The 71,409-nt window shown below is 33.5% G+C and overlaps 5 protein-coding genes across 9 annotated transcripts; 2 read left to right on the top strand and 3 right to left on the bottom strand.

Moving 5' to 3' along the window:
* Positions 1–10,732: 10,732 nt before the first annotated feature.
* LOC118051630 (villin-2) lies at positions 10,733–24,113 on the bottom strand. 3 transcript variants are annotated; one of them, XM_073405477.1, is made up of 24 exons: positions 23,689–24,113; positions 20,815–21,053; positions 20,569–20,668; positions 20,043–20,111; positions 19,691–19,927; positions 19,402–19,579; positions 19,105–19,237; positions 18,080–18,239; positions 17,810–17,960; positions 17,627–17,727; positions 17,369–17,527; positions 16,402–16,470; positions 16,262–16,330; positions 16,011–16,148; positions 15,333–15,461; positions 15,014–15,161; positions 14,840–14,850; positions 14,622–14,762; positions 14,424–14,549; positions 13,406–13,471; positions 12,771–12,872; positions 11,816–12,059; positions 11,383–11,621; positions 10,733–11,301 (listed from the first exon to the last, which is right to left on the bottom strand). In XM_073405477.1, the coding sequence occupies exons 2-24, from the start codon at positions 20,868–20,870 to the stop codon at positions 11,188–11,190; spliced, it is 2,940 nt and encodes a 979-aa protein (XP_073261578.1). In that variant the 5' UTR covers positions 20,871–21,053; positions 23,689–24,113; the 3' UTR covers positions 10,733–11,187. The 3 variants fall into 3 exon arrangements, with proteins under 3 accessions (XP_073261578.1, XP_034918227.1, XP_034918219.1); XM_035062336.2 differs by having other exon boundaries at positions 11,383–11,588; positions 20,815–20,968; XM_035062328.2 differs by having other exon boundaries at positions 20,815–20,968; positions 23,689–24,112.
* Positions 24,114–42,993: 18,880 nt separating this feature from the next.
* Positions 42,994–44,511, bottom strand: LOC118051643 (protein TEEBE). Its single transcript, XM_035062349.2, has 3 exons — positions 44,357–44,511; positions 43,751–44,248; positions 42,994–43,633 (listed from the first exon to the last, which is right to left on the bottom strand). Exons 1-3 carry the CDS (start codon positions 44,445–44,447, stop codon positions 43,113–43,115), a joined length of 1,110 nt encoding a protein of 369 aa, XP_034918240.2. The 5' UTR covers positions 44,448–44,511; the 3' UTR covers positions 42,994–43,112.
* Positions 44,512–46,299: 1,788 nt separating this feature from the next.
* Positions 46,300–49,971, top strand: LOC118051651 (cycloartenol-C-24-methyltransferase). 3 transcript variants are annotated; one of them, XM_073405476.1, is made up of 9 exons: positions 46,302–46,378; positions 46,748–46,832; positions 46,956–47,454; positions 47,639–47,924; positions 48,056–48,172; positions 48,250–48,333; positions 48,471–48,596; positions 48,819–48,916; positions 49,745–49,971. In XM_073405476.1, the coding sequence occupies exons 4-9, from the start codon at positions 47,751–47,753 to the stop codon at positions 49,797–49,799; spliced, it is 654 nt and encodes a 217-aa protein (XP_073261577.1). In that variant the 5' UTR covers positions 46,302–46,378; positions 46,748–46,832; positions 46,956–47,454; positions 47,639–47,750; the 3' UTR covers positions 49,800–49,971. The 3 variants fall into 3 exon arrangements, with proteins under 3 accessions (XP_034918271.1, XP_073261577.1, XP_034918254.1); XM_035062380.2 differs by lacking the exon at positions 49,745–49,971 and adding an exon at positions 49,041–49,461 and having other exon boundaries at positions 46,300–46,378; positions 46,956–47,924; XM_035062363.2 differs by having other exon boundaries at positions 46,956–47,924.
* A 10,144-nt stretch (positions 49,972–60,115) lies between these two features.
* LOC118051684 (probable glycosyltransferase STELLO1) lies at positions 60,116–64,816 on the top strand. The gene is made up of 3 exons (XM_035062415.2): positions 60,116–62,330; positions 63,574–63,700; positions 64,038–64,816. Exons 1-3 carry the CDS (start codon positions 60,616–60,618, stop codon positions 64,503–64,505), a joined length of 2,310 nt encoding a protein of 769 aa, XP_034918306.1. The 5' UTR covers positions 60,116–60,615; the 3' UTR covers positions 64,506–64,816.
* Positions 64,817–65,248: 432 nt separating this feature from the next.
* LOC118051675 (magnesium-chelatase subunit ChlH, chloroplastic) lies at positions 65,249–71,091 on the bottom strand. The gene is made up of 5 exons (XM_035062406.2): positions 69,414–71,091; positions 69,018–69,100; positions 66,584–68,386; positions 65,924–66,400; positions 65,249–65,806 (listed from the first exon to the last, which is right to left on the bottom strand). The coding sequence occupies exons 1-5, from the start codon at positions 70,816–70,818 to the stop codon at positions 65,429–65,431; spliced, it is 4,146 nt and encodes a 1,381-aa protein (XP_034918297.1). The 5' UTR covers positions 70,819–71,091; the 3' UTR covers positions 65,249–65,428.
* Positions 71,092–71,409: the final 318 nt, after the last annotated feature.

Below are 71,409 nucleotides of genomic sequence, written 5' to 3'. Positions count from 1 at the left end.
CTCTCCAATCTTGACATGGGTAATTTAATATACGAAATTGCTATTAAAATTTTTACCCTAGGATGCTTAATCACCATCACCTACAGAGTGCAAAGTCCTTGTTAAATCTTATTCACCCATTAATAAAAAAAGGGCAAGGTCACCGACAACCAATAACAATGCCACGTTTCCTCACGGAATTCACACATTGACATCACTGTCCTTTCTTTGATTGGATGCGAGGTGGGAGTGTTGGTGGGACCCCATAGAGGAAGTTGTCCAATGGAAGACTTCCAGGCATAGATACTGTTTGCTGTGATTGGTGAATCCTAACACATTCATCAACATGATTTACAAGAAATCATACATCACCAAGCAAGTTAGTCTTCGAATAAAAATTGCATATTTTTTGTTTGGAGTGTTATCCTAAAAAAAATTTCTCCAATTCCCTAATAAAATAGAAATAATAAATAGATTTTAACATAATAGATAAGGATGACAAGACAATGATGTAAAAATATCTAAATTTGAATTGTGGAGATCATGGAGAAGAAGAGAAGATTGATCGGTAATAAATTAAAAATTATAAATATGTTCCCAATTTAATAAGGTAGTTTAAGTGGAATGAAGAACAACCATGTCTTTTCATGTGAAAAATATAAAATGTATGTGGCAAAGCTGGCTTAAGATGAATGAGATATTGAACATTGTCAAGTAGTATTCGGATTCCGGCCGACTTAATTTAGTTAGAGGATAGACAATCACACACGATGTTTGTCTTTTGTCAAGCAAAACTCAAGATGGCAGATTCTGTGGAAGAAGAAAGCAAGTGGGCGAAAAATCATTTTGTAATAATATACTATTAAATTCTAGACATATTGATCCCTCTACTTCGAGTTGTGGTATGATTATAGTTAATTTTTAAATAATTTTTTATATTAAAAATACATGTCAATAATATTTTTTTTATTTTTTAAAAAATTATTTTTGATATCAACATATTAAAATGATTTGAAAACACTAAAAAAATATTAATTTAAAGTAAATAAAAAATAAAATAAAATTTAAATTTTTTCAAATATATTTTTTAAAACATAAAAACAAACAGATCCTCATGTTTTGGCTTTGAATAAACTCTTGAGGCATTTTAACCCTTTTATCTATTTGAATTGTAACATCCAATAGTTTGACCCAATGATATAATTAAATTGATCAAATTTTAACATATCAAATTCAAATATATTAGCCTAAGATTATGAAGATAAATTATGACATTATTTTTACGAAAAATGATAAAAAATAATAATTAAAACTATATATCTTGCTCTTTAAAAAAATTGAAAAGTTTAAAATAAACATGCTTTAAGGTTTGCAAGGATAACTTGCTAGCTTTTTTTTTAAAATAATATTTTTATATATAATTTTTGGTGTAGAAAGCCACTGACGACCTTGTCAGGTTAAACTAACATATCTTTGCGACAAAAGGGATGAAGGGATTAGAATGTCTTAATAGTTTAAGTAAAAGGACTGATATGAACAAAAAAAAAAAAAGGGTGAATAGGACTAAAACTTAAAGGTGCAGGGACACAAGGTGATTTTTTTTTTTTTTTTTTTTATTATTTTTTTTTTGCCACAACTATTGTGTTATGAGAGGAGGAAATGAACACGAACTCTTAAACTTGTAGTTATGACTTCTGAAAAGAGGCATCGGACTAGGGCTCCACCTTCCTTTTTGACATTGACATGAAAGATTTTGAATGAACCATAGCATTGCTTAGCTGTGATTTCTTCTTATGGTCCCATAGCATTGCATCTCCTTGGCACCAAGATTTTGCACCACGTTATAAATTGTCTCATTTTTCTTCTTAAGAAAATGATGGAAAATACACCTATTGTAGTTTCACAGGAATGAGTCTATTCTCTCGATTTAGTTAAGGGAGACAACTCATGTTGATTAGAACCCTTTAATCGAGTTTTAAACAAGTCATTTACAATATTTATGCTCTCTACCCACTTTTTATTTTTAACGTTTAAAAGTGGAGATAGAAACTAACAAAAGTAAAAGAAAATATTGAAGACCTTAAAAAATAAGTAAGGTATATATGTTTGTTAATTATATTTTATGAAATAAAAATTGTCTTCATTTAATAAAAAAAAACGTACCTTCAAGTACGAAACAAAAATGGTCAAAAACTACACTTGTCAGATATATATAAAAAATAATAAAAATATTTCATTTATAGTTTTGTAGCCATGAAAGCCGCTCCACAAACTACATGTATATTGTATGCAATTAATTTAATACTGCTAAACATGGCCTTATGGTATGAGCTAAAGTATGTGCTTCATTCTTTTTTGACCCACCGACATTAATCTACTATAAATGTTATCTAGAACATCCCATCAATAATTAGGATACAATTTTTTTCACGAGTGAAGATTAGGGGGTGTTTGGCATTGCTGTCCAAAAGCGTTTTTCAAAAAAATTTGAATTTTTTTTTTTTGCTTTAAAGTAATATGTTTTTGATGTTTTCAAATCATTTTGATGTGTTGATCTCAAAAATAATTTTTAAAAAATAAAATAATATTATTGCCATGCTTTTCTGAGTGAAAAACACTTTGAAAAACAACCTCAACCACACTCTCAAACACGCTAATTATCAAACCACAACAAAGCATCTCTATATATATTCTTTATCTCTATCTACTTCAAAATCAATGCGATTCAACTTTGTAGTGTATTATAGTTTGCTTTATTTAATTCGTTGTTTGGGATTTTGTTAGGTCACTCTCCAAAGGATGTGGGCACGTAATTGAATTTCTACAAGAAGAAAACGAATCCCTCCAAGGGTGGCTGGCTGTGTGAGTCTTGCGAGGGGACTATTCCCTCACATGAACACATGATTTAGAACATTGAATTATCACGGGGAGATTTTAATCAATGTAAACTACCAATTAAACAAGCTAAATATAGCCTAATAATGCAACATGTGAAACCTAACAAGGCTTGCATCATGGGGTAACATGCATGCAAGCAGAGATATACTCGTAACTGATATCAACCCTTAATTGCTGCTAATCTCAATTAATAGAAAAATCATGTTCATAATCATTGGTTTCAAAAGAAAATTGCATCAATGGCCACTATTGTGCCAATTGATCACATTAGGACCAATTATATACCATGCATGTGAAACCCAAATATTAGCATAGTGGGTGAATTTCCAAAATTAAACGACAATGACTTTGAAAGATTACACGTATGTGGACCTCCTCGACTTTTGGTCGCATATATATAAAAGATTAGGCAGAATAATTTGTGTGTGTGTGTGTATAATCACACTCCCTTTTCACATATGGTCCATATATTAAGTACATAGCAGCAAGAGGGCCCCCTTTCTTATCCTCTCTGAATTCGATAGGATCTTTCCAAAGGGTTTAAGAAGCAGCTGATAAAAAATAAAACCGTGGGAAGAACAGGAGATTAGACAAAGGGTGTAATAATAATCTAAGAGCATAAGAGGCCATGAAAAAGGTATAATTATAAAGCATCCCCAGCTATGAGGCTTATCTCATTTTATAATCACTAAACAGCCTAGAGGCGGGTGATTAGCTAGGGTAATTAATAATGTATTTTACAGTGTGATTGTAGTTGTTTTTTAAATAATATTTCGTGTTAAAATATATGTTAATAATTTTTTTATTTTTAACATCAACACATTAAAATGATTTAAAAATATTAAAAATATATTAATTTGAAGTTGATAAAAAATAAAAATAAAATTATAATTTTTAAAAATATTTTTAAAATATATAAATAAACAGGTCATTAAATGTACATGGTGCATCTCTGGTCAGGATCTTTCCACTGATGTATAGGCTCCAGAACTAGGACCCATCAGATGTACAAGGCTTGTTTATCCATATTGGAGAAAAACACCAGCACAAATCAATCCAACATGTGCCACGTCAATGAGAGATAAATTTATATGAAGTGATGGCTTTTTGTCTTCTAAATAATGTTATCAAAGCCCTCTGAATTATTTATCATTGTTAGGTAGAACGTAATGCTATCAAAATAATTTATCAAACTCGAACAGGAATTTATTTGGAAACATGATTGAAATTATATTATTTTTATTTTTAATTTTTTTATTTAAGATTTTTTTATATATATATTTTCATATTATTTTGATATGTTCATTTTAAAAATTATTTTTTAAAAAATAAATAAACATCATTTTAATACATTTCTAAGTTAAAAAGCACTTTGAACTGCAACTGCTACTACAATCTCAAATAAATTAGAGGTAGGGATAGAAGTTTAGGTGGAAATCTAGGTTTTAGAGCTCTATATTCAATACTAAAAAATTATTAAATACAAAAAATATTATTAACAGAACAAAAGTTATCATTAGTCATTATAAAATTAACTAGCGTTGAATATGTTTCTTTTTATTATTTTGGCATAATACAATTACTAAATTATCTTTAAAATTGAAATCTTTTAAAACTTGCATCAAAGAACTTTTTTTATTATTTTAAATATCCAAACACAATAAAATGATTGATATATCCTCGAAGGACAAAAGAAAATAAAGGTTGGTGTCCAATGATGTTTTTTGTATTTTCCACCTGATTTTTATATTATTATTAAGTTGGTTAAAGTCAATTTGATCTTTTAATTAACATAAAATACATTTTAAATGAAAAGGTTGTTGGCAGGTGAGATGCGCTTGTGGACTTCTAACAGCTCATACGGTGCCTTCCGATGGCCAAAAACACTCTTTTATCGTGTCATTGAGATCTTTACGGTGTTTTTTTTCTTGTTTGGGTGGCATGTGGTGGTGTTTGTGGGAAGAATTGCCGTCAGTGGGGTTTTTTATTCTTTTTTCTTTCTCCTCTTCTCAAAAATCAATTTGGCCATTTAAAATTTCAAAATTGTCCTCTTAGTTATTGATATTTCAACTTTGGTCCTCATTCTTTTTATTTTTATTTTTTTTGTTATTGGCCCTTTTGTAAAAGTCTTATTTGTTTTCAATTTCATCATTCAATCCCAATTTATGATATATTATATTTTCCAATTTGATCCTTAATTTTTTTATTTTTTTAATTGGTCCTTTTGTAAAAGTTTTATTTGTTTTCAATTTCATCCTTCAATTCAAATTTATAATATATTATTTTTTCTAATTTGGTACTCATTCTTTTGATTTTTTTTGTTTTTTTTTGTTAAAGTGATTTTCTTTTCAATTTCACCTTTCAATTGGAAATTTATAATTGTCCTCTATTTTTTTTTTATTCTTATTTTTTTAATTGAAATTTTTAGTTTTGGATCCTTTTGTATAATTTTTTTCTGATCTTATCCTTCAATATTTGATTGGTTGGGGATTTGAGTTTCATGATTTTTATATGTATAGTACTCTAATCTAATGATTCGGATCACAAGTTTGAAAACTTAACAATGATTGACATCTTTGGACATTGGTTATTTAAAAAAAAAAAAAAAGTTGTGGTTTTTTTTGAATTTTTTTTATATAGAGTTATATTGATCTCATGACATGGATTGTGAGTTAACCTAGGTTAGCTAGCCATTTATTACCTAAGATTACATATCTATCATGCTAGCTCAAGTTGACTTGGCTGAAAACTAAACTATATTATTTTGAAATTTTGAAATTTTTTTTTTAATTATCGTGATTGTTTTTTTTTAAAAAAAAAATTTAATGTCATTTTTATCATATAATTAAAATAAAACCAACTTATTTGACATACTCATGTCTATAACTTGAGTAGTTAATTTTATTTTTCTTTCTTTAAAACACACTTACCTCACTTAAAAAATAATATGCCCAGCAGCATGAACTAACGTCTGGTTGTAACTAAATTGCCAAAAAAAGAATTAAAACTATTGTAACTAGTTGCAAAAAAAAATTGTGCAAGGGTAATGAATAATTAATAGCAACTACTAATCAATAATCAAGTTAGCTAACTTTGAATTAAGAGTATGTATAAGTGGTTCCATAGCAATTATCTTGGTAGAGAAAAAAAAACCTTTTAATGAAACTTACAAAAAAGATTTGTATACAGAAATGGGCTTTAACCGGGAGGATTTAAAATTTATTTTTCATAGGAGGAGCTAAAATCAATTGGGCTTGTAGCTATTTGAAAAGGACTCAGATTCATACCTTATATGAAGTGTATTTATAAACGACACCGTGGGAAGGGCTCCGTGTTACTTATTATGTCCACTAAAATTGGTGTAACAAAAAGAAAAAAGAAAAAAAGATATGTGCATGCTTTTCTTTTTTTCTGTCTTACTCTTCATTTTTTTTTTTAGGGGGGTTGCAAAGAGAGGGGATGATTGATTATTGAGGGCAGCTTCAATGGAGCAGCCAAATGAAGAGCCAAATGACTTTTACCTTTTATTTCTTTACTATTTGCATTCCAACGGAAGAGGTAAACCAATAACCAAAATGACTTTTTGTTTTCTTAACAGCCATTTCTACATTTAACTATAGAAATGGCCAAAATGACCAATGACTACTTTTATAGCTGTTGGCCAACAGCTCTTCTTTTTTTTAAAAAAAAAAATATAGAAAAAATTTTCTATAAATACATGAAGAAAAAACTTGTAGTTTTAAATTTTTGTATTGTGCCTCACCCTTCTCTCAAATTTAAAAAAACAAAAATCAATTATTCTCCGGTTAATTATTAATATCGGTTGTGTTAATTAGCTAAAATTAAAAGGTATGCTTGTTTAAAAGCTTTTTCTATTTTCATTTTTATATCTCTTGATTTTTTAGATCTTTTGTTGTTAATTTAATATTTGTGATGAGTTTTATTTCTTTATTATTTTATGTTTTTAATATGGGTTAAGGAAGACAATTTTTATTTATGTTGTTATCTTTGATAAAATTAAGAGGAATTAATAATGGTAGTTGATATTGATAAAAAGATAGAGTTACATATTTAAAATTTATTTTTGATTGTCTGTTTTAATTTGAGGTCAATTATATTTTGTCTTATTGAAAATACAATTAAACCAGTATATCGATTCTCTTTTAGTTCTAAATAATGATCAAATTGTTATGTTAGAACAAGTAGAAGGTAATGCTTATTATTAATTCGCATGTATGAAAACTACAAAATTGCTAGACATTGAATGTGAGCTTCTTTTACACTCTCTTATAATAAGGTTTTAACTTGAGTTTTTTTTTTTTTTTTTTAATGTAGATGGATTCAAATTTTCCAAGCTCTTTTACCAACTTTCTTATGAGTGAGTCAGAAACTATTCTCTCTCAACCAAGTGATTCTAATAAATTAATTAATGACTTAACATGCTCGAATTTAAATGTCCATTTGGAAAAAAAAATCACAAAGAAGTAAAAATTTCTCATCAAAGGATGATTGTTTACTTGTCTCTGCATGGCTAAATACAAGCAAGGATCCAATTACAGGAGTTGATCAACAAACAAAACAGTTCTGGGCTCGCGTACATGCTTACTTTGTAGAGAATGGAGGAAACTTGAATAATCGTTCACAAATAAGCATCTCAAGTAGATGGCAAGAAATAAATAGAGAAGTCGGTAAATTTGTTGGATTTGTTACTCAAATTGAAAATCGTCAGCAAAGTGGAATGACCGAAGAATCAAGGGTAATGTTAATATTCATTTCTATGTTAAATTGTTTAGCATATATTTTAACATTATTTAATTAATTTATTTTTTTACCAGATTAATGATGCTCGGCAAATATATGCTTCTTACGTTGGCAAACGATTTCAACTAGAATATTGTTGGGTTATCTTAAGAAAAGAACCCAAATGGTAATTTGAGCGTGCAAGTCAACATCAAAGGTCAAACAAGAAACAAAAAGGTCATCTCAATGCAAGTCCGGCTTCATCAACTCCATCTACCCCTGATTCTTTTAGTTTAGGAGAAGACAGTGAACCATTAATTTATCAAGATAGACCAATCGGTCAGAAGGCTGCAAAGGAACGACTTAAACGTAGACAAGGAAAATATAAAGTTGAGGATGCAACTGTAACGAATCTCTTACAACAATTCAGGGATACTCTAGTTGAAATTGAGGATCAGAAGAAACAAGACAGGAAAATTATGTTAGAGCAACAAGCCATGATGATTCAACAAAGTCAAGAGAAACAAGAATTGGACAGGATTGAGAAAGAAGAACAAATTATGAAAATGGATATTTCTAATTTGGATCCAATTTCTGCAGCGTATTTTCAAAATAGAAAGTTAGAAATTATGCAAAAGAGGGGTTTTGATTTTTAATTAACTTTGATTGATTTATTGTTATGTAATGTATTTTTAATTAAATATGTAGAAAATTCTTGGTTATTTTAAATACATTGTTATGAAATTGATATCAATTCATAATACTTTTTTAAAGTTCCTCTAACACTTAACAATAACAAGTAGGATTAATTAACTTGAAAGATAACAAACATAATGAAAAAAAAAAACATAAAAAAACTTGAAAATTATGAAAACATAAAAAATTTTTAAAAAAATTAAATTTTTAACAATAACATATAAAACTTAAAATAAAAAATATTCATATAAATAAATTTTAAATTTAATTTTAAATTATATTTTTTAACTTTCATATTACTTCATTAATTTTATATTACTTTTATAAATTACTCATATTAATTATATAATTAATAACATCATAATTATATTATACATAAAATATCTAAATTATTTATATAATTATATTAAAATTAATTTAACATGAAATATATTAAAATATAAATGGCTTTTCTAAATAGCTTTTTACCATTAGAATGCATATAATCCAAAAGGCTATATTTACACTATTCAAAAAGCTATTTTCTTCATTTAGCTCTTCAATATGACATTTCCTATTGGAGATGCTCTGATAAGCATATTTCAAGTCAGCTAAAAAGAATATTTGAAAAGATTGAGGTTTCGGCCGAGCATGGACCGACTAGAAACATCATGTATTTCACACACCAACATATGAACTCTACAAAACAATATCAAAGCCCTCTAAAACTAATAAAATGTAGATATTAATGATTATTAAATAAAACTAAAACATTATTCCTTTTTACGGTTTGAAAAAAAATTCACTCATTCGCAAAAAACTATTCATTTCCTGCATTTTGCCCAGTATTTTGCTAAGTTTACAACTCTATCATTGAACTTTATTTCTATTCAGTTTCATCTTTTAAGTTATGATTCCAAGATTTATGTGTATTTTGATATGTTTTCTCCATCTTACCTAATGTGTTATTAAATGTTCATATATTAAATTTACAGCCAACTTTACAAAATAGAGTTTTTCCTTCTTCTTAAAAACAAATTAACATAAATGAAGAAACAAACGTTTCCACACAAGGAGGGAAAAAGTTCAATTTGATTCAAGTTTCAATTTTTCTCATCTTTTGTCCTTGTTCTTTCTAGTGGTTATTGCATTTTGATCCTAAATTTTATTTATGTCACATTTAAGTTTTTAAAAGTCAAAATAGAAGAGAGAGTCATAAAATAAAATTAATAAGAGAAAAAGCTCTTGGACAATCGAAATTTGGTCATCAATTACTTTGATTTTTGTATCTACAATTTAATTTTTAAAAGATAAACTTAATGAAAATGGTTTTTATATTCAATGATGCTAGAAAATATAGATCTAAGCTTTGAAAAAAAATTTCTTTCTTTTGAGTTTTTATTCATAGGTGTTTTGTGTTTGGTGGTTGGGTTATTAAGCTTCATATAATGATATAATGATTTCTAGATGTGTCATCACCTAAATTATATATATAAAAAAAATAGGCGAACTACTTTTTCTTTATAGATGTTTATTGGTTGAGTTTTTATATATATTTTTATTATTTTTATATACTAATATTAAAAATAAATTTAAAAAATATTAAAAATATATTTTTAAATAAAGAAATACTTTGAAAATCAAATTTTATTATACCCACAACACAAAGCGAAGCTCAACATATTTTGGGTAATAGGCACTATACTTCAAAGAGCCCTTTCGAGGTTGGGCTAGAGTAGTGAGGCCTTCAAATGAAATACCGTTCCATTTATTAGAGCATGGACAAAGGACAAGGGTGTTCCCAAAACTTTTCAAGTCTATAATTAGGACACGACACAAAAAAATAAACAAACACAAGACTAGTGTTTTTTTTTTTATTATTATTATTAACATTTGAATCAGTTTATATACACCTTAATTAAAAAATAATACAATTATAATTAGAATTATTTAATAAAATTATATAATTTTTTTTATTAAAGAACATTTTTAAAATCATGGCGGGATGGATCTTTCATTACAATTGTTGAATCTACATACACCTATCAAATATTGCCACATTATTCAATAAAAAAATATATAACAAAAGACTAAGTTGTGCTAGGTTAATGTTGCAAACATATATATATAAAAAATAAAATAAAATAAAAATATAAAATAAATACACCTTCAAAATAATTTTTAAAATAAAACCTATAGGGAAACATGTTATCTCTCAATTTTATTTTATTTTTTTTGTTACGAGGTAATAACCAAATAATATCTTAATCTAGCAGTAAAATGCTAGAAATAGTGCAGTGCTAGTTTTCCCGCCTGATATAATGATATGATCCGTCATTTAAGAAAAAGGAAACGAACAAGCAATACAATGGCAATGACTAAAAGGAATTTCATTGCAGTGATGATAATTTACTGAATAACCCGTTGCACGCAACCATACTTGTTCCAAACAACAAATTTTCATTCCTGAATATTGACTCGAGTACAAGTTCAATCCATGTACACCCTTTTTTTCTTAACAAATAAAAAGATTAAAAAAAAAAAAAAAGTCAAATAATCACAGATGAGATACATTGTGACCAAATAAAAGAATTTGTGCTGCCAAGTGCCAGAGACTACAATCTGGTATCAATAAAAGAGGAAAAAGTAGATTAAAAGTGAAAAAAACACGGGCAAAACTCACTCTTCAGGCATAATCACAACCAATCACGATACTAATCACAGCTACATTCCATCAAGGAGTAAATAGTGAAATGCTAGACGCAACAAGCCAGGCATGGTTCACCAATGAAAGCACGGTTTTTCAACAGAGCAGTCAAGACCATAATGATTTGAGGAAATTTGAGTTAGAGCACAAAAGGGTAGAGAAATAATTCCCTTCAATGGACTTGATCTCTAGAATAAATCAAATTTCTTCTTCTGCATGTCCTGCTTCCATTTTGGCATTTTATAAAATGCTTCTTTTGTCACCCCAAAAATAGTTTGGAACTCCTCATCTGATAGATATGCCTGAAAAATCAAAGACAAAATAAACCCTGAATACCAATCCAGAAAACAAACTCATGTAACAGCATCGAGAATAGGACCAACTTCTCTGCGTTTAAAATCAATTCCTTTTACAGGATTGTCAGAGTGAGCCTTTAGTTGATCATAAGAGAATGTACTTTGACCATTCCCATCATCACTCTCCCCATGCTCTGTATCTTGCTTTCTTTCTGAATCCTCTCCTCCATTGCTCTCAGATACAGATGCAGTTTCTTCCATTTCCTTGACTTCCGCAACTCCTTCAGAACCCTCTGCTTCAAATAATGTTTCACTTTTCACTTCAGCTACAAGTGTTGAAACTTCAAATGTCTTAGATTGTTCATCTCATGTACACATATGAGATCAAATTAAATTGAAGGATCTCAGCAGAAAAATATACACTTGCAGAATAAGATACAGACATTTTAAAAGCAACTGTTATTTCTTCATATTTAAGATACAATCATCAGAAACATGCAAAAAGACAATTTTTTCTTACCAGGAAGGTTAGTTTCCGAGGGAGGACTACGAGAAGGAGAGGTTTCAGGTGTTTGCTTCTTTTCAGCAGTAAGAACTGATGAAAGAGCAGCAACAGCTGCTCTTCTCTGTGATCCCTGACCGGTTCCAGATGGCCTCAGACCGGGAGTTTTCGATCCCGGGGATGAATTGAATGCAGAGGATAAGGCAGCTAAAGCAGAAGCTCTCTGTGTTGTTCCTCCTTGATTTGACCCGTTGGACCTATCCTGCTCCTCACATCACATGCACCTCATTAGGCCGGAAGTTGATTCATTGGATGAATTCATAACACATACATACATGATAAACCATCATTATCGGGTACAAGGGCTTTTATGATACAAACATGCTTTGAAGAAATTGCAAGAATTACATGTAAATAAACAGAAGTCAAACAAGCAGAAGCTAATGTCAGAACAAGACATCAAAATGCAAATTCTGTGCGAAAACAAACAAAAATGATCAGCAACAGATGCTTGTAAACCCGCAAAAGGTGCATAGACAATGCTTTGTGCCCAACAAATTTCCATCTAACTCGATTCAAAGAGAACCAAATGACTTGGAATTATGGAAATTATGGGGGGGCAAAACAAAATAGTCAATTACACAGATTTTATTAACTGTAAAATGCAGTCTCCATAGTCCTATTAAGAACGTGAAGGACAAAAGGGCCATACTCTTCCTTACAGTTGGTTTGGCAGGGAGGTTTGTTCAGAAAATATGAGAATTGTTTATTACAGGAAAAAAGAAGCAGCACACTAAATAAAGAAATACACATACACACAGAAACCAAAAATTAGTGAAGATGGGTGATACTGATACAGACAAGCAACATGCAGCTAACACTGAAAGAGAAAGAAACCAGACATCTAAGAGAGTCAGAGAAAAAAGATGAAAGGCAATTTATCAAACTCTTGTTGTATGAAAAACTCATTTACCAGATGTGATGACTTCCCAGATGATGGGTTGAAAGCAGAAGATAAGGCAGCTAAAGCTGAAGCCCTTTGGGTTGGTCCTCCTTGATTTCCGTTGGACCTTTCCTGAAAAAAAATGCACATTGTTGTCAACATCAACACCACATGTAAGATACAACTTCATTCACACATACAGGGAGAACAAGAAAAGCGAGTAAATGACAACTTGGAATGCAAATCCTATTCTCGACTGACAGTCTCCTATAACCAGATAATTGCTGTCAGTAAAATATGTATGCCTAGCAATTGGGGGTCGGGAATATGGGAAAAAAAGGATACCCGTCAATTAAAATAGAGAGAATAAGAACGAGAAGAACGGAAACAAAACAAAAACAAAAAGTGCAAAGGACATAATGTCAACATAATTTGTGGGATTGATGAGAAGAAATGTAGCCAGAAGAAGCTACTTACATTATAGAGAAAGAGCATGGGAGAACAGGATTACAGGAAAGTCTGATCATATTATTGTGGTAAAAGATAAAGACATCTCATAATAAAAGACAATTTATTAGTTTAAATAAGAAGCATTCAAACAAAATTAGGTGCATAATTATCTATCCATCACCAAGTTATACACCAGCATTAAGCAACGTATTTACCTCCACAACATGATGTCCTAGCCCAAAGAGTAGCGCGGCCTTCTTTTGGAATGAGTTTCCTTGAACCTGTAATGCAAGGATGAAGTTTTTAAACATGCAATCAAATGATAAGGTATTGAACACGCCATAAATGTAAACAATGAGAGTTTTCAATGAAGCATTAACCTTTAGAGGGACCAAACAACATGTGCTTGTCTTTATTTCCTTTCCTTTTCTTATTTTTTTTCCCATTTCACAAATGAAACATCCAGATGCCGAGCTCCAAAGTCCCGGCGGGACTAAAGTCTTTTTGTCTTGGTTCTATTTATTTCTAACAAAATGTTCTTGTCTTGGAGAGAGAACAGAAGGTTAACAATTGCCAATGGGTCAATATTACAGTTTTCCTTTCGCCTGTATTATATCCGTAAATTTACATGCTGCTACAGTTTTCTAGATTCTATGCACTAACTAGTATCTATTTCTAAAATCTATCAATAAATGCTTCTCATCTTGTTCCCATTGCTATATTTAAAAGACTTGTGATTCTGTCCTTGTCTAGGAGATTAACTTCCCACAAGCTTCTTCCTGATGCCTCAAGTTCTCACTTTCTCCACCTACACTCGTTCAGTTTTGTGTGTTTTTTATAAGACTTGCCAAGCTTGAATAAGTTAGTGTTAAGCTTTGGAGATAACTATATAGGCAATCAATGATCAGCTTGTACATTGAAACAATTCAACTATTTCAACCAAGCTTCAGTCAACACTAGTTGGGATTGACTGCGAGGATCTGCATAGCCCTTAGTTAAATACCAAGCTAAGCCTTCTGTGAGTAATTCAAACTACATTTTCTATCTTCTCCCACCCAATCACAAGACTTCTGGGAATTTGTCCGCAAGGCACGCCCAACACCAACCTCAACTCTATAAATTTTGCACTCATGACATTCTGAATTTTCTTATTCCCAATAACAATTTCTCAATAGTGAGAAAATAAATTAATATAAATTGAGAGAAGATAAATAATGCTGATGCAGTACATACAGTGGCTTTTATGGGATCCCATAAAAAGTATGTTGTGAAGAATGATGGTTCATTTCCTTCAGTAACTTTATACAGTGGTACACTTGGAGACAAACCATCCAGAGACACAGCCATCTCAATGTATTTCTGCAAGGAAAATATACTGTAAATAACATTGACAGGAAAAATCTAACAAAAGTGGAACAGGTTAAGCACTACCTGGCCGATGTCAAAAACATTTTGCTTTTCTTTGGGGTCTACAGATTGGCCAACCCAAACAAACACTTCTGCGTGTGTATCAAGTATCAAGATATCCTCAGTCAACAAGTCATCTTGAGAGAAGTTGTAAACTTCCTCGACCTGCTCAATTGAACATGATAGACTCTAAGAAGCTGCAGAGAAAGAATTTTGTACTGCACTTAAAGTCTAGAACTCACCTGAAATTTCCCTGGCAGTCCACATAGCAGTGAAAATGATCATAAAAAAGCCGAGTTAGAATGTTATCTCAACTACTTCAAAATCTCAGATGCCAGCTTCAATCTGATTTATCTCAAAGAAAATTAAATAGAACTTACAGGGTATCAGCCAAGATTCAGAATTAGAAATGTCACCTTTATTAAAGGAGAATGTGAACAAGTGAGGATCTCTGACTGTTTCTGGAGAAAACTTTTTGCTGGTGTAACTTTGTTTGCCTCCAAGGGCAAACCAAAAGGCTGAGCTTTCAGTTCCTTCTTTAGCATGTTTCAAAGCAACTCCTGGCTGAATTAGTAAGGCAAATGATAGTAAGATGAAGTTCAAATAAAAGACAACTATGGCAGAAGAGGATTTTAACCAAATTTGTAGTCAAGACTTCAAGCCATTGACATTCTTCCTATAGTGACAGCATATTTCAACAAAACCAAAAATCTACAATTCCGCAAAGGATAATACCTTCAAAAATTCAGCAATTTTTGCAGCTAACTGCTGCTGCTCAAAGGTGCTTTGATTTCCATGCCAGGTGAAAATTGATGAGCCAGATTGCAGAAGGAAGCACTCAGCAGAGTTCAATGACGTTGCCACCTGAAATAGAGTAATGCATTGGGGTCCATGAAACTGTTAGTTCCACTCCTTTTCTTTTACCAATGACAGATGCAATTAGATAATAAGATTATATTTGAAATGCTTTTGAAGAAATTTGAAAAAAGTTCTTTCCTTTTCACGTTTCAAAGAAAAACTAGATAAACTTTGAATTGTTTAGAAGTGAGAAAGGTCATCGTTTCTAAAACTGTACCAGACTTTGTTGACCATAATGAATAGAAGAACTAGTCACCAAATTACAAACACACTGAAAACAACTTTGCATCATGTTATATTTTATTGCATCATGTTTCTAAAACTGTAACAGATCATGTTGACCATAGTGAATAGAAGAATTATGATCTCCAAATTATCATGTTGACCATAGTGAATAGAAGAATTATAATCTCCAAATAACTTACAAACCAAAAACAACATTGAATACACCTGTGAATACAAGAAGCATGATGCAATAAAATATCTTCATAGTAGACTTCACTATTTAAAAAAAAAAATCAGCAGAAAAGAACACTCAATGATCAAACCACATACCGCATCCACTTGCACTGCCTTATCGTTATGAACTGAAGTTCCAGATATCCGAAAGAGTGCAACAGAATCTGCTGTGTAAGTTTCATCCGACAATCCTTTCTCTGCTATGCTTTTCTTGTAACCAGTGCTCAGACCACCCTGAAAAGGAGTTGAATCAAAGTAATATTTTTTACAGCTGACCAAACGAAAAAATTCAACATGGCAATTATAATTGAGATTGTAACAGTAGAATGTGGCTTTAAGCTGTGTACCTTGAGGATTACTATAGGCTGAAAAAGTGCAACGAATTGTGGAGGTTCCTTACCTTGAAAAATACGACCCTGCAAGAAGCAGCTATTAAATACAAATCATAGGAGCAATATACACAATTTAACTTCAGATTATATCGTACCTGTACAGGCCTGCCCTTTAATGAGTTGGACATTGTATTAGCCAGCCGAGCAGCCATCTTCTGGTCCTCCTGGATTGGATGACCATGAAACTCAATATTAAACCAACGAAAAGATCAATTTAAGGGCATGTTACTTCTGTTGCAGCATCATGACTTGGCAGGGTGACATCAGCAACTAACCTTTTAGACTAAAGAACCAGCACATATATTACAGAGACATAGTGGTCCAAGTGACTCACTAATCCTAATTTGGGAAGATAACACAACTTATAGTCACGTGCTAATAATAAGGATAGTGTTTATTTGGAAATATTTTCACATAGGAAACTGCAGGGTGCTGATGATAACAAAAGTAACAGCAACAAGACAGATGAAAATTTTCATATGCCAAAAAAAATACTAAAAGGAAATGTGCCTAATTGATTGAGCTAAGCAGTCTGCTCTACATCAAATGGACAGCTTAAATGAGACTAATATGCCAGATTAAGTGAACAAACATCAACAACTATGTCACCGGGGCCCACCTAGCTATTAAGGAGATGAGCAAAAGGAATGCCAAAAGCAATGTGGACCCAGGCAGCAAACACAGAAAATAGATCTCAGCCGAACTCATTTCTATCCAGCCACCTTAGTTTAGGTGATTCAGAAAAGATTTGAAGGAGGTAGTGAACATACAAAAGTCAAATTGCAGTACCAAACAGTAGTGGTTCTTTACACATAATGCAGGAGCCAGAATTTTTACAGTCACATTCAAACTTCAAAGACAAAAGAAAACTGCATCTGTTTCACACTAATACCAGAACAATGCATGCACTATGCCAAAGAAGTGGACACATGTACAATTTATCTGTTTTTACATGCATAAGAACCCTCTACAGCTGTTTACACTATTTTCTTGGAGACATCACTATTATTGACTGTCCTTTTTTCACTTATCTGAAACCCAACTTTAAATAATATAAATTACCTCTAAGCTATCATTTCCAAACCAACAGCAGAGAAGGTAGTCTTCTTTCCTATCACCAGAGTGATATGTATAGAGAATGATGTAGCAATCTCCACTATAAAATTTACCAACATCCTCCTTTGGCAATGGAGTCTTAGAACTGCCATTAATGCACCATACCTGCAACCACACAGAATTCAATACTCCAAGACATACTGATTTTAACAAGCCTAAGATTCCAAAATTCCCAAAACACAATAAAGGAAGCCAATCGTTAACCTCCATCTTTCCACCTCCTTCAAGTAAAGGTGGTACTTCCTCATTTACAGGAGCACTTTTTGTCATACCCTTGAGACCAACACCTTGTTGCTTCAGCAAAGCTACCATTGCAAGACACGCCAAATTTAATAATGTTACACAAAAATATGTTGCTTAATTTAACTCTCAGCATGTGATCATTACCTGCAACTTTCCCTCTTCCCTCTTCAGCACCAGGAGCTGCAGATCCAGCAGGCCAAGAATCAAAGTTTGACTTGAATGAACGTGTCTCATAACCTTGAATCAGCCGGGTTAATCGAGTAGCTTTCGGCCTGTTTTGGCTTGCAACAAATTCCTGAAAAATAGTTTGAAAAATGAAATCCCATACTTTTGCATAGACAAGACATGCAAAAAAGGCTTGGAGGTGGGATTTCATATTCTTGTTTAAACAAACAAGTGCATGCATGTCTCTACCTCAGCAGCCTGACTGGCAGCTTTTCTCTCCTCCATTTGTGTTACACGACCAACCCAAACAAATATCTCAGCACCACAGTCGAGGAGATAGCATTTATTGTTTTCTAACAATCCTTTGGACAGCTCGCCTTCTACAACCTTCACCTCACCATCAGTAATACTGTGTGAAGCAACGATTACAAGGTAGCATTTAGTATCTTATGAGGATAAGAGAGAGATCATGAAACATTAGAAACAGGTTAAAAATGCCCATGTTTCTTACAAAATAAAGGAATCAAACTCTTTGAGGACAACAATCAAAATGTAAGATAGAAGGTTAAACTGAATTTTGATGAGATGTTGACAGCATGGAAATTAATAGTAACCAGATGAGTCTTACCTTTACAGAAAAATTCTCAGCACAAGAAAAACACTGCAATTTTACTAAAATTATTTATTTCTATAAAATTTTACCCATACCATCAAGAGCTGGGTAATACATGAAATCACAATAAGAGATGCTTATAAGGAGCTAGATTACAATGATGAAAAATTGATTGAATGAAAGCAGCATGCCTCCATTCTTCAACAATAACAGTGCACAATAACATTAGAAAACTATATGCAACACAAAATGGTATATCAACTAATAGGTCAGAGATTACACAAATCCCAGACTATTGATAGCATATTAAACATTGATTGGATGCCAACAAGAACATACCAATAACTGCCATGCTGATGACAAGGAGTGTGTGTAAAGGAGTTAACCCTGTATTTTTTAAACTAATATGCAGAATCACAAAGTGTAATGTTTCAGCATCCTTAATAACCAGTTCTGTAGTTCTGAATATATGTGAGGGAGGAGGGCAACAAAAACATGACAGCTTAAAGTAATTATGTTCTTCATAACCTGATGAAGAGCAGAAGTAAACATTTCCATGTATTGTCAATAAAATGTAGAGAACAGGAAAAACCCTATATTAATTTTCAAGCCTTCAAATTCTACTAGGATGCACAAACAAAATCATATAAGATCAATATACCTATAAAGTTTGGCTGGAGTTGTCTCTGGGATTATGTCATCTTCGTTGGCAACCTTTTTGCCAATTGGAGCAAAACCACCAAACAGGACCCAGAATTCACCAGAGTCTGACTCGGTGTCTAATTTCCCATCATCTAGATCATAAAAGCAATCATGTAGAGATAAGTAGTAGGAAAACAATAATAACAATAGAATTGCAGAAAACAAATAAAAGATGGCTGGATAAAGCATGCCTGTTGAAAACTATAGGGACTTGAAAGGAGGAATGCAACATGAAATTCTAATACAGGTGACTTACCAACAATTGCAACATCGCATGTTCCTTCATGATACTTTTCTTTCAAAAACTGAATCACTTCCAAAGCCTTGCCTCTTTCCTGGATATTAGAGTTTGCGCCATTGAATTGATAGATCTTTTTCTCAGTATCCAAGATAAAAACATCATCATGATTTAATGATGACCGGGCAAAAGGAACCTGCGCAAGCAAAACTCATAATCATGTGCTCTTGACTCATGGTGGATTCACATTTGAAGAGATTATTGCGTATTTGTGAAGTTGATTTTACGAGATCTGATATGGTGATACCTGCTTCAATCTGACAACGCGTTTCCCTTTACATACATACAATCGTATTTCAAATGCTTCCTCCTCGGCTTTTTTAAACCCAGTTGCAACACCTCCCTCTAACGGTATAATACAAGGTTTGAAGTATGACAAAAATTTGTCAGATTCATGTCCTTGAAGTTCCCTGTGCTGCACTGCACGTCCTCCAAGAACTGCATCTAGTTCGACAGTTTTGATAGCTGCTGTTCCAGCTTCATCCTGTGATATGTTCCAATTATGTGAGAAAATAAATTCAATTCTTAAATCGAATGTGAAGACAACAAATAACAGAACAAGGTCCTTAAAGAGGAAGTTTGGAAAGCCAAAAACACACCTGACTAGTATCTTTTCCAATCCAGAAGTGGATATCGTACAGATAAGCACCTCCCTTGCCAGGGGTTGTCTACAAAGAAAAGGAGGCATACAAGCAAAAGATGAAGAAAAGAAACAAAAGGAAGTCCCTCCTTAGCAAAATTAAATATATAATAACCCAAATAGGTTAACATACTATCTTCAAGAAAGATATCTACAAGACACCATCTATTAATGCAGACATTTTAGCTTAGAAACTAATACATAAATAGACAAGAGAAATATTAATCCCGATACTTCAACATGCACTAAACCAACAAAGAGTTCGCCATTCATTCTAGGACAAATTAAAGCAAACACAGGAAACAGACAGTAGAATTCATCATTCATTCTAGGACAAATTAAAGCAAACACAGGAAAGGCAGTAGAATTCGTCATTCATTCTAGGACAAATTAAAGCAAACACAGGAAACAGACAGTAGAATATAAAAAGTGTGTGTGTGTGTGTGAGAGAGAGAGAGAGAGAGAGAGATGGAGAATGTTAATACCTGCAAAACAATGTAAGAATCCCCCATGTAGAATTTTCCATGATCAGATTTTGGCAGTGGAACTGGCTGAAAATTCTCGATTCGCCAAATTTCAGTCCCTCTACAAAATGTTAAGTAGAACAGGTGACCTTTATTGAATTTCACCAAGCAAAGTCACACACTTACAACTCTACCCAATAAAACAGAACTTATGGCACATGCATAAAACACAATTCATGTATGAAGTTGCTTGTCAGTTAAGGATACGGTCTCTGGCCCACTCCCTGAAATGCAGGATCCAAAGCTTTTGCAGAGCTAGACATTGCCTAAAATCCTCCTTATGATTGCTTTTTATGCAAAAATAGAGTGTATGATGTTTGAAACCCAGCTATTTGCTATCCGAAAATTGCACAAGAGCCTTCTGCAAGATTGAAAGATCAGTAATTTGGGCAAATTACATATGCTGCAAGTTTTTGGACCACTCACAAAAGAAGAAGGTAATTTTACTGCAATATCCAGAACAAACCAATCAGGAAAATTACATACCTATCAAATTTCATGGTCAATAACTAAAAGCTGCCAAGACACAGAAACTTTTTTCTACTAGTTGGACTCTAATGATAAGAATTCCCACTGAATACTTTCACAAGATCCTAAACTTATCCCATGCCATCTGGACAGGATATAGTTAATCGTTTATCATCTTCTTCTTTTTTATTTTTTGGGCACCACAATGGAGTTAACATTAATTGATTAGCCCCTTCAGGGACTCCATTCAAGGAGGTAGGCTGAAATGTTGTTGGAAATAAGGCAACAACAGAGTGGTAATCACCAATAATTCTATGGTTTCCTGTAATTTTTCAAACACAAATCCAGTCTTTGTAATAGAAATATGCATCTAAACTGGATATCTAAAGGTATAACTACCATGCAATATGCAATCAAAATGTCATATTTATTATATCAGACATGAGGAAACAAAAGTACATTTAAAGGGAGAATCCTCCAGAAATATGACATCACATGGCATGTTTCAAAGAACTAAACATCTATTTGAATATTTGTTCACTGAGACGTACTTATTACTCTTTTGCTGATATATTGAACGTTTCTTTTGCTCATAGCAATCCTATGTTCTAAAATAGATAAAAACTCATGCTAAAGTCTATGCACCTTTCACAAAGAATGAATTCTTTTTATGTACCAATGGAAAGCTGCCAGTATAACACTCAACAGGTATTCTGTTCTTTTTTACTTTTCTCTCTTTCTTTTTCTTTTTTCTTTTTTTTTTTTTTTTTTTGGGGGGGGGGGGGTGCAAGGGCTATCCTACATGTTTCCAGAAGTAAGGCATTGATGATAATCAAAAAGCTAAAATAGTATATGTGTTAATAGATATCATAAGGATACAGTTTTCGAAAAGCATCTAACTATAGTTTTTTAGACGGGATCACACTAATCTTCTCCCCTTTTCTTTAGCATCTAGCTTGCATAGCAAGGCTCAGCATTCATCTAATTCAATCCACAAATCTGGAAGTTTTTCTATTAACATTATGCCCTTCACAATAGACCCAGGAACCATTAGATTTCCCCTCTTCATATTTCCCCAAAACCACCAAATTCTACGCTCCACTTCAGGTTGTTTGTTTTGCTCGGTAAGTTTCCAGTACATATTATCCATTATCCACTTATGCATGAAGACAAACTATTTTGAAATACTGGGGTAGTTGGCAATAACTCTCATCTTGTTGACAGGTCCTGCATGTGCAAGATTCCCACATGCCTTGGCTTAAAGCATAAAACCTATCATTCATGTAGCATGAAAATGTCCGTATGAGGAATTACAAGAATAGAAGCCCCATGGTAAAATAGTATAATCCTCGTAAATCCTTAGATTCCCATCAAGAGCTACATTTCCCACTATCCATCGCAAACATTAGTCATCTACCCACTTTAAATCCTACCAGAAAAGGTATGAGAAGCCGTGTGGCTATTATCCTGGCATCAGAAAGTCTCAGACCAGAAATTGTAATGCTCCTTCTAAGGAGTGCATAGTTCACGATCTTGTCAATATTCACAACTCATTAACTGTGAGAAATTTAAAATAAATTCAAAGTTCCTGGCCAAGCATCATGCCCAGAACATGAAGCTGCTACATCTGTGCAAGGACGACCATCAATTCAACTTGGCGGTAACCTCAAGTTTTCTCCCCAAGCATTCTCAACTTATAAGTTTAAAAAAGACAGCACAAGTGCTGGGGCATCCTCTATCACCCTTATGGTAAGAGAAATAATCACATCTCTTATATGCCTTTCATCTGCTTTCAGATATTTCTGCAACTGATTGATTCTTTAAACTAGACATAGAGCGTTCCCATACTATCCATTGAAAATCCACCATGTTTCCAAGTTGCCTATGTTCTTAAGCAACTGCGATTTTCACATGGAATCACGAAAATACTACATGAAGATCCTTGATCAGCAACCATCTCCAAAAGCTGACACCCCCTGAAAGCACTCTCTGCAAATCATTCCACCTTTCAAAAAGCTCTCCCCGTCCAACAAACGATAGCTAAAATACTGCAGTCTGAATCATCATGTACTAATCCATATGTCATGTGTGAACAATGACTGTTGTGTACAAGGTGCAAACCTTATCAATCAATGATCTAGTCATTTTCTATCACAAGCAAACATCATTTGATTAAAAACCCTGGATTTTTCTCGATCAACCCTCGATGATGCATTAAAAAATATATTTAATTAAGATCATAATACTCTCAAGCTAATCAAACCATCTCTAACACATAGAACCACGTTGGTCATCAACTATCAAACACCAAATAAATCAACATCAAATCAATACAGCAAGTAAACAAAATTCAAAGATGATGAAACAAAAAAACCAAAAGTACAACAAACAGACAAAACAAGAAAAAATACAATTTACAATCAGATCAAAGGTCAGATCATCAAGAGAAACAAAACCCACCAATATTTTGACAAGATCACGAAAACCCAGATCAGAAAACACGAAATAAAATGCGAAATCAAAAAGGATCTATCAGGATTCTATATATTTAAAAATAAAATAAAAAAGACAGAGTCAGAGTCTAGCTCTCTGTCAAAGAATATACAGACGTACCCGGAAATTTCTGCGTCAAAAAAGATGATTGTGCGTTATGTGGAGACGCAGAGAGAGAGAGAGAGAGACTGAGCTAAAATGAGGAAAGAAGAGCTGGCAATAAAGAGAGATGAGAGTGTGAAAAAGGAGAAATGAAAAGGAAAAGAGAAGTGAATTATTGCTTTGTGTGGGGGTTTGATTTCTTTCTCTCTGTCTGTCTTACAACTTTATTACTATTTTTTTCTTTTTTTCTTTTTCAGAGATTTCTAAATCACTTCACTGAGAAACTCAAAGAAGGAAAGAAATGATGAATTCGTGAATTATGAATGGATTGTTTAGTTGCAGATGAGAGAGAGAGATGGCTGTGGAGATACAGAGAACGGGAGAGAGAGAGAGAGAGAGTCTGTTAGAATTTAAAAGGCTAAAAAGTGACCCGCTGGTGACGATGGCACCGGCCATGTTGGCTTTCTTTCTGTTTTTCTGATTGCTTATATGGATTTTATATTTTTCCTCGATACTGTTTTAGATTTTTCTTTTTCTTTTTCGTTTTTTACCTTGCCAGCCAAACAAAGCCTTCTTTATGGATATATTTTTTAAATCCATATTATAGGATCGTTGATGGTGTGTTTTTCTTTTTAATTAAAAAATAATTATGAATATATTGAAAATATTTTCTGATTCTGTTGTAAAAAAAATAACTATTTTATTTTTTATTTGAAAATAATTTTATTTTTATCTTGCCCCGTGTTTAATATGATGTTTTATTTTTGGTCCCTGTGGTGTTTCAGAGTTTAACGTTACAAGGAGCTCCATTTTTACGTTACAACTTTACCTGTTACAATCTGTTATTGTTGAGTGGACAGTGAAAAGCAGCTGCCAAATTCTGTTACAATCTATGCCTTTTATTTTCAGTTACTAAATTACACATTTTCCAATTTTATTTTGTTTAATTTTAAGATTATCTGGAACTGTTTCCAACGTGTTTTTATTAAAATTTAAAAAAAGTAATAAATTTTTTATATTTTTATATTTTTTTTATGCATAAATATCAAAAATAATTTTTATAAAATAAAAAAAATATTATTTTAATATATTACTAAGCAAAATATATTTTAAAATCAACACTCTCAAACACTATTTTTATTATGTACACAAAACTTTTAAGAATTATTTTTTTATTTATTCAAGAATATAGATTATATTTTTTTATCTTCCCCGATATTAAGTTATTAAGTCGGTAGGGGATTTTAAAATTACTAATGTGATTAATTATAATTACTGCTTATAAGATTAGTCTTCGAAGGCCATCATCTTCGCATTGGCAGATAAGTTTTTTTTTTTAATTTTCAGTTAAATGAGGAGATTGATGATTTTGACAGGAAAGAAAATAAATAATTGGACTGCGAAAAATGATAAGTGAGCTGCTGCCTAAATACAAAAGATACAAAAATAGTATGAATCTAAAAACAGCATGCTAAGAAGATAATGCAAATCAAGATGACTCAGATTAATGTTGTCAAAAAAATAAGTTGATTTTTAAAATTCTATAATTTTATGAGTTAATATTTGTTAAATCAGATTAAAATTTAAAAACTAATAAAATCAGTCAAACTTGATAAAATAAGTAAAATCATACTCATTTTACAAGTTTGAAAAACATATAAAATTGTACATTCTGGTAATATGTACCTTAATATTTTTATTGTTTTAAATTTATATCTTGTAAAAATTATGCAATTTGATAATCAAGAGTTTCATTTTGACTATAATTTTTTTAATGATACAAGTTATTTGTGGATTTTATTTATGTAAAATTAAAATACATATTCATTCTTTATAATTTTTTATGTAAACTATTAATATATCAATTAATATATTACTCTGTTTTAGCTAACAAATATATATAATAAAAGTTGTAAATTAGCATACTTGACCCTTGAAGTAATTAATGTTAAATGGTTTATAAAATTTAAAGCGACTCGTTTATTGCAAATGACGAAGTAAATGAGTCGATTTGTCCAAGAAGTAGATGAATCAATGTGAATAAAATAAAGATGTTTTAACTTTTTTATTGTTTATTTTATTTTTATTTTAATTGTGTTATATTATTGATTAGTATTTGATTGAAATTGTGAATATATAATTAGTTAAAATATTTTACTTACAATTTTACAATTTAAATTTATATAATATATTTCATGTCATGCCATGTTAAATAAATATTTTTAACAATCTTGACCTTAATCTTTATTCTTTGATTACTTTTACACACTAAATGAGTTCAAAATACTATTCGAAGCTTTACACATCTGTTTATGATTAAAATTAACATTCTCATTAAGCTATACCCAAAAACATTTCTTGTTTGTTGATGGTGTTTAAAACAAAATAAAAAATAAATAAATAAACAACATGATCAAACCCTTGTCTTTGAGGTCCAACTTCACCCTTTCATTTCTCAATCTCGTCTTGTACTTCTTAGCCCAACTTGACCCTCTCCTTTCTCTGCAATGGTCACTCCTTCTCGACAATAACAACATTTCTCAAACTATCCGATATCAACTTTTTTTTATCAATGACCATACCTTGATCGATGATGACTCGAGTGATAATACTTTTAATTTGCAATGAGACTTATTGAAATTGAGATTGAAAGAGTTATGAGCTGAATATTCCACTTTGATTACTTGATTGTTTAATTATTGTCTATTACACTGTATATATAAACGAATGCTCAACAGACTAAGTAACGGTTAATTTAACAGAAGTAACAAACTCTTATAACAGCTTTAACTAACTCCTAACAACTTTAACAAATTCCAGCTCCTTTACTGTGGCTTGCACTAGAAGTTAACTGAAGACTGCCCGTTACTGTTGATGCTGAGGATTTATATTTGTTGCATGCATTGCTGAGAATAGAACTGCACTGCTAGCTTCATTGTGGACATAATATGCAACTCAATACTCCCCCTCAAGATGAGACGCAAACAAAATCAAGGAGAATATATGTTGTGAAGACTCATCTTGGACAACAAAGGATGAAAGAGAGAGAAGCCAAGAGCCTTAGTAAATATATCAGCGAGTTGATGTTTGGAGGAAACATGAAAAGTGCACAAAATGCCTGACTGAAGCTTTTCATGAACCACATGACAATCAATGTCAATGTGTTTGGTACGCTCGTGATAGACAGGGTTAGCTGCAATGTGAAGAGCAGCTTTGCTATCACAATAAAGAAGCGTAGTTTAAGGAGAAACCTGTAGGTCTTGAAGAAGATGACGAAGCCACACAATCTCACAACAAGTTGATGCCATGGCTCTATACTCAGCCTCAGCAGAAGACCTGGAAACAGTAGTCTGTTTCTTTGATTTCCAAGATATTAAAGCGTTGTCAAGAAAAACACAGTATCATGTGACTGATCTTCTGGTATCAACACAACCGGCCCAGTCAGAATCACAGAATGCCTTCATTTGTAAACTAAAGGTAACTGAAAAGAACAACCCTTGAGCTGGAGATGCTTTAATGTATCGCAGGACTCTAGTTGCTGCAGTTAAATGAGGAACCCTGGGTTTGTCCATAAATTGACTTAGGACTTGCACTGCAAAGGAGATGTCAGGTCTGCTGATAGTGAGATAGAGTAACCGCCCAACAAGCCATCTGTAGGCAGTAGGATTATCTAAGAATTGTTCAGAATCTTTAGATAATTTCACATTAGGTTCCATTGGAAATTGTACTGGTTTAGAAGCCAACATACCAATATCTTCAAGGACTTCCAATGCATATTTTCTCTGGCAAACAGAGATACCAAGTGCACTGCAAGCTATCTCTAAACCAAGGAAATATTTCAATTGGCCAAGATCTTTTAGCTTAAATCTATCATTAAGTAATGTGATAAATCCTGAAACCTCAGCCGAGTTATTACTGGCCACAATTATGTCATCAACATAGACAAGCAAGGCAATGAATGAACCTTCCAAAATTCTGGTAAATAAAGTGTAATCAGCTTTGGATTGTATGAATCCAAATTCGAGCAGAGCAGAAGAAAATTTTGCAAACCATTGCCTTAAGGACTGCTTTAACCCATAAATTGACTTGTGTAACTTGCATACTTTGGACTCCTCTTATCTAGCAAGTCCAAGAGGCAAAGACATGTAGACCTCCTCATCTAATTGCCCATGAAAGAAGGCATTATTTACATCCAACTGACGAAGATCCCACTGTTTAACTGCTGCAACTGCCAAAAGAGTTCTCACAGTCGTGAGTTTAGCCACAGGAGAAAAAGTCTCGTAGTAATCCAACCCCTCGCACTGATTGTATCCCTTGGCAACTAACCGAGCTTTAAACCGTTCCAAAGTCCCATCAGAGTGTAGTTTGACTTTGTAAACCCATTTACACCCAATAACGTGCTTTGAAACAGGAAGATCAACAATAGTCCATGTATCATTTTGTTCAAGTGCTTTGATTTCTTTATTCATAGGCTCACGTCATTCCTCACGTTTAACAGCTTGGGTATATGATGTAGGTTCAACAAGTGCAGATACAGAAAGACTAAAGGATTTTTGAGTGGAGGAAAGATGATTATAGGAAAGAACTGAAGAAAAAGGATAAGAAATACCTGAAGCTGTAGACGAAGGTGCAGGATCTGAAGTGGAGGTTGCAATAATAGTCATGCAGATATCCAGGTGTGTGTTTTACTCGAGAAGACTTTCTATTTGGTTGTGGGGTAAGTTCTGTAGCAGATGGTGTATCATGTTCTGTTGGGCAATTTATGTTGCTTGAGCTGGAAGGTGAAGTAGTGATATTGTTTAAGGGAAGAGAATTTATATGTAAGGGATCAAGTGAAGTAATAGCTGAGTCAGGTATGGGAATAGGCAGTGGTAATGCAAAAGCAGTATGAGATGTAGGATGCCTAAGAGCAAAAGGAAATACATTTTCGTGGAACACAACATTTCTGGAAACAAACAAGGAATTGAGATGTAAATCATATAGTTTATAACCTTTCATTCCCAGGGGATAACCAAGAAATATGCAAGGCTTAGCTCTAGGATCAAATTTGTGTCGATTTCGAAGAAGAGTGCTGGCATAGCAAAGACAACCAAATACACGTAAATGAGAATAGGATGGAGAAGATTTGAACAAGATTTCATAGGGAGATTTATTTTGTAGTATAGGAGTAGGAATCCTTTTGATTAAATACATGGCTGTAAGCACACAGTCCCCCCAAAATTGTAGAGGTAAATGTGACTGAAAACGAATGGACCTAGCTACATTCAAAATATGCTGGTGTTTGCGCTCAACAATGGAGTTTTATTGTGGGGTTTCAACGCAGCTAAGTTGATGAACAACACCCTTTGATGCATAGAAAGTGTTTATATTAAACTCAATGCCATTGTCTGACCGTAAGCATTTGATCTTAGTATTGAATTGTGTTTCAACCAGATTGAAGAAAGTTTGAATGTGATTTCTGGTTTGAGATTTATTTGCTAAAAGGTGAATCCATGTAAATCTTGTATGATCGTCAACAATGGTAAAAAAAAATATGATGAACCAGTGAGAGATTTTGTGGAAAAAGGACCCCAAATGTCACAATGAATTAAATCAAAAGGTTTTGTGGAGATGGATGTGCTGTGGGGAAAAGAAAGACGATGTTGTTTGGCCAATGGACAGATGTGGCAATTCTTATTTGATTCATGTAAAATCTGAGGAATTACATGAGAAAGTAATCTCAAAGGAAGGTTGGAAGGATGGCTTAATCTATAATGCCACAAGCTTTCATTAACAAAGTTCACAGAGAAACTTTTAGAAGTTAAAGCAGTGACATCATTATTGGACATAAAATTTCCAGAATTGAAAGAAACAGAATTCTTAGGTAAAACAGAAACTGGATTGTGCAGCAAATGATATAAACCTCTAGCTTCTTTACCCACACCAATCGTTTTCCAGCTTGTAAGGTGCTGAACAAAACAAAACTGTGATAAGAAGATGACATAACAGTGTAGATTCTTAATCAATTTGCTAACAGATATTAAGTTGAAGGAAAAAAAAAGAATGCAAAGTATGTCTGTTAGAATGAGAGAGTCTGAAATTTTAATTGTGCCAATGTGAGTGATAGATGCATATTGTCCATTAGGCAATTTCACAGATTTGGAAACAACAGAAGTAATGCTTGAAAAGAATGACATAGAACATATCATGTGATCTGTAGCACCAGTATCAATGATCCAAGAGGTTTTGGTAGAGTTTGTGATGGAATCCTGTGGAGTTAAAGAAAAAGATGATGCAAAGACAGAATGTGTGAAATTTGGATCATAAAGTTGTAGTGAAGAACCACCTGCACTTGTTATATTTTCACCTTACATGGAGACTTCTGATTCTCTGGGTTCAGATGATACCACAGATGAGGAAACTTGGTTGACAGATGAGTCATGCTCTGAGATGGATGGTTTGAACATGTTAATGAGCTGCTGACATTGTTCATAAGTAATAGGGAGCTGAGGGGTATTGCTGCTAGAAACTTGGTTAGCACTAGGAGGTGCATTCTTTCCTTTGTTAAACTTGTAATTAGGTGGAAAGCCGTGAATTCTGTAACACTTCTCAACAGTATGACCAGCAATCCCACAGTGAGAGCATATAGGTCTATCTTTTCAAATATAAAAAGATTTGTTACCAGCAAAGCGAGTTGGAGACAGAGTCTTTGTAAGTAAGGTAGTAGTGTTCTGATTGAATGAGAGGCTTGATGAAGAAATCATATGTTGCCTCTCTTCTTGGATGACAAGTGAGAAAACCTTATTGATTGAAGGTAGCGGATCAATTAGCAGAATTTGACCCCTAACATGTGAATAACTTTCATTTAATCCCATCAGGAACTGATAAACTTGTTGTTGATAATGATAAGACAGGATGGTTTTCAAAGCTCCACATGTGCAGTAAGGGATTGGCTGATGATTTCCTAATTCATCCCATAGTCCTTTCATAGTAGTAAAATATGAACTTACAGAATTGTTTTCTTGTGATAAACATGAGATGGATTTCTGGAGTTGAAAGATGCGTGGTCCATTGTGCTGAGAAAACCGATCCTGAAGGTCATTCCATATTTCAGAAGCATCATCAATGTAGATGATGCTATTAGCAATCTCTGTTGAGACAGAGTTGAGTAGCCATGAGAGGACCATGTTGTTGCAACGAGTCCACGCCAATCCTTGAGCGTCATAAGGATCAGATGGCTTAGGCAAAGTGCCATTGACAAAACTGAGTTTGTTCTTGGCTGATAAAGCCATCATCATCGCCCTCTTTCATGAATTATAGTTTTCACCATTGAGAGGCTTTGAGACGATCATGGCTCCAAGACTGTCACCATGATGCAAAAAGAAGGGATTGGAAGAATCCATCTCTGATGTAGGATTGGTGTTGACTGCCATTGCAAAGAAAAACAAAGAATACAGAAAAGAGAAAGAAGAAGATAAAGAAACTTTGAAGATGCGGAAGAAAAATTCAGAGAAAATGCTCTGATACCATATTGAAATTGAGATTGAAAGAGTTATGAGCTGAATATTCCACTTTGATTACTTGATTGTTTAAATACTGTCTATTACACTGTATATATAGACGAATGCTCAACAGACTAAGCAACGGTTAATTTAACAGAAGTAACAAACTCTTATAACAACTTTAACTAACTCCTAACAACTTTAACAAATTCCAGCTCCTTTACTGTGGCTTGCACCAGAAGTTAACTGAAGACTACCCGTTACTGTTGATGTTGAGGATTTATATTTGTTGCATGCATTGCTGAGAATAGAACTGCACTGCTGGCTTCATTGTGGACATAATATGCAACTCAATAAGACTTACTCTTAAGCACCAATTTATTACTAATTGCAAGCTTAACATAACAACCAGTGCCTCAATTTTATAAAAAATCATATATTTCTTATCGTTACTATATCTCTAACATGTAATATTACGTGACCTAAAATATTCATAAATACCTCAGGTTATCAAATAAAAAAGATAAATAAGTTTACTTAACTCTATTACTCTTATATTCCATATTCAACGTTGTTTTTTCTGTTATATATTCTCTCTTAATATGTATGTTTATCGATCCCTCTTATATTTATTAACTTAAATATTAAAGTTTTTCTATTTTGATATGAGAATTTTTTTTTCTTTTTGCAAGTCAACACAACTCCAAGTTATGTGAGTATATCATATTAGGGTTTGGTTCTATGGCTAAACATAGATCAATAGAAATTGTAACATTAGAAGGTCCAACGTATATAGTTTTTTTTTTTTTAGGGTCATTTTGTAAAATCACTAAAAGATTAACAAGTTTAGGAGTTTTGAATGTATGAAAATCTTAGGGGAGGACCACCCTTCGCCACCCCTGGATTGATCCTCGTGGCCTGAGTATACTGTAATAAAAATAATAGATTTTTCGCATGAAGTTTATAATTCTAGTACATGGAGTTCACTTAAATTGGGTTGAAAAGATAATTTATTTGATATCTCGTTACACGCAAATCGATTTTCAGAATAGATTATTTGATTCTCTAAAAGAATAACTTGTTTGTGACTATCTTCTCATGAAAAATTGATAATGAACTCAGGTGGTTCCTATCTATTAATTTATAATTCTTGTACGTGGAGTCTTAATTAAAAAAACTGTGTTGTCTAGTGATTTTACTGTTGAATATGCACTATATACTATTTCATAAATCATTGTGAATTAGAATAGTTAATTTTTTTTAAAAAAAATAATTTGATTCTCAAATATTTTTTACATAATTTAGCTCTTATAAACCTAAATTAATAATCAATCACATCTTTTTATTTTTTTGAAGAGCGAGTGAAATCAAAACATTAAGACCCAAAGTGAAAAATATGAAAATAATAGAAGGCAACTTTGAATTTCATCCAAAAAATTAGTTTAGTCCCTCATTTTTTTTCAATTAATAAGTGACCAGTTCCTTTAGTTGTCAGAAATTTAAATTTGATACCAAACTTTATTTTTCTCATTTTTTGATCTTTTTTTTATGAGAGAAAAAAGAGATACTCATCAAAATCCAGCACAGAGATAAAAAAATCATTGTTAACACCTATTCCAACCACCAAAATAGTTGAAAGTGGTGCCAACGGGAATCATTCGATAAAAGAAGTCTTATTGTAGTTGTTTTGAGCCTTACTAATGCCTAAAAAATCTAATCTAAGTTGAAAATAAAAAAATTTATTCGGGTTGATTTTGTGTTTTGGACTATTTTCTTGATTTAGTTCTTATTGTAGTTCTTATGTTTTTTATTGTCATGTAAATTTATTAAATAAAAAATTTATTGAATCAAATGATATGCCTGACTTGCCTCCGATATTAGTTGATTGACTCGAATTCACATTATTTTTTTTAATTAATTTTTTTTTATTAATTTTGCCAAATCAAGTAGATAGGAGATTTAGTTTATCAAATTTGTTTTTCAAGATTATCCCTCAAATTCTGATGTCATCTTAAATTAATATGAGTAGATTCAATATATTAATCGGCGTCGGCATCTGGGAATTACAGTAAACAAGATCTATAATTAATTTGAATACCGTCTTACTTTTTATTCAGTTGAATTTGTGTTCTATTAAATTACAATAAATAAAAATGTTAGAAGCCTAGAGAGGCAAGAGAAAAAGGGAATGGAAAGACTTTTATGACAATAATTAAAGACAGAATTCGTGCACATAAATTGGTCCACATCCAGGTTGAACCAGCAGCTAACCCACAATTCTTCTGTTTTCCTCTTTTAAGAATGATGAAGACGAGATGCCTAGGAAATTATTGAAGATAATTCATTCAATGGATTTTTTAAGGGGTCCAATCCATTTTTGTTTGTACTTAAAAGTTGAAACTAGTCTGGCAGGTGTCCTCAAATAAGCATCTTCTTAGGGTGTGTTTGGTATTGCGGTAGCTTTTGTGGTTGTGGTTTGAAAAAAGTTGTTTTATAAAAAGTACTTTTAGTTGAGGTGGTTTGAAAAAATAGGTGTTTGGTTAAAACTGTGGTTGAAATTGAGGTCAAAGAAAAGGTAGTTTAATGTGTTTGGTTAAAAAAAAATACTTTTCAAATTGAGGTTATAAAATAATTAAAATATATAAATTTAATATTATTAATCATGAAATAAATAATATTGAAAAAATATTTTTTATTATTCTTGTGCAATGTCATCACATAAATTATTATGGTTCTTAAGCAACAACAAAAACTGAATCTTTTGTTACGTCATCAAATTCTTTTAATTTTTTGAATAGAACACAATTAAAAAAAAATAAAAACTGAATTTTTTTAACTGGGCCGGACCCGACAATAACATAATTGGAATTTGCATCAAACTGCTACGTCATTATAATTTTTAAAAAAACAAAAAAAATTAAACTCATTTCATGGTTTTTCAAAAAAAAAAAACCTATTCAAAAAATAAAATTAAAAATTTATTAATATTGATGATTTTAAATTAAAATTTTAAAAATTTCATCATGAAATAAATAATACTTTATAATTCCATTACGGATAAGATAAGACTATAGGTTCCATGGTTTTTGAGCGTGTAATAAAATCAGGTTAAAATATCATCAGAAACAAAATTAGAATGCGAAATTTCACAAATACTCCTCATCATGCGATACTCTTTTACATAATAAAATATTTTTTTTATTAATTTTTTATAATTCACCTTTGAAGATGAAAAATTATTACTTTCTTAGCAAAAAAAAAAAAAGCAGTGCCCAGAATATTTTTGTCACTGTCTTTTCAGTAGAAAATTTTTTGCATTTTTTATTTTAAAATATAATTTTTTTTTTTTTGAATATATTTTATTTTAATTTCAGATATATAAAAAAATAGCATTATTTTAAAAATTTATTATTTTTAATATTTTATTTTAAATATTTTAAAATAATATTTTAATTAAAATATTTACCTTGTCATGTCTATATCCTCAATTCCTGCAATATGGACTGATACTTGCCAGCGCTGCATAATATATTAATTTTCAGGGTGTGAATATTCTCTATTTCTCTCATGAGCTTTCACTTGTTTATAAGGAAACCTTAAACATGTCTTGTTTTGTTTTTTTAAGTAGTGGGTGAGTCAGTTTGAATATGTTTTTAATATTACCAACATAGTTTATAAAAATTTCAAGGTGGTATGACATTAGAGTTCCTGTAATAACATTTTTTTATAAAATCATTATTGTGGTTCTAATTTTAAAAATTAAATGATTGTGACTTGATCCGTTACCGTTAGACAGTAGTGGTCCTTTTATTTACAGTTAACTCCATTCTTTATAATTCTGACTTTTAAATTAAAAAAGGACACGTGTTAATTTTCTTACAATAGAAACTGATTGAGAGTTTTAAAAAATATAAATTTTTATTTATTTACCCCCATTTTTAAACTTTATTTTCCAGAGTAAAGTAAAAAAAAATTAAGTTAGTTTTTATTTATATATTTTATGTTGAGTTTTTTTAGGTTTTTTCATTTTTTCTAGATTTTTAATTTATTTTATTTTACAAAACCAGAAAAAAAAAATCTAGGTGAGAAAGAGATTATATGTAACAAATAGAAAAAGCTCAAACACAAAAATTCAAATCATAAGACAAATTAAATTGATAAGTCATACCTATGAAATTTACACATTTACCCCATCAAATGTTTTTCATCAATAAATCCTTTGCCTTTTCCTTAATTAAATATTATTATATCATCTTTTTGATTTGCATGACCTGTAGTATAAGTTAATCAATTTGTGATTATAGAAATAAGTAAGATATTAATGAAAAAAATTATTTTCTGACTTCTAAAAATAAAATATTTTTTTGATAGTGTGGATAACAATTCAAAAAACATATATATAGAAAAGGGAAATTAGTGGTAAATAAATAAAAAATTGGAAAATATTTAATGATTTCTTATGTTATTTTTTTGAATTTTTAATCATTTTTAGACTATAACTAATAAGAGACTATTTAAAAATGTAGTCACTGCGTTCCACAAAAATCCATTTTTTTATTTATATTTAAATTTTTTTATGTTTTCATATCCTTTTAATATACTGATGTTTAAAAATAATTTTTTAAAAATAAAAAAATATTATTTTAATATATTTTTATATGAAAAACACTTTGAAAAATAACATTTATCACACTCCAAACACACCCTAAAAATTTGACACAGATCCTCAAAATTAATGGGAATTTTTAATTTGAATATAGATAAATAGATTTACATTGTCTAACAACCAAACCACATGCATCTAATTGCTCAAATTAAAACTATAAAATTATATTTATAAAAAAAATTCCACAACGGATTTAGATTGTCATTAAACCAATTTTCTACAATATTCCGTTATTTTAATGATAAATGAGCCAATATTTATATCTTTCAGCTTAAAAAATATGTTAAATAATCATTTCAATTCAATAACTTAAATTATTAAAATAATATTTTAATATATAATTTATATTATTTTCTTTTAGCACACCTCATCAAGTACTTGAAACTTACATAGATTCACATTACTTTATATTTAATTTTTATCAAATAAAATAAAAATTATGAGATTTAATGTGATCACTTAATCATAAAGGCTTTGATACCATGTTAAATAATCATCTCAACTTAATAACTTAACATATTAAATAATATTTTAAGATATAATTTATATTATTTTTTAAATTAAATAAACCATTTTAAATTATTAGTATTGATGATAAAAAAAAAATACAAGTAATTAGCCTTCACTTGACTGTTCAATGAATAATGAGAAGGCTTTGAACAAAAGGGTTCTAGTGGGTCCAGCCTTCCTCAAAATTGCTGGCTCGGACATGTATGGCAAACACCGTGGTCAAGAATGAGAGCGAGAGAAATGTTATGGTGGGGGCACTGCTTCTAGGACATTCAAAGAATATGCCTTGCAAACAACTTTATATATATTACTATTAAAAAAAAAATAGTAATAAAAAAATACAGATTAAATTTAACAAATAAAAAATTTAAAAAATACAATTATAATTTAAAAAATTATTTCAAATAAAATAAATAATAATAACAAATGATGATTAAATCTGATAAATAAAAAATCATCAATTATAAAATAAATAAGAGAAACATGAATAGAATGAAAAGAATGAGGATTGAAGTTGATATAAAAATCAAATTATATTAAATTTCAAGAAATGCAATTGAGAATATATATATATATATATATATATGTATCAATTAAAAAATTAAAGATTAAATTTGATACAATCAACAAATAACATGATATTTTTTTAGTTTTTTTTACAACTTTTAAAAATGTGTTAAAAAATTTTCTGAAACCAAAATAATTTTTTTAAATGACTATAAAATATTTTCTATGGACTAATATCTCTTTAATAATAAATAAATATAAAAACACTTGAAAAATAATTTCCAAAAAAATTACTTTCCATTTACCGGATGACATGGGTTTTAAGATTCACCAAGGCTGCAAAAATAAGAAGCCAGCTGATGCAAGGCAAGGTAACTAAAGGACAACCTTAAAGAAAAAAGCTATGGTAATGGTCACATGATCCATATTAGATAGTTGCGTTTCGTCTACATTACTAATTAAAGCACGCTAGTCCAATCTTTCATTTCTGTTTTCTTTAGTTAAACGCAGGATCATCCCATGGCCTGGAGAAGACAAACCTCAAACTAATCAATTATTTTTGTTTTTCAATTGAATTTCTAAAGGCACATAATTCTCAATCAAATCTCTGCATCAAAATGTTAACGGAGATCGTATAAATTGACAACGTTAGCTCTAGTTCTCTGTCATAGAAAAACACTCAAATATAGAGGTCTCTTCCGTTCTCTACTCGAGTTTTGAATGAACAGGTTCGGTTACAGGGCTTGATATGTGAAAGGGTTCTAGGTTTTAATAGTTTTTGAAGAAGATTTAGAGGGTTTTAAACACCAGATAATACCGTAATCTCAGTTGATTTGGACAGTTCAACAACTACTCTTAGGAAAGCAATTGCAGCATGAATTCCACATCAAGAAATGACTTCTGTCATTAAGAAAAGGAAGAAAGGAAAAGAACTTTCGTCTGCACTATTTGAAACACTCTGTGCTACTAAACGCTTGACCTCGGAGATGCAGAAAATTAGTTCCCATGTTTGTCTGTGCTCCATACTGAGTTCACTCTGCCCGTTTCTGTCGAAATTTGAAGTAGAGATGTAAATTCATTATTTCTTCCCCTCTTCATTTCAAATGGCAAGAGCCAAACTCAGTGGACGTACGATACTCTAGCAGTTTGCAACGTTTTCTCTTTATTATCATCGGCAATGTTGTCAGCTTTTGGCAACTCATCATCATGAATGCCTTTATTAAAGAAATGTTCTTTAAAATGTGAAACAATGCCATGATCCATTCCTATGATAATGTCTTTTAACAAACTCAAATCAACTTTCAAGAATGATGAAATTCAGGCACATCCATCACCAGATTAAGATATGGTCTGTCTTTGTTAAATGATGGGTGCTTTGCACGACAGATCCTCAGGTGGAGTTGTATCCTCTGCCTTTATACATGCATGCATGCGTTATTATGCTTTATAGTCTTGCTAATCACCTCTTCGTTTTGGAAATTCCGTCATCTCCTCTAAGTTTTTAGCTCTTAAAATTTAGATTTGATCCATCTCACTTGTGTTTCATGTGAAATCTGTTGTACAAATAGTATCTTATTCAATAAAAATTTAAAAAAATAATAAAAAATACTTATAATAAGAGAAAATACACTAAAGATGTAAAGTCTTTTGGATGCTGGATTGGGCATCTCCGTAATACTTTTCAAGCTAACCTGAATTGGAATCAGCTCGACCCATGACTTTACTAACCTGTCCTTAGTGCAAGCTATTAACTTGAAATTGATTTATTCAAAATTTATTGATATTATTATTATTTTTTAATATTATTTTAATGTATGTTTTTTTTAATAAATTAATCTATCTTATCCATGGCACGAGTTTGTATCAGGTCTGCCTAAAATGGCTATTCTTTCTAAAAAACAAATTCATTCACTGTTGGTGTGTCTAGTGAACAAACCATGTGGCTTGTGCCCTTGAATGTTTTTATTGGATGCTGAATGATCCCTTGGATCAATTGGCCTGCACCCTTCCCTTCCCACATGGGAGGTCGATCCTACACCAATCCTATTTATTTTAAAAATTAAAAAAGGCACATCATACCATAAATGCATAGCACCATTTTCTAATTGATGAGCTCGGAATTATGTAAACCTCTTGCATAAACATAAGAGGTATGGTCTAATTATCTTCTAGGTTAGTTTGGAATTAAAAAATTTATTTTTGTCTCAGGTTCATATACTATCGTTAATTTTAGAATCCGTGAGAATTAGTTAAGATGCGCGCAAACTGGTCTAAACATCTTATATGAATAAAAAAAATATAGTCTTCATCTAGTAAAAAAAAATTCAATTAAATTTAGCTTTCGTGTATAAAAATAAAAACACACATAATAAAAATCATTCCTTGTAGTTTGTTTTTAATAATTTGATTGATTTGGTCCCTTATTTTCATTTCTAATTGCTAAATTATTAATATGTGAGATTTAATTTTCTCTTAACACATCAACACTTTCAAAAAATCTAATCAAAGGTTGGATTACTAATGAATATCATTGAATAATGGAGATATTAAAGGAAGGTGTATGAAAATGCCTAATAATTTTTTTAAAAAAAATTAATATATTTAGATAAAACAAAATTAAAACCCATATGCTCAATCGAGAAAATATATAAAATAAATGTGTTAATTATCCTTTATAAAATTGATTAAGTTATTCAACAAGAGTATGCATCAGCCTTTTCTCCAGGCTAATAATTGAACATTCTTTTATTCGATGGCCATGATTTTGTATATTAACTAAAATTAAATTATATCTTTAAATAAACGCATTTCATAAGTTTAATGCATTAAAAAAAATTAAATATTCGAATTTATAGAGTGAAAAAAAAAAACACTCTGCTTTCATGAATTCACATTTATCCCACACGTGTCATTTTTAGAGTGGCTTAGATATTTCAAGGGAAGATAAAGACCAGCAACAGTACAGGACGGCTTGGGCGGTGTCAAATTCTAAGACTGAAAGCGACCGGAAAGCCCATCTTCCCTGAATTGCTGGCATCACCGCTTCTCAGAGTCACCGTCTCCAATGTCACAAATTCCACGCAACATAAAATCCATGCAATTCCTCCAATCTTTAATTATTTAGGAAAATATTTTATTTGATCACCAATTATAAATTTAATTTGAATCTTGACTAACATTCACTGGAGTGCAACCGGGGCAAAATTAAATAAAATATAGACAATTGAATTTATAAATAAAAAATACATTAAAAACTATATCTAAAATGCAAAATAGTACCTAACATGCGATGGAAAAGCAATATCTTCACAGCATGCCATCAAATTTTGAGGAGAAAGGGTGGTGCCGCCCATTTGGGTGGTGGGTGGCAGGCAAAGTAGCCTATGATGGAAAGAAAGTACATATAATATAAGCAAACTTTACACACTCATCAACAATTGAAACTTCTCTTCCCCATTTGACCATACCATCAAAGTACTTTATGTGCTATAAAGTCTTTCTACCTGCAAATCCACCTTTTAACCTCCTCAATTGAAGACTGACATTTCCTTTGGAAGTTCCAATTCGTCTTTAATGATCGAAACCCTAGCTCTAAAACCTGGTTTGCCCAATGACTCAACTCTAGATTCAGTTAAAAATTCAAGTTAAGCCAAGTTGAATTTTTACCAAGATAAAACTAAGTTTTCAACCCATTAACTGTTTTTTTTAAAAAAAATTAATCAAAACAGTACTATTTTAATTTTTTAAAAAATCTTGAGATGTTAACCCGGGTTTCTCAATCTGTGACTTAGTCTTGTCTCGAGTCTATTCTGGATGAATTTTATGACCATGGTTGAACCAATGGAGCATGAGGAACAACGAGACTCCTAGAATGGGATCAGACTCAGTATAAAAGTCTTGAGTTCAATCTAAGTTCAACTTTTGTGGGCCTATGATTGTCTTAGCTAGCTCATGGGTTGGTAGAGTACAAGACTAACGAACGAGACCCAAAATGGTTATTTTCTTAATGAGCTGGTTCGAGAATTGTTCCCATTCGTTGAGGAGAGTATCCTCTTGGATGTCAGTGGGCTAACTCCTAGCTTGATTTCTTCTTTATCCACCCAATTCACTCTATAGTATCCTTTATATATATATATATATATATATGTTTTTTTTTAAAAAAAAAACTATATTTTTTTTAAAAAAAGTATATTAAAAATAATTCAAAACATAAAATATTTAATTTTAAATAAAAAAATTCAAATTTCTAAAAAATAAGGCTTCAACCTACAGTCTCACATTGATCTTGACTTGAATACAAGTTTAGATAATTTGTCTCACCATTATAGATGAAAAAAAGATTTAATTTTTCTATTAAAATTAACCCGAAAGCACCTGATAAGCGTTGTTATTAAAATCAATTAATTTATTTACTACTTATTAAAACACAAAATTTATATTAAAAATCACGCAAGCAGGTAACAGCCCACCTAAATAGCTAGTCAACCTTGTACGAAATCGTTACCTCCTTGGTCTCATTTAATCACTTGCATGGGTACAAAATGGAATCAAGACCAATAGAAAATAACGTGTTTTTGCGTTTTTAAAAATATTATTTTTTCTACTGTTTTTAAAAAATATATATATATTTTTAAAAGGTTCAGCCAGTCACGGCAAGGGACGTGGAGCCCACTTGGGAAATTGTGACTTAGATTTTGAAAATACAAGGACAGACAGACACATCACGCGGCTGATTGGGTGCTAGTTGAGCACGGATTCGTTATTTTCCTGTCTTTTCCCATCTTCATGGTATCCATGCCCGGGAATCATTCATACACGTAGGAATGCGAAACAATCAAGGATCCTTTATCCATTGGTAATGAAATTATAATAAATTTCTAGCCACTCTGAGATGCTACCCTCCTCGTGGACAGATTGAGATCAAAATTAATTTCATTGCACGTGCTTCGATTATGTTTCTTGTTCAAGATCTTACAGTAGATGCTCCCTGTCATACCATTTTTTGGTTGGATTCGAGAGCAAGTCTAGCAGACACAGATTAGAGATTAGTTTCATCGTTTCTTTGCTTTGATAGTTTCTTAACTAGAACCTTGACTTGCAGCTAGCAAACCATTTCATTTGGCGATGGCATGCAAGGCGTGATAAGAGGATGATGGGCTGCTAGCTTTTTGGCCATTTCCCAACAACATTGAATCATGTATAGCGTGGAGGACAACTTTTTTTCTGGAGCTTATCCATATCTTCTCGATCTTGTGTAAAGCGTACCTTGTTTTGCCTTTTGTCAAGGAGTACTGGATGTACCTTCAATTTTTATCTTGGCCCAGTATTGTTCAAGGGGAAATCTTGTTCTGTTTGCTTCAAAAAGCAGAGTCAGGAGCTGGTCCATGTGAAGTGTAGTCTTTGATGACTGTTGTTCCCTTTTCATTTTTCTATTTCATGACTTTTAGATAGTGGAAACACCATTTCCTCGTGTTCTTCCACAAGCAAATGCTTGAAGCAAGGAAGACAAAAAAGGTAGTTCAAACACTCTGTATTTCCCTGAATTTCTGTTGGAAAAACAAGGTCTAGGGGGGCTGATTGCTTGCAGGTTATTGTTTACTCTGGCCTCCTATTGCAAAGCTAAAGGGTGGGAATGTTCCGATACAAAGAGTAAAGCATTGGAACAAAGTATCCTTTGCAAGAAAAAGGAGCCGTCTACAATGCCTTAAATATAAAATCTTTGTAATGGGTATTGAGAAATATTGAAGAACACTTGCAAAACTTTGAAATTTGTTGAAAGGAATTCATTTGAATATTGCAACATCCAGAACCCACTATGATTCATACAGCTGTGGACAGTGAGGTCAACCAAATGTTGTTTAATTTTTCTTTGTAGAGCTCCAGATCACGAAATGACATGCTATAGATCCAATGCCAGAGAATAATGGCATTCAAGAAAATGCCTTACTGTTATTTGATTAACCAAAATAGAAAAAAAAAACATACCATGCATGTGCAGGACAAGCACAAATACGATCATCCAAAGTAGATGACTGAAGTTTATAGATAGTAATATCACTTTTATTTGTTTCTGTTTCAAAAGGTTTTAGAAAGCTAATAAGCTTGCAACTCAACTAGTATCCGTGTCCCTCTCAAGTGTGCCTTTGGTAAAAATAGAAATAGAAAAACTAAACACCCATTTCACTATATTAAACTCTTTCTCATGGACAATCACAAACCTCTAATTACCTATAGAATTTACTCATGACAATTTTGGGTTACCACCAAACTTGAACTCGTCAGTGAGTTGGAAACACCCTAACATCATCCAAGACAGGGCCACACATATGACCATAATCGTGCATCTTGTTGTGATAGTATGCACTGTAAAATGTAATCCTTGTCCTGTCTGAAATTGCCTGGAACCTTAAACTTGCAGTCTTGGATCCACCCTTTCCCTGAGAAACATAGGGTGCTTTGACAGTTTCCTTGGCAGCAAAAGCCTCAACCATCATAGATCCATGGCAAGCATTCTTTGCATCTCCAATTGTAAATGTGAGGTTATAGAATTTGTTAGGAATTGTCCTAATGACTTGTGCTATGGCACTCTCTCTCCCTGCTACCATCTCAATCGCGGCAAATCCTGAGGGAACAAAGAAGTGCTTCTTGTCAATGTATTTTACAGGTTTGAGAGATTCAACGATCCAGCCGGGGAGTGGTGAGATTAGATCTTGTTGCTTGGCAGGGATCAAGATTCCAGTTGAGAAGTTCTTGAACACATGTGGACCAACTTCAAAGCCACCATTTTTAACCAGGTTGCCTGTATACAATTAAATGAAAATACAAACGATCACTTAGGTTGTATAAAGAGAGCACATATATAAAACAACAAAGACTTCAGCAAATTCTAAGAATCCTGTAAAAGCTAGGATCTTACCGATAGTACGCTTGAGAGGTGGCAGCTCCTTGATTGCAATAGCATCCAATAGAGGTCCACAAGAGGGGTCCTCTTGAACACCAGGGTTATGAAATGTGACCTTGACAGCTTTAGAAGTAGCTTTCCAAGCCAAGGAGTAAGTGTCACCACCATCACTGCTATACAAGGTCTGCAGAGGGAGGTCACTTGACTGGCCAGGGACTGAGACCTTTAGCACTTCATCTTGAGCACAGGTTCTGGTGGCTCCAAATGTGAGTGCATAGACTGAGCCTGGTTTGACAGTAAGAATTTGAGAGATAGAGGCCTCATTGCCTAGCCTCACTGCATGGGCCCCCCGAGGAATGGCTAGGAAGAATCCCCCTGGTTGTGGCCCACCTGAGACATACTCTACCAGGCCATTGATTTCCCATTTTGGGAGTGAGTGTTTTCCTATGATCACCGTTTTATTGAGGTTTGATTTTGCTGGTGCCTCTTCAAAATCCCCATTTTCAACAAGTCCTGCAAAATATTTCCATATTACATAAGGTCATGAATGATCATCCATATCACAAGAGCTGTAAGAATATCTTACATAAACTATAATAAAAAATAGAGGCTATTGCTTACCATCAAGAGGTGGGGGTGGAATGGCAGCATTAGCTAAGCCATGGCAAAAAGAGAAAAGGAGAGCAATGCAAAGAGAGAGGAACAAAGCCATTGTGTGTGTTTTGCTTTTCAAGTAGTGGCTCCCTAAATAGGGAAGGGAAAGTCCTGAGGTGGGTCTGAAAAATGGAAAAAATCTATTTATATATTCATAATACAAATACAAAAAAAAAGAAGCTGGATGCATCGAAGAAAGGTAAATAACAGTAGAAAACAGCCCATGTTAAAGTGGCACCAAATTAGCCGGGCGATGTGTCGGGCTGTCCCTCTATTTTCAAAATCAAAGTCCCAAGTTTCCAGGAACCTTCTTGATTCATGTGGATCCTTCATTGGTTGCCGTGATTTGCTCTCTCCTTGGACTTCTTCGATGACTAGTTGTCTGATCTCTTCCTAATCTTGACTCCTTTGTTTCATGTCCAAACAAGCCGGTGATTATGCAAGTTTGATGCTTGATTTTGCCAAGGAAGTACCAGTTTCGTACATCTTTAACTCCAATTGATCTTGCTCTTGCTCTCAAGCATCTGCCTTCCCCACGTCCTATGATTTGTGTTGGTGGGCAGAATGGCAGATATATTATTTCACAGAAACAAAAGGGCATGTGTGAAATCCTGAAGGTGACATTATCCATTGCAGCTCTTCTATTAATTAGGGTCATTAAAATGGGTTGGTAAACATTAATGACGTTGTTTGCTGCCGTTAGCATCCTTAGGGTTTTTATGAAGCTTGGTTCTTGTATTACTAATGATTTGAATTTCTAGTCCACCTACAACGTTATAAAACCTAGCCAGGCCAATGGTTTAGGCTGATTTATAAAAAACAAAAACATGACTTAGAGCGAACTCGATCCATCTAGCGATCTAATAATTTGATTTTTAAATTTTTTTTTCAAAATAAAATTATTATGGATTTTTTAATACAAATTGAAGCTATGTTAATGGGTTAATCCATTCAACCCGATCAATTCCTAAACCGAGCATAGCACCTGGTCTTAATTCTAGAAATAACTCTGCTCCTGTACAGCTCACAAGGGCATCATGTGCGCATCAGAGAACTGAATTGGGCTCTATGATAGAAAATGTTTAATTGGGATTCAGTCTACTACCAATCCTAACATGATACGGTCCCCAGCTTAGGCAGAGAAACAATTTTGGGTTTTGTGAATCTTCTTGAAAGTTTCTTGGGCCATGCTCAGTGTTTCTCTAAACCGGAAGGAATTAGGAAAGATATTTATTTTGAGGAAATGATTTTTGTTTCGAGTATTTTAACGGGGAAAAGAAGATAAGGGAAATGAGAAGAAATTGAAATAAGTTGGGTTTTTAGATTTCTTTTATAGAATTACTCTTCATTAATGTACAAATTGGTATGAGAATATCCCTTGGAGGTCTAATGAAAAAACTTTGAGAATAATCTCCTAATCTATTAAGAAAAGAAATAATTAATTAAAAGTTTACTTGAAAAATTTCTGATAAAGATAAAAAAACCATAAAATACTAATTTCATTGCTTATCTAATGCACTTGCATGGCACCTTGTCTCCTTTCTATTTCATTTCCTTCACATAATTTTCTTTCCGATCTTTAAACTCCCATTAGGCACAAGCTACTATTTCCGTACAGAAAGGTGGTTTGCAGATTTAACTGCATATGATTTTTAGTTGCTGCCTTCCTTGAAGGAGCTTCTTTCTTTTTGTCAAAGAGGTAAAACTCAAACTTAAAAAGTCAACTCGTATTGTTTTGGTTGCAGGATGTCAAATTCTGGGGCATTTTATCTAGCTTCCAACGTTGGAGGGAAAATTGAGAAAACCCAAGTGAAATCTGCTGTCAAAAAGCAAGTTCTTTCTCTGTCTCATTTACTTTTATCACATTGCCGTTCTGGGTTTGTCTTGTTTTATGATTTGTTACTGAACTATATAGTGTTAAAATGTAGATATGAGAAGTACCATGTTGGAGGAGATGATGAGGAAAGAAAAGCTAATTACACTGACATGGTAAGGCCTTGTAAAACTGTTGGCTCTAGTCATTCAATCATGCTCTTGCTCATGTTTAGTTTACTTGGATTTTTGTCAGGGGTTATTGGTAAATGATTTGTTTAACGATTTTTTTTTATGGTAGTTGGTTTTGATAAATAGTGAAATAATGCCTTGTGGGTTTTCAGGTCAACAAGTACTATGATCTTGTGACAAGCTTCTATGAATATGGTTGGGGTGAATCTTTCCATTTTGCTCCTAGGCGAGGACCGAGGAGTGATCGCCAATGTGAACCTTTTGAATCTTCTATTAGGGATGTAAGCATGGAGTTTTGGTGTGGGGTTCCCATGTTGGAGTGATGATAGATGATGTTTTTTTATGTATTTATAGGTGGAAGTGGGAGTCTCTTCGTGAGAGCATCAAGAGACATGAGCACTTTCTTGCTTTGCAGTTAGGTTTGAAGAAAGGACAGAAGGTGATTTCTTAGTATCATTTATTTGTTGTAATGTGATCAAATCTTGGTGAAATTGGACTTTTTTTTTTTAAAGCTTTCTTACCAAACTATTTAATTAATTGAACTTGTATTTCTCAAACTCAGGTGTTGGATGTTGGTTGTGGAATTGGAGGGCCATTAAAAGGATAAGGGAACTCTTCATTATCGAAGTTTTAGTATCTTCATTCTCCTAGCTATGCATTTGTTAAGTTGTGGATCAAAACCTATCTTCTTTGTGGGATATAGGAATTCATCAGAAAATAGGTAGAATAGCTCACTACTTGGGCTGTACACTGTAACACCATACCTTCTTTGAATAGCTGCTCCAAACAGCATCACTATGTTTTCATTGTTTACAGTATCTTTAACATGTGATAAGAGTTTGATATCATTGATAGTGCTTGACTCTTTTCCTAGCTGAGTAATCGCTGTATTTTCTTCTATTATGTTGATTGGAAAAGTAGAAAATTCTGGTACTTTTATGTCGAGTATGATGCTTAATTTCTAATTAATTTAATCAATGTCCATGATTTTGATGAGATTTTGTAGTGGAACGTTGATAACAGGGGTAAACAACAATGAATATCAAATATCAAGAGGAGAGGTATGTGATTTTGCTATGTGGTAAAATGCATGTGGACATTACTTATTTATGCAAAGTTTCAAAGTTCCATAATATTGTGGGGTTTTCAAACTGGGAGTTCATTTGAACTTTTGCGTTTCTGCAACCAGAGAAAGTGTCAAATTATTTTTTCAACCGTATACTCAAGATTTTCCTTCTTTATTAGGAGTTAAATCGCATGGCAGGAGTGGACAAAACTTGCAACTATGTGAAGGTTGGATAAATTGTATCTCATGCAAATGTCATCACTTTCAGCTGTGAATCTCTGTTGAGCTGAGATGTTAATTTGTTCGACACTTCAATTGCTTTATGTCCTCCACATCTGCTTTTTTCTATGTTGGAGCCCTTCACGCCTCATGTTTTATGACGCTGATTTCATGAAAATGCCATTTTCGGACAACACGTTTGATGCAATATTTGCACTAGAAGCCACTTGCCATGCACCGGATGTGGTATGTCATACTCCGAACTTGAATGAACTCTCAATGTGACAAGTTATGATATAGCCTTCATTGCATTTGCTTCAATTGTAGACAATCCTTTTTATCTGAAGTTATTTGACTCTGTTTTTTGGATGAAATAGCATGATTGCTATAAAGAGATTTACAGAGTGTTGAAACCTGGCCAGTGTTTTGCTGCTTATGAATGGTGCATAACTGAATCATTTGACCCTCTGAACCAAGAACACCAAAGGATTAAGGTTGCCCGCATAAACTCGCCCCTTATTCTGATGTTTACACATAGGGTGCGGTAACTCAATTATGCTTTTGGAAACAGGGAGAAGTTGAGCTTGGCAATGGGCTTCCTGACATCAGGTCAGTGGGAGAATGTCTTGAAGCTCTGCAACTTGCAGGTTTCGAGGTTACCGACATTGTGTTGGTTGAACTATTCACTGAACTCTACTTGTATAGTTCAAAGTTAAGAAAAATGTATGGAGTCAATACTCTGGAAAACATCCTCTACTCTCCTATATGCTTTTCTATTCTCTTGTATTTTAGGTTGTAAGGGAGAAGGATGTTGCTGTCGGTTCACCTCTACCTTGGTATTTTCCTCTTGACAAAAATCAGTTCTCACTAAGCAGTTTCCGAGTAACAGCTGTTGGACGATTCATCACTAGGAACATGGTACAAGTATTTTGGTGCTTTCTTTTAAACCAGAAGTTCTTACAATCATATTGGCTTCTTTTTTTTGTTGTTGGCTAAAATATGGAGAGAATGAGATGAGGTTAAGAGTTGCGAGGATGAATAAGAGCAATCAATTTCTTTTATGCTTTCAAATCAATCAAATGTAGTTCTATTCCTAACTCGCAAAGTAATCCGTAAGTCAAATATTTATTGCTCATTTAGGTCAAAACCTTAGAGTTCTTGCACCTTGCACCAGAGGGTAGCCAAAGAGTTCAGGCTTTCTTGGAGAAAGCAGCAGATGCACTTGTTGAAGGCGGAAGGTAAATCCTCTCCTAATAGTTTAACTGCATCTCTAACTCATTCGGGGCTTACCATTCGTATATCATTTTTAAAAATGGAACTCAAAATATTTCTTTAATTCTCATAACAAATCTTATTCTGCAGGCAGCATGCATACAAAAAAATCTTTAAGCACTAAAATTCTGAGTCTTTAGAAAGGATGAATTCTTTACCCTTTTCCTTCTCTTGCATCGCTGGCGGCACAGCCTTTTAACATTGCCCCTGCCCACCTCCAATCCCCCATTGGCTGATAGATACATGGAAAGAGAAAAATTGGAAATTATGAAGGAACCTCCTCTGTTTCAGGTGAGAAGGAGAAATAGAAGAAGTAGAAAACGAGAGGAATTTAGTTTTGGTAATCAGGATTTATCCTTAACTTGCTTTCAGTTACTGTTCTTCATTGATAAACCAGGAAGGCTCTTTCTAGTGATATATAATAACAGGAAATGACAGACTGGTAAAATGTTCGCTTGGCCATCGGATCCAATACTATTTTTTTGGATTCGAGGAAACCCCACTCTTTGGAAAACGCGTACTTTTGTGACCCAGGTGAGTGAGTAAATCCTCGGCTGTCCCAGGTTTTTATAAGAGATGCACGCCCTGACTCGAACTCGAGACCTGCTATACAAATTTCAAGCCTTTTGCCACCATACTATGTCTTTTAGGGACAAATTCACCCTTCTAATCTCATTAAGTCTAATCATCTCGGTCACAGGTCGATTTGCACAATCAATCTGGTTTAAACAGCGAAGTTTTTTCTTAGCATGCATGCTCTCACTGTATGATCATTCTGCCCTTGATTCATGCAGGATGGGAATCTTCACACCTATGTACTTTTTCCTCGCTCGGAAGCCTCTTTTGTAGGCCAAACAAGACCTAGAAGATGCTTCCAAGGTTTTTTCACATTTCATCTGATTCTTGAAAAAAATAATTATGGTGCACACTCGCTGCTTGGAAACCAGAGATGAGAATTGTCTATGCATATTGGACTCAAATTCAGTTCATGTGTCTACTTAACTACGTGCTATTTTTTATTTAATAAAGAAAGGTAAATACACTTTGGACTCAAATTCTTGCATGTTTCTCTTAGCTTTAACCTTGCAAATGCCATGTCAGTTCGAATTTCACAGCAGCAATATCTTTGATGATTAATTTAACTGCTATGTTTCAGTATGTATCTGGACAAAGAACAGCAGAAAGACTAGCAGGTTTGGGTTGGAGCTGAGTTTTGGATTTAGATGAAAAAGTATAGATGAGTATGCTTTTTGTAAAAAAAATTCAAAAATTTTTCTTTAAATTACTTTTTTTAATGTTTTTGGATTGTTTTAATATGCTGATATAAAAAAAAAATAAACAAAAATTATTTTAATGAATTTTAAGCAAAAATATATTTTAAAAAGTAATCACCATTACACTCCCAAACATCCTCTAAACATACAGGTTTATGAAAAACCGTATCCATCTGCGTATAAATCAGATAAAAGCCAGCAGCTTCCACCCAACTCAGAGTTTCAGAGTTCAAATAGAAGATATTTTCAGTTTCAAAGGTCACATGCTCTATATGGCTCATTTAAAGGGGGTTTTGGTCACATGGAGTTGGAGGATTGGTACAAAGAAGCAATAGGAATCTTCCCTTCTCAGCTGTGCACAAACTGGATGAAGAAAATTGAACATGCAACGAAGCAACCAAATGGTAGCCTTAGCCGCAGTATAGCAATAAAACAAAAAATCTCCAAGTGATTTTCATGGCTTGGGCACTATTTCCTGCTTTTCACTGTTCTTACATTCCCAGTTTCTCGTTGCTTTTCGGCTGTCAATTATAGCTTTGGACTAGCTATTTAACCAACGTTTTTGCTGTGGTTGGATTTGTTTTTCTTAAACAAAAATATATAGGTTTTTTTAATGTATTATTTTATGTATAAAAAAATTAGAAATCAAAATACTTTGTTAAGAAAAATAGACAAATTTATAAAATCATTAAAAAATACATAAAAAAACATGATTTTTAAAAATAAAAATTACAAAAAACATATAGAAAGAAATAGATCAGGCATCGCTGGGCTTGGCTCTTTAAAGAAAAGGCTCATGTGCAGGCTTGCAAGAGCAAGCCATGTGTGGGCTCAAAATTTTTAAAAAAATGTAACCGGGTTGCCCCACTATTTCTTTTAAAAAACAATATTCTAAAGGCGATAGAATAACTATGATAGTCGTTTGAGATTCCCTGTATTATGGTAACTATGATGGTTAAAAAACAAGTTGTATGTTTTTTATTTAAAAACTTATTTTTGACCTAAAATATTTTAAAAAAAGGATAAATATTTTTATAAACTCATAAATAGTCTTAAAAAAATCACCAAAAAAACCGTAATAAAAAATCTTCTTGAAAAATCTTCTTGAGATTAAATCTGATTTTTTAGGTCATTTTAAATTTAAAAACTATATAAATAAAACCCTCTTCACCAAACGAAACCTTTTTATACTAAGATCAATTATTTTTATAGTCGGAATCGGTAAAATCATTGTAAAATTTTAGGATTAAAGTAAATATTTTGTGTAAATTTTAAATCCTTCATTTATTTATGTAGTATTTTCTGTTTTATGTGTGTATAATATTTAGCCCACACGTGTTAAATTATAGGTGATTGTAACTTATAGGAACTTGTTTCTTCGCATTGCGCACGAAAGACTGATGTATTTCTAAATACATTTCATTTTTTAACCGGTAAAACTTAACCTAAAAGCTGGTTAAAATAGAAAAATATATTTATTTTTAGACCAAAAATAATCAAGGAAGAACTATAGCTTGTTAAATAAAATAGTGTTGTTGAACATTAAAAAAATATGACAAGAAGAAGCTAAGGTAGATCCTATTTTTAGATTAGAATTCAAGGGTCTATGTATTTTTGAAATTTATTTTATTCTATTTTCTTAATGTTTAACATCTAAGTTATATTCGGAATGATTTTTGCAAATTAATTCAACTTTTATATATATATAACTTTGATTAAAAAAGAAAGTCATAAATATATTTGTTTAGCAATAGTTTTTTACTTAAATAAAAAATTGTTTAAGAAACTGAGTTAAAATCTTATTTTAATAGAAAGTTAAAGTTTCCAACGATTATTCTAACTTAGTTACTTATTGAATATATAATTATATAACTCTTTTAAAATAATTATTAATTAAGATAATTTTACAGTCAAAAAGTCAGTTTTCAGTAATAAACCAAACCTTATTTACGGAATCATTACAGCGATTAGCCAAATAAATAAATTATACGTGTGAGCTACGGCTACCTATCAATGCTTTGCTTTGCGCAGTGGGCTCACCTTTGCATATAAATCCTAAATTCATGCGCGCAGGAGACCTATGCCCACTTGATTGATCACTGGCTGGTGTTAAAAGCAGTCGTGCCTGTTCGTGGCATGTTTTGGTAGGAGCCACCAGCACATATGGCCACCGATGGCGCTGATGCATCAGGCGGACGCTGTTCCTAGCAGTCATCACTCCTCCATCCTCGGTTACTTTCAGCGGTTATTTTTTAATATTTAATAATTAAAACGAAATAAAAATATTTATATAATGAAAGAATATATCAAAATTCTATTGAAGCTTTCCAATAAATGGAAGGAAGAACCAATCAATACATCGATCCATCGGTCAAAAACTTGTCTCTCTTTTTAAATCTTTTACATGACGGAATAGAAGGCTAAGTCAGTAGTACCAAAACCCGAAGCCGCCTTGACTCCACAACTGGCCACCAGGGTAGAGTCTTGAGTCGTCGCTTGACTCCCACTGCCGCCGTTGTGGTGGTGGTGGTGGTGGTGGAGATCCTCGGAGTTAGAGGGAGGATGGTAGTACATGCGAGCAGTTTGTGGACAATGAGAGTAAAATCTTCCAGCTATTCTCACCCCAGCATCTAACAATTCCACGTACTTCCCCATGTCTCTACAAGAAACTCTCCTCCTCCTTTTCCTCGGAGTGAGAACTTGAAAGAGAGACAGAAAGAGCGGCTTTAGAAGATGTGTGAGCCTCTGTATCGAAGATGTTGTTAGCAGACTTGATGCAAGAAAGAGGAGGAGACTCTTGCTTTATATAGGGATCTCTCCTTTCCATTAATTCTGGCTTTTGACTTTCCTATCTTCCCTTCCATTTCCTGTTCTTTTTTTTTCCTTCTTAGTCCTTGTAGGAAGTTATATTGTCATTGTACCCCATATTAATTATGCCCCTCTACATATTTGAAGATTTTTTATGCCCTCTCGTAAATGGATGCTTTTTTGTGTCCTTTTAGCTGTGAAAGTCTATAGCTATTATTTTAAAAAAAGTGTGTGTATTAAAATATATATTTTTATTCTTCGAAAATTTAACTATCATTATCATACTTCAATATATATTGCATATTGCTAAAGGTGGCAAGTCATTAAACCATAAAAAACCATCTTTACATTCAACGTCTAAGGAAATTTTCTTACACATTTATTTAAATCTTGATTTGAACGTGAATCCTAAGCTAATATGCTTATTCCCTCGATTCCTAAACTAGTGTACTAATTGTGTTCACACGAATTTCTCAGAATAAAAAAATTCATTAATAATTTATATTTATTAATAATTTGTGACTCGGCCTCAATTTAAAGGAAATGAATGTAACTCTTCGCTATGTGGGATTTTGACAAGTTTTTTTATTTTTAGATTAATGTAGGTGTTCGAGTTAATTTGTGTATATCTCGATTAATGTTATAGATTCTAAATTTAATAATGTAAATTTATGAAATTTGAATTTATAATTTTTAAAAATTAAATACAATTAAGATTTTGACAAGTCTTCACGGTTGGACGTATTCAGAGAGGGCACAAATAATAGGGGCTAACATCAAGTGTGCGATATTAAAGAACTATAAAGGTGAAGGAGCATAGTCTCCCGATGCCTTCTTTTTCTTCCTACCTTACCTTTTCTATTCAAAGGTGGTTCAGACGCTAGAGTACATTCTCGACCGCGTCAAGCTTCAGCGTTACGCGTTGAATATGCGCATACGCCAAGTGGTTGGTTTTGACGGTGTTGTCTAAGACTTGTCAATTCTTATGCCTCCTTTTCTTCTTGTTTTAAAGAACTCTTGACTAAAAGTTTTTAAGAGCTCCCTTGCCTCATGGCCCAAACTGTGGAGAATTTCCTAACCTAACTTGAATACTCGAATTGCTAGCCACTTGTTTTTCCTGATTACGGATTATTTGTTTTTATATTTTAAAAATATTTTAAAAGAAACTTGATTTTTTTTATTTTTTTATTTTAAATTAATATTTTTTAGTATTTTCAAATTATTTTAATATATTGATATCAAAAATAATTTTTTTAAAATAAAAAATAATTACTATTATATTCTCAAACATTTATATTATATAAACCTGGTTTGGGTATAACACGCAAAGAAAAGATGGATTCGGTAGTGCAAATCAAGAGGCCACGAATAAAAGGTGAAAAAGAAAAGCAAGCAGGTGTTGACCGTGTTGTACTTTCAAATTAGTTTGTTTTATATTCAACAGTTTTTCCACATTTATTTTTGAAAAATAATTTTTTTTTATTTATTTTCATAATTTTTTTTACAAGAAAAATTATCAATAAAAAATATTTTAGAGTCAACTTTTAAACTTAGTTTATTTACTAAAAAATATTTTAGAGTTAACTTTTAAACTTAGTTTATTTACTAAAAAATATTTTAAATTCATAAAATTTTATAAAATATTTTATAAATAATAATCTACTTACAATATCATTTTACTATTTTAATTATCATCTTTTTTTTTCTTTTTCTATCTTTTCTTTTTTCTTTAGCACAAACATTTTCTCCACAATTATTATCCCATCCCACTACTATTACTTTTTTTATTATTTTTATTATTAATATGACCATCAAACAATTACTGTTATTGTATTATTATCACCATCATTTCACCACTATTTTTTTTATTTTTTTATTAAAAAATATTTTACATAAAATATTAGCATAAGATTTCTAGCTTGTTATAAAAAAACAGTAAAAATATATATAAAAAAAATAGATTATGTACCATGTCGTCCAACAAATCACAAACCTCATAGCTGGCCATTCTAATAAACAAAATGCCGGCAGATCGCAGCCCAAAAACTGTTCGGTAAGGTTCTTTCCTTGGCGCAAAAAGAATATTGAGGCGAAAAAATGTTTTAAAATACAATTAAAGGCAAAGAGAAAGAAGATAATATAAAAACCATCAAGAATTGTGGGGAGAAAAAACCATCCTCAGATATATGATTAAACTAAAAGAAGGCGTCAAGAGAAACAGGAAACGAGTTTGGGTTGATTCTAGGATGTGAAGTGTCAGCTGTTCTTTATTCTTTATTCTTAAAAAGAAAGAAACGCGATTATTCTGGCATTCTGCCCAGTCCTCACATCTCAAAACTATCTTAACAACAATTCAAGGGGCATAGATGGCTAGGGCCCCCTCCAATAGTTATCAATTTAAGGTGAAGCTATGCTCTCAATCTATTAATTCAAGGTATGAACAAAGCATTCTAAAAAAATGTACATGAACAAGGCCCCCCTCTCTAGGCACAGTAAGAAAAACAATACAACGTGTCAACAGAGCAAAAAGTCAGTTAACTATAATTTATATATGGATCGTGGAGAGGCACTGGCACTGCCTTCCTAATGTATTTAATTAGTGGTATAATAGTGTCACACGGTTCCTTGTTTTCACATCTTTACGCAGCAATGTTGTGCAGAAAACGCTACAAAAGGCAAGACGGTTGCTCTATGTCATGCTACCAGCCTAATTAATCATATACCAACTTTTCCCATTTCACTTATATGTTTATATAGTGTATCGGCTGACCAAACTTTCCCGTTTGTGGGATGCTATGTGCAAAAAGATAGATCACTAATTACAGTTATAACACATAGCGGTAACTTTTTATGGACTAATTTCATAAATTAATCATTTCATTGGATTGGGAAAGCAGTAAAAAATTTATGAGAAGAGTCCATTACCGTGTAAATGGTCATGACTCCCTCCTTCACCAGATCTTTTCACCGCCTTTTGCTTTAACAGCCTGACATTACACCACAGCAGGTGAAATTCACCGTATTCTATTGACAACAAAACGAACAGGGTTAAAAATTTTCCAAGCAGGAAATGAAATTTACAGAAGCATTACTGTAACGCTATTAGATCTAACACGTTCCGCGTGCCAATCATGTGAGCGACTTCACTCACCCACCCACTTTCTCAAAGCTTTGCTTGTGCTAGGACTGTCGCCAAGCAGTCGACGAATCCTCATTTCAGAGAAACAACCACTTGACAGCAGCCTCCATGTTGCTTCGGCTCGGCCGCTCATGTAACACGAGCCAAAGCCAGATCTGATCCTCTTCGTCTCCTCCTGGTCATCACGAGCCAGCCGGCTTCATCATCAATCCGTTCGTATTCATAAAGTGGCTTTGCGAGCTTGAAGCCGCGCCGGAACCACTTGACAAACACGAACCTGACTCTGTAGACGCCACCAGCGCAGCTGCCTTCTCCGGCGAAGCTAGCACGACAGCCCTCTGGTGGCCAGAGCTCCGGTTCACCTCCGAGTGCCTCCTTCGCACTACCTGCAAAAATTACACGAAAATAAACTAAAAAACAGTGATTAATATTAATAACTTGTCAAAAAATATGCATAAAAGGACTGAGTTAAAGGCAAACACAAAGCTATAAAGAACTTAATTCAAAGAGCTTAATTAAAAACAAATACAGTAAGAGAGCTAGGGTTAAATAACAGCCAAACAGAAAGGCAACTAAATAAAATCAACCGATAATCACTGAAAGAGATTCATAATGATTTCAAACGGAGAATGCTACTAAAAAAAACTATCATCCAAACAAAACCAAAAATATCACATAGAAATCAACTGATAAGCATCAAACAGGCTAAAAAGTGATTTAAACAAAAACTCGCTGTGAAAAATCATCTGAACAGAACAGAAACACTATAAAATATCAACTAATAAGCATCAACAGAGACGATCACTCAAAGCTTAATAGAACGAAGCCAAATAGAAACTCAAAGAATTAAACCGGGATAAAATGAGGATCACCTTGAGCTTCGTTTCATGGAAGCGAGACACGAAAGCGACGATCCTGAGCTTGTGAGCTCGAATCTCCTGAAACCACGATCCATCAATTGTTAGAGATGAAGCGCACGATTTCGAGCCACTAGACGCCAAGCTCAAGCTCTCCTCTTCACTACTGCTCTTTCGCAGATTTCTTCTCTCCATCAACACCGAGCCTTAAAAAACAACCAAAACGAAATCGTTGGTTGAAATCCGAGAAGAAATTAAAAAAAGAAAGCGAGTTTTAATCGATCAAGTAACAGTGGGACAGTGGGAGGGGGAGAAAGAGGTGTGGTAGTGGAGAGGAGAGCAGAAGCGACAGTGGGTTCAATAGGAGAAGGAAACGGAAGCATTTTTGTCGTTTTGAGCAAAAAGAAACGAAACGATTTTGTGTGTGGGTGGCGGGGAGATTCAAAAAATTGGAGTTTTTTAACATTTTGTTTGGTTTCTGTTAGTTACTGCTATTTTGGTGCTCTCTCACTCTCTCTGCTATTTTGGTTTCTCTACCAACCAATCAGTTTCAGTTTGATTTAATTTTTAAAATAAAAACTGGTTTTATTTGTTTTTTTATTTGTAATTAGTTTTTTCTGATTTAGTTTAATTTTTTTTTATTTGAGTTCAATTTGATTTTTTAAATTTCAAGTTTATAAAACTAAATCAAACCAAACCGGTCAATATTTTTAAAATTTTAATTAATTTAATCAGTTTTTTTTTTAATTGTTTTATTTTCTAAGTTTAATTACTTTTTTCAGTTTTTTTATTCATTCTTTTCCATTAAATTTTTTTTTTCTTTTTTTGCCTTGATGTATTCAAATCGGCCATTTTAATCTAGCCCATGAATTTTGAAACCCTTATGCCCACTTCAATTCCCAGGCCCAAAAATTTGTGTTTTCATTTCAAGGGGGTTGCTGAAGAATAATGACGATGAAAAACAAGACAAATAACTAATTGTAATGGTAAAATTCGGAACAAATTTTTCTTTCTTATCGTAGAATCAATTTATTTCTTGAAGGTGCTGATTTATAATGCCTTCTGAACTATTAGACATCTGCGCTTACTATTATCATAAATTAATTTTCATTAAAGTAATTATATAAAAAATAATAATCTCATTATAGTGTATGCAAATTAAAAGTAGCCAGCACCTAAGAATCAAATGTATTATTAACATGATTCAATGGATCACAGGTACTTTTTTATATATTTTTTTTTCTTACCTCGTTTTTAACATCGCTTTGATAAAGAGAATTGTTAAGATAATAGAAGCAAGAAAGCCCTTAAACCCCATTAACCTCGTTGCCAGGTTTAGAATTCTATCACATATATTTTAATAGAAGTTATGAAAAATAACAAGAAAAGCATTATAAAAATAACATTGTTGGAATACCACCACTGTTAAAAATAATTATTTAAAAAATAATGTATCTGAATACAAAGTCAACCTATAACTTTATAAAAATCCAATAATCATGAAAAAATAGGTTATTGGAACATATCAAAGCTTCGTTTTTTCACATACTCAACACCGATAGAAAAATTTTGAACAAGACAATTTTAATTACCTTAAAAAAACCATTAAACATGGTTGTAATTTGTGAAGGGTTTTGTATGAGGTTAATTATAATTTTGTTTGGTGCTTTTCTAGGGTATAATCAAAATCATCTCATTAAGATCTTTTCTAATGGTACTAGATGTGGGCTTTGTGTTTTTGTTAAAAAACAAAGCCCTATGTGTTTTTGTTAACCCTTTTTTTTTTTTTTTTTTTTTTTTCTCATGTCATATCACTTTATCTCCTTTTCTTTTTTTAATCACTAAATCTTGAATTTTATCTTTGCATTTTTTTTTATTTTTGGATTGATTTTTGTTTAAGTTAATTAATATGTAAAAAGAATATGTTTTGAAACATACGTAAAAATCTACAATTTAAAATAACAATGGTGTATAAAAGTATATTTTAAAACGCGACCATTATTTTAAATATCAACCATATATTCTAAAATACAGTTATATTCTGATTGTATTATTTTTTAAATCTTTTTTCAACGTGTTTTTGTAACAAAACTTTTGACAAACTATATTATTTAAGAAAAAAAGAAAAATCCGCAAAAAACATAGAAAGCATTTCGTTTAGCAATGTCCCAAGCTAGCAGAATCTGCCGTACCCGCACACTCAAATGGCCATAGCCAAACAAGTTGCTTCCCTTGCTGGCAACTACCGCAACAACACGTGGACATTGAATTCTTCTTCTTTTTTTCTACTCACTGGCCCCCACATGACAGATAAGCAAAACACTTTTTTTTTTCTTTTTTCTCTTTTTCAAAAAATCACAATTACAGCTTTAAGTTATTGATTGAGACTGAAGATCGAATCTTACAGGAAAAGGAAATGGAGGAGAGAAATAAATTGTCTCTCGAATGCAATGTTCTGTTTCTAAATGATTTGCTCACAATTAGATCTAGGAATGATCTAGTTCTTCATACATTAAATTTGCTCCAGATTTATTTTTAAATCTAATTTGAGAGAAAATCATGATACATAAGCAAGATACTTGCGGGTTAAAATTACTAATAAAGAAAACAAATCACCTTAGCTAACATCTTATTAAATTGCTGAGTTAGTTTAACATCACTATACAGTTATTTTTATAAAAAACATTGTTTTGTTTTTAAAATGTTTTAATATTAATTTAATCATGTTTGGATTAAATTATGTGTTTTTTATAAATTAGCATTTGAAAATATGGTTGAAATCATATTTAAAAAAAATAATTCAAGATTAATTTTTTTATATTTCTGACGTTTAGATGTATTTTTTTTTAAAAAAAGAATCTTATTTTAATATATTTTTAAATAAAAAACATTTTAAAAACAGTTATTACCTCATTTTAAAATATTCTTTAAATATTTTAATAATAATAAAATTCATTTAAAATCAATAAAGCCGACAAGATTAATTGCAGCAGATTGGGAATCTGAAATCATCCAATGGACCCAAGCAAAAAAAAAAAAAAATGATAAAAGAGAGAAAAACTAAACAGAGACAGAGACACCCCACCCCCCTTCAACAAGAGGTAGCAGGTACGTTACATTACACAACATTCAAGCCTAAGCAACCCCGTACCCAACCCATACCTCGTCGGCAGCCAACAACAAACTTCTTTCCTTTCTATGTTAGCTGCTAACAAGCAGACTTCTGTTTCATTTCTAGACAGATAAAGAAAAGGATAGGAGACGTTGTTGTTGTAACTTACTTCTAGAGAGAGACACTGAAAAAAAAAACAAGGAGAGAGAGAGAGAGGAGGAGAGTGTGTACTGTGTCGTGTTTAGAGAGACGAGGAAATCAAGAAAACGTTTTGACAGTGAGAGTCAATGTTATGCTGAATAAGAGAGACTCAAAAAGATTGAAGCTTTCAAGTTCAATCAATAACTCGAAGAAACACAGAGGATTGAAACTTTGATCTTCAATTTCTTCAAAATCTCACAATTTCACCACACGAATTGAAGCTCAATCTCTTCGAAAAAACCGAAATCAAGAAGTACCCATTTTGCTTTTACCAATGTTGGTCCAAGGCCGAGTAACAACAAACCCAAAATCTCCCAAATCCCAAATCAGACCCACCATCAACCACCACCACCACGACCTCCACCAGCGCTTCTCAGAGTCAAAATCTTTAGATTTCTCAACATGGGTATCTGAGAATTTCTACAAAATCATCACAATCACAGTGCTGATCGCCACTGTCGCCGCCATCTTCTTCCTCCGGAGCACTGGTGACACCGCCGCTTTTCTCTACCTTCAATCACAAGCACAACCTCTAGACAAAACCCATCATTTCCCTCGCATAGATTGGAACAATATTCCAGCAATCACTGACAAGTCTTCGACTTATGCCAATTTCCGGTCAGAGAAATGGATTGTTGTTAGTGTCTCTCATTACCCTTCCGATTCGCTTAAAAAGCTTGTTAGAATTAAAGGTTGGCAATTGCTTGCAATTGGGAATTCAAGGACCCCAAATGATTGGTCCTTGAAGGGTGCAATTTACTTGTCTTTAGAACAACAAGCGAGTTTAGGGTTTCGAGTTTTGGGTTATGTACCTTATGATTCTTATTTACGGAAGAGTGTGGGGTATTTGTTCGCGATCCAACATGGGGCAAAGAAAATTTTTGATGCTGATGATCGTGGAGAGGTTATTGATGGTGATTTAGGGAAGCATTTTGATGTGGAGTTAATAGGGGAGGGGGCTAGGCAGGAGACTATATTGCAATATAGTCATGAGAATGAGAATAGGAGTGTAGTGAATCCTTACGTTCATTTTGGTCAAAGGACAGTTTGGCCAAGAGGGTTACCATTAGAGAATGTGGGTGAACTTGGTCATGAAGAGTTTTACACTGAGGTTTATGGTGGGAAACAGTTTATACAACAAGGGATATCGAATGGATTGCCTGATGTTGATTCTGTGTTTTATTACACTAGGAAAACGGGTTTGGAAGCTTTCGATATTAGGTTTGATGAGCGTGCCCCGAAAGTGGCACTGCCTCAAGGGGTAATGGTGCCAGTTAATTCGTTTAATACGATTTACCATTCATCGGCTTTCTGGGGTTTGATGCTTCCAGTTTCAGTTAGTAATATGGCTTCTGATGTTTTGAGAGGCTACTGGGGTCAAAGGCTTCTATGGGAGATTGGTGGGTATGTTGTGGTTTATCCACCTACCGTGCATAGACATGATACAGTTGGGGGGTACCCTTTTTCTGAAGAGAAGGATCTTCATGTTAATGTTGGGAGGCTTGTTAAGTTCTTGGTTGCATGGAGGTCGAGTGAGCATAGGTTGTTTGAGAAGATTTTAGAGTTGAGTTTTGCGATGGCAGAGGAGGGGTTTTGGAGTGAGCAGGATGTGAAGTTTACTGCTGCTTGGCTTCAGGACTTGCTTGCTGTAGGGTATCGGCAGCCTAGGTTAATGTCATTTGAATTGGATCGGCCACGTCCGACTATAGGTCATGGGGATCGAAAGGAGTTTGTTCCTCGGAAGTTTCCGTCTGTGCATCTTGGAGTGGAGGAAATAGGAACTGTGAATTATGAGATCGCCAATTTAATTCGATGGAGGAAGAATTTTGGGAATGTTGTGCTTATTATGTTTTGCAATGGGCCTGTCGAACGCACTGCCTTGGAATGGAGATTGCTTTATGGGAGAATATTCAAAACTGTGATTATCTTGTCGTGGCAGAAGAATGAGGATCTTGCTGTTGAAGTAGGCCATTTGGATCATATGTACAAGTAAGTTATCTATATGAAATAAATATTTATTTTGCTTGTTTTGTTACCATAATTTAAATCTAGATTCTTATGCAAACCATCGCCTTGGATATCTGATATCAATTCATATGATAGATAGAAAAATCCACTAACTAGAACTAGAACTGTCTCCTATAGAGGCTGGGGAGCTGGCGTGGTGGGAAGTTGTGGCACTCTTGTAAAATGAAAGAGATTTTTTCTAATTAAGTCTGAGGTTAAAGTTATGGGTAGCAAGGGTGCAAGGAGAGAGTTTTCATGGAATTGGTTTTATTACTTACATTTAGTTCAAAATCTTTTTGATTATCTAGGATTGATCTCTCTTAGATTGTGGGATCCATTTAATGTATAGATTTTTGCTTATGCCCTATAGTCACAGTAGTGAACTTGTGCATTTGGACATTGAAGTTGGAATTTGGATGGCTGTTAGAGTTGCATAAAATAAGGCAGTCAATGTAAACATATTTGGTGGTTATGTTTCTTATTTCAACTCCTCTTTCTAAAACATGTTTACGGTAATATTGAAATCCTGGAGAACTTTTGCAATCCTTTTTGTATTGAGATTCTTTTAGTTGGAGACTATGGCCCTGGGAATCATCATATCCTTCAACTTACATTGCCGTTTACTCATGCCACTGGGAATGAGTTTAATCACCAGGTTCGAACTTGATATGTAAGCTCTGGTCTTCAAGCCAGGACAGAGTACTTCAGAAAACATCCATCCAGATTGATTGTGCTGATCTCCATTTGTGATGTTCTGAAATATATGCCTTATGTTGAAGGACATTGTGTGCTGGACGAAATGATATATATACTACAATAGTTTAAGGTAGTCTATTTTCAAATTCTTTGGGGCTTGAGACATTGGTGCTTGTGGATAAACCATTCTAGTAATTGCACATGCAAGACAAGAGCGTGATTTTACTTGGAGTCTCCGGCTTCCTTCTATAATTGTCCATTTCTTAAGGAGGCATTGTTTCCTTTTCTTCCCTCAAATTTATTTTGGAGTTATGTCAGTTTGAGTTTGTTGCCGTGTCTTTTATTGCAGTTCTGGTTGTTATCTAGTTGATAGATATTGGTTTCTTAGGCATGCATTTGTTATTGATAACCATGGAATTGGTGTGAAGTCAAATTTTAACTGTTTGCCTTGTCAAGTGGATATCCCATACTTTTCATCTTAACTGGTGTCACTTTGTTTACTAATAATACTATCTAATATTGGTTATAGGCATCTGCCCAAGATATTCGATCGATATAGCAGTGCCGAAGGCTTTTTATTCCTTCAGGATGATACTATTCTTAATTACTGGAATCTGCTTCAAGCTAGCAAGGCTAAACTTTGGATTACTGACAAGGTAATTTCTTTTTCTTAGTCCTCTACTTTTCTGGTCATCGCAAGACATAAAGTTGCCGTATTTTTACCAATTTCATTTTTCTCTATGCATTAGGATCATGCACACTGGTTTGATATGCTGGAGCTTTGTTTCTTCTTTCTCACGCCATTCACAAAAATCAATATCTTAATGTCTTTTTTAAACTAGCAGTAACGATCTCAATGGTATAAGATGAAAGGCAATACTGCAGTTGGATAAATAGTGTTCATATCTATGTCCATATTGTGATGCTGCATGCTTATTGTGAGCAACACATGTAGATCCCCATCCCCATCTTTCTAACACATTATGGCATTAGGTATCCAAGTCCTGGACAACTGTGTCAACCAATGGAAACACAGATTGGTATGCAAAGCAAGCAGAAATGGTAAGAAAAGTTGTTGGCTCAATGCCAGTTCACTTCCAAGTCAATTACAAGGAAGCTATGAAAAGTGACCAGAGCCTCGTGATAGGCAGTTCTGAGATATTCTATATTCCTCAGCACTTCGTTACCGACTTTGTAGATCTTGTTGGTTTGGTGGGTGATCTAGATATTCATCAAAAGGTTGCCATACCCATGTTCTTTATGTCAATGGATTCACCTCAGAATTTTGATTCAGTGCTAAGCACAATGGTATATAAGCGGAAGCCACCACCTGATAACTCAACTCTTTATTCTGCTCAAGTACCTGCTGTTCATCCATGGAATGTGTCTAGTGAACAAGATTTCATAAAGCTGATAAGAATAATGGCAGAAGGTGACCCGCTCCTAATGGAGTTGGTTTGAAGGTAAAAACATCTTCTAATACTTACAAGAGCCAGAATAGAGGAAGAAAGCTTCAAACTACTTTGTACCTGTTATACCAAATTCTGTTTTTACTTTTTTCTTTTCAATTTTTTTTGTTTAGGGGGAGGGCTCTTTATATTTTTCCTTAAAATTTTTGTAATTCTTCCTTTTTAACATCTTTGTAGATTTACCTTGTATCATTCATTTACTGATGGGGATTCACTTGAATGGAAAAATGTGTTAGATCTTTTTCTTTGGCTGAAAAATACAAGAGAAGAAGATACTCGTTTCAGTTTCTTTTTCTTAATTTCTTGATTGAGTGGTGCAGTTCTCAAAATCAAGAAACATTTTTCGGTTTCTTCTTTTGTTCCTATTTCAATGCCTGCCTTCCTGGTTGTGGTGCTTCGGGATATGGTTCTTTGTCGTGGCTTATCTCTTTGTTTGGGGTTTGTTCTGTTGGTGTCTTTCTATTTTATATTAGGCCTTGGTGTTCAATTCTGTTCAGGCAGCTGCTGGCCCTTTTTGGCCCAGTTTTGTTCTCTCTCTTCAAGCAGGCTTGCATGCCTCTGGGAGTATACTTTGTCATACTCTGCTTGGCTTATCGTAGAGGGAAAACGAAAAAAGAAGGCATGCTCTGCTTGGCTATCATATTCTGTCTTGACTGAGGAACATCCTTGTAATCAAATTAACCTTCTTCTTGGGTTTTCACATTTTTATTTGAGGTATGGTAATGGGAGAGAAGATTTTTGTTCTTCTGAGATGCTAACAAAACCCTTGAAAGGGATAGAATTGCAAAAAATTGTAGACAAAACTTGCGTTTTGAATGTTCCTGAGAGTCGCATCCATTCATTCAAGAGAAACAACTCAGGAAATCAACATTGTTAACTGATATTTGCAAATCTTTCCAGCAGTACATTTACAATTTACCGATCAATACCTTCAATCTTGTCTTCAACTTCAGAATACAACTGCCTCAACTTCTCAATGTTCTCCTGTGAAGTTTCCCAGTACCCACGTCCATTGGCTTCCAAAAAGGTCTGCACCAACTTCCTAAATGAATTCGGGTTGGTGCTCATGAGTCTGTTCAACATCTCCTCGTCTTGGATGAAGGTTGAGTTAGCCTCTTCATAGACCCAGTTGTCGACTTGACCTGAAGTTGCACTCCATCCAACAGTGTTTGTTAGCCGCTTTTCAATTTCACGAACACCCTCGTATCCGCTAGACATCATTCCTTCATACCACTTGGGGTTCAACAATTTGGTCCGTGCATCAAGCCGCACAGTCTCAGCTAGAGTACGTACCTGGAAGAGACAAAATTTGATGTTTTTTAGAACTTATTAATTACTAGATTCGACTGTTGAATCAAAGCCTCTGGAATTAAAAGAGATTGCAATCGCAGTAGTCGTCCAATTGCTAACCTGAGCATTAGCTGTTGTTGTGTCTGCAATGTAAGCATTAGGCTTCTTCTTATCCTTCCTCATGTTCTGCACCAGGTTTGTTGGGTCTGAATCAAAATAGTGGCTCACATCAGTGAGTGAGATCTCTGAGGAATCAAGATTTTGGAAAGTGGCTTCCGCTGTGCTCAGAGCCATCTCAAAAACTTTTCTTTTCTCCGTCATGCCTGCACCTGGGGCATCGCAATCAAAGGCAAAGGACTTCCGGCTTAAGTACATGTCTTGAAGCTGCTTCTCATCATTCCACGAAGAGTTCTCCACTGCAAGGTTTATGTTTGAGGAGTATGATCCTGAGGCATTAGAAAATACACGAGTTGCAGCTTCTCGAATGTCAACACCAAGGGCTTCAGCTTGCTCTAGAGCATGCTTCCTGACAAAGTTTTGATCCGCTGGCTCATCTAGTTCAGCTACCATCTTAACTGCACGGTCGAGGAGGTTCATCTGTGGATAAAATAAAGGAAAATGATACAGAAGTTAATCGGTGAAAGATTGAAAAAAAAAAAGTCAGCTAATAAAGTAGGAGAACACAAAGAAGTGAAATATTCACATGTTAAATATTATGAACCGATCCTCATGATTTTCCCCAAATGAAAACAAATGAGTTATATGAAAACGACCTAGTACCTGATTTATAAAGAGATCTCTAAACACTCCTGAGCAATTGACCACGACGTCAATCCTAGGCCTTCCAAGCTCTTCAAGACTTACAGGTTCCACCCGGTTAACCCTACCAAAGGTATCAGCTACTGGCCTGACTCCAATCATCCACAAGACTTGAGCCAGGGACTCACCATAGGTCTTGATATTATCAGTTCCCCACAATACAAGTGCAACTGTCTCAGGATACTTCCCATCATTGTCAGCCTTCTGCCTCTCAATTAATCTGTCGACCACAACTTTTGCACTCTGCATTGCTGCTGTTGTCGGAATGGCTTGTGGATCTAGTGCGTGAATGTTCTTTCCAGTTGGCAACACCTTTGGGTTTCTGATTGGGTCACCACCAGGCCCTGGCTCCACATATTTGCCCTCCAAGGCTTGTTTCAAACTCCCCAGCTCATTGTCAGCCACTACCAGTTTCAAACATTCTCCTAAGAACTGGAATAGTGTTCTCAGCTTAACCCTATCTGCCCGGTAGAATTTTGTGTTTGACAAGTAATCAACCCATGGTTCATTGATTCCAAACCCAAGGATCGAGGTAAGCTTATCTGCAACATCTACAACTTGACCCTTATTGTTAGTTGTTTTCTGTACAAAGGCAGAGACGGCACCACGGGAGGCCTCGGTTATTTGCCGAAGAAGTTCTACATCCATCAAGATTCCCTTATCACTCCCTCTATATACCTCCTCTATGTTTCGTCCAACAGTTTCAGCTAATATTGCTGGGAGCGATGAAATCCCATCTTCAGGACGGTCCAAGGCAGCAATATTAACCAACGTTGCAACAGCTTCCATTGCAGATGGTGGTTCACCAATGACATGAAGCCCACAGGGCAAAAGCCGGGATTCAATCTCCATGATCTTGGAGTATACTTTTCCAACAACAAGATCTCGCTCCTTTACAGAGATCTCCATTCCCTCGTCAGGAAGCTCAACATCTTTGTCAAGATTACATTGCCTAGCTGTACTGATAATGGAGCTCACAATTTGTGGCCCACGACCTGTGTCTTTGAGGGATTGGTACGAGGAGATAAGCTCACTTAACTGCTTCAAGCCCTTGTAAAGCCCAGCATTTTCAGCTGGAGGGGTCAAGTAGCTAATGGTATTTGCATAGCTGCGGCGTTTAGCAATGGTGGCTTCAGATGGGTTGTTAGCTGCATAATAGTAGACATTAGGGATATTCCCAATGAGACTGTCAGGATAACAAACATCACTCATTCCCACCTGCTTCCCTGGCATGAATTCAAGCGAACCATGAGTGCCAAAATGAAGAACTGCGTCAGCTTTGAAAATTTTCTCCACGAAGGAGTAATAAGCAGCAAACCCATGATGTGGGCTAGCTGATTTGGAGAACAATAGTCGCATAGGATCACCCTCATAACCGAAAGTGGGCTGGACTCCGATGAAGATATTACCGTACTGTTTTCCATACACCAAGAGATTCTCTCCATCAGAATTCAGATTTCCAGGAGGTTTGCCCCAGTTTTCTTCCAAAGCAGTGGCATATGGAGTAAGGCTTTGGTATTCTCGAACACCCATTTTGTAAGCAATGTTCAGATTTGGGCTGCTGAATTGAGCCTCTTTATCATGGATTATGTCTTCAATCAAGGCTTCTGAAGTCTCCGGAAGGCCCTCAACATTGTAGCCATCTTTTTCTAGTTCTTTCAGAACTGAGAAGATGGATGAGAAGACATTAAGGTAGGCTGCTGTCCCAACATTTCCCTTGTCTGGAGGAAAACTGAAGACAGTGATTGCCAACTTCTTCTCAGTCTGCAATGAGGTGATACACTTGTCATTATGTGACGAAAAAAATAAATTCAAATTGAATTCAAGTATTGTTTTATATGAGAATATAGAGTGGGAAATGAAAATGTGAATCTTCTGTCACAAAGTAGAGAGAGGGAGATGAGTCAATAAAAAATGGCAGAAGTGGACAGCCTATCCTGATCATCCAATCAGCATCATATTTACGTTTTAAGCAGTTGTTGTTGAACTATAAAGCTCATTGCTAATCAATTATTAGTGCACATATACAATGTGATAACAGAGGTTTACATCAGCAAAGAGGCCTACTAATAGTAAATACATGCACCTATCAGACTCTAATCATTTCCATTATCTCTAATAAAATTTGTCAAAAACAGATCATTTTCGTTATTTTTACTTTCAAAGAAATTCTCGTTTCACTTCTAAGCAAATGAAATGAGGGTGGGAATGATGCGCTGCTTCATTGTGTTTTAAGCATCATGAAGATTGCCTAAGCATTACGAACTATTATGCTTCATAGTTCAAATATTGTTTTCTAATTAACCGGAAGTAAACAAGAAACCTCAAGGTTTAAAAGAAAAAATATGATTCAGTGTTTAAAGATTAGGAAGATATTTAGGATGAAGGAAAAAACCTTTGTTTTCCTTTTCAGTTCAGCCCATCTGATTGCCCTTGTGCAGAGCTGCTCCACCCTCCTGTGAAGAGCATGTGATTTCCCTGCAATTAAATTAAAGTATTTTCTCTTATTAATACTTAAAGAATTTGAGGCCATGTGTGCATGGAGAAGTACTGCTTTGAATTCAAGTAATGAAGAAACTGCCCAGTTTCAACTTGTAAACTATAAGCATTGAAAGATAAAGACTGTTAGAACTGTAGTTTCTTTGAATATTTGTCTATTTTGGAAATAATAGCAGCTCTAAATTTTAATGTAGATTACAAAATATAATGGTGGTACCTAAAATCATATGAGAAATGACAAAGAACAAAACAAAGAGTAAGAGGACAGACTAAAGAAGGAAGTTAGACTTACCTGTTCTTGGATCTCGGCCGGCGAAAACAATAGGCTCCATGCCACCATCCAGCTCTGGAAGAGCAACTTGCAAAGCCACCTGAATTGGATGCAGACCTAAAGTACTATTTAACCACTCCTCAGTTGTTTGAAACACCAAAGGCAATGCAACAATGTAAGGAACATCAAGCTTGCTCAACGCCTCAACAGCTCTTGGATGATCCTGCCTTGCCGGCCCTCCAACAAGAGCAAAACCAGTCAATGATACCATTGAATTCACCATTGGTTTCTTTGTAACTGGATCAATAAAAAACCTCTCAACGGGCCCTGAAAAATCAAGCCCGCCAGCGAAAATTGGAATCACTTTAGCACCTTTTGCCTCCAACTCCATGATCACAGCCACATAGTGACTCTCATCACCAGTTACAATATGACTCCTTTGCAAAACCAGCCCAACTACTGGTGCATTAGGGTCTTTAAGCTTCTCATTAGCATCTCTCCTGGTTCCATACCAATTCAAGTACTCCTTCACATCATCATACATACAAGGAGCCAAAGGGTGCCAAATTCCACTATCCAGGAACAAAACTGGATCAGAATAGTCAATCCTTTTTCCCTTCAACGCAGGAACGTAAGAACCGGATATCATTTTCAAGAAATTCTGCAAATTATCTGGTGACCCACCGAGCCAAAACTGCAAACTCAAGATATAAAGCCTAGCATCTTGAGCTTTATCACTAGGCAAGTACTTCAAAACCTTAGGCAGAGTTCTCACTAACTTCAACATACTGTCAGCAAAACCTGCACCCTGCTTCTTTCTCTTGAACAACTGAAAGAATGAACTCTTTGATTGACCAAGCTGTGACATACTGAAAGAACCCAACTTGTTGAGCCTCATCACCTCAGGCATTGAAGGGAAAACTAAAACTGCATCAAGCCTATCCCTTTCTTTCTCCACGGCAGCTTTAACCTTCAATGCAAGCTCCTCAACAAAAATCAATGACCCAATAAAGATATTTGCATCTTCAAGATCCTTACAGAAACTTTTATATGTGGATTCATCACGAAGCTCCTCTACTAAGTAACCAACAACTTCATATGATGCATCTTTGGAGCTCTTGTTAAGAGCTTGAACTGCTGCAGTGAGTGAAGATTGATACTGAGCTTCAAGGACTACGTAGACTATCTTCACAGTGGGGAGGTTCTGGTTGTTCTCAGGTACTATTCGGCGAACTTCTTGGGTGGTTTGTGTGAATAGGCCATTGCCAATTGCAGCACATTGTACTTTCAACGAAGACTTGAAGTTGGTTTGGTTGATTTTCTTGGGGAGAAATGAGTGAAGAAAGTAGTGTTTTTGAGATAGTGAAGAGAGTTGGTCTGGTTTGGTTGACTGTAAAGTGAATGGAGAGGACACTAGAGAAGCCATTCTTGGTAGGAAAAAGCTCGCTTTAAGCAACTCAAAAAACAGAGCCCTCTGTTTCTCCTCTCTGTTTCTAAATTGGAGAGAGGGAGAAACCAAGCTAGAGAAAACAGATTTCGGAAGAAAAAATTTACGAATCTGCTTCTGTTTCTTGTCACTGTTTTTGGTCGTGGTTCAATTGTGTTTCTTTATTCTTATTCCTTTTTTTTCCCCAGGAGGTTAAATGCTGTGAATTTATAATTCCTGTGTGGAGGTGTAGAGGGGCATTTCAGAGGAGAAAAGTTGGTTATTATGGTTAGTGGTGAGAGGGAAGGACACGTGGCGAAATGGGTAGTCAAGGAACTATAATGGGAGTGTGTATACCCCCATCTATCTGTCAGGTTTTTATGATGGAGTTTCCTGGAATCTGATTGGTTGAATTGGATTCCCAAAAGCAACTGAGGAGGAATTGGATGATGATAGGGAAATTGGTGACTAGATTTTTTTCTTGCAGTGTAAGAGGGGCTTTTTGCCTTGTAATAGATTCTTCATTTTGATTGTGTTCTCAGTGAAAAGCAAGCAATATTTTTAATTCTAACATAGCATTCATGCATGGAC

The sequence above is a fragment of the Populus alba genome, chromosome 16, assembly GCF_005239225.2.
Source record: "Populus alba chromosome 16, ASM523922v2, whole genome shotgun sequence".
NCBI classification, from domain to species: domain Eukaryota; kingdom Viridiplantae; phylum Streptophyta; class Magnoliopsida; order Malpighiales; family Salicaceae; genus Populus; species Populus alba.
Note: the sequence above shows the minus strand (reverse complement) of the source record. Positions and strands in the feature narration are given on the sequence as shown.

Coding starts and splice junctions, on each gene's coding strand:
- LOC118051643 (XM_035062349.2), bottom strand. CDS start 44,447: ATGGCTTTGTTCCTCTCTCTTTGCATTGCTCTCCTTTTCTCTTTTTGC. Junction 44,249..44,356: donor TCCACCCCCACCTCTTGATG/GTAAGCAATAGC, acceptor AATATTTTGCAG/GACTTGTTGAAAATGGGGAT. Junction 43,634..43,750: donor ACCTCTCAAGCGTACTATCG/GTAAGATCCTAG, acceptor AATTGTATACAG/GCAACCTGGTTAAAAATGGT.
- LOC118051651 (XM_073405476.1), top strand. CDS start 47,751: ATGTTAATTTGTTCGACACTTCAATTGCTTTATGTCCTCCACATCTGC. Junction 47,925..48,055: donor CTTGCCATGCACCGGATGTG/GTATGTCATACT, acceptor TGGATGAAATAG/CATGATTGCTATAAAGAGAT. Junction 48,173..48,249: donor AAGAACACCAAAGGATTAAG/GTTGCCCGCATA, acceptor TTTTGGAAACAG/GGAGAAGTTGAGCTTGGCAA.
- LOC118051684 (XM_035062415.2), top strand. CDS start 60,616: ATGTTGGTCCAAGGCCGAGTAACAACAAACCCAAAATCTCCCAAATCC. Junction 62,331..63,573: donor CATTTGGATCATATGTACAA/GTAAGTTATCTA, acceptor TATTGGTTATAG/GCATCTGCCCAAGATATTCG. Junction 63,701..64,037: donor AACTTTGGATTACTGACAAG/GTAATTTCTTTT, acceptor TTATGGCATTAG/GTATCCAAGTCCTGGACAAC.
- LOC118051630 (XM_073405477.1), bottom strand. CDS start 20,870: ATGTCTAGCTCTGCAAAAGCTTTGGATCCTGCATTTCAGGGAGTGGGC. Junction 17,528..17,626: donor AAGGAGGTGGAAAGATGGAG/GTTAACGATTGG, acceptor GTGTGGTTGCAG/GTATGGTGCATTAATGGCAG. Junction 12,873..13,405: donor TAGGACATCATGTTGTGGAG/GTAAATACGTTG, acceptor ATTTTTTTTCAG/GAAAGGTCCAACGGAAATCA.
- LOC118051675 (XM_035062406.2), bottom strand. CDS start 70,818: ATGGCTTCTCTAGTGTCCTCTCCATTCACTTTACAGTCAACCAAACCA. Junction 66,401..66,583: donor GAGATCTCTTTATAAATCAG/GTACTAGGTCGT, acceptor TTTTATCCACAG/ATGAACCTCCTCGACCGTGC. Junction 65,807..65,923: donor CAACAACAGCTAATGCTCAG/GTTAGCAATTGG, acceptor TGTCTCTTCCAG/GTACGTACTCTAGCTGAGAC.